Consider the following 72,089-nt stretch of genomic DNA (forward strand, 5'->3'; position numbering starts at 1 on the left):
GCTGCTAAATTCGACCTCCACAGCTAATATGTCCCTTGTGGGAGTAAACAGCTCCTTTACCTTGGGAAACAGATCGTGCTTTAGCCAAGTTATGATGCCCTACCAGATGATGATGGGAGCGCAACCTTCTGAAAGGTCCAATAACCTGCTCTATAGGTCGCAGAAGGGGCCCATGTCGCCTGCAATAAGATAATATGTTGTTGATCTATAAAACTACACTACTCAGGATTGGTTGTTTTTGATAACACACCTGCCACATTCCAAGATAAAAATTTAATTAGTGGATCATTTCCACCCCCAATATTTTGTAGCCTCTCTTTAGTCTTACTTAAGGAGGGTGTAGCTCTGCAATCCCTCCCTTCTATTTAAGCATTGCAGTATATTCCTGCCTCCACTCCCACAGTACCCAATGACAGGTTGCTTAAGGCACGGGGTCCATAGCCTTTTTACTGTGTATATCATCACTCCCTAATTCCACTACTGGGGCTTTGCGTCAATCCACAATTAAAACTGGGCTGCTCCTACTACCCCCTCTAAAAGTACATATAGTGGGAAGAATTTGATTGTTAGCGCTCCCTCTAAGAAACAAATTAGCCATTTGTTGGGGGATCGATTGGGTAAGAGTCACTTGGGATGAGATACCAGGTCTCGATCTTTGATCAAGCGCTAAAAGACCCTTTACTAAGCTCTGGCTGTTTAGTTTCAGCCCTATAAGATCTGTTTCTAAGCTATCGCTTGAATATCTCTGGACAGTTACTATATCATCCCTTACAACAGACCTACATTTCTTTACACCCCTTATCCCATGGATTACCTTATTTTTAAGTGAATCCCCTTGTTCCTTTGATACGTGATTTAACTTAGGAATGTTCATCATATATACGTCATACTGACCATGCTTAGTCTGACTTGATAGTGTACTTTGAGGGGGCTCTTTGTTACTAATAAATAAAGGCTTGCTTCTGAACATCTTGTGGTTTGCCCCTCTTATCAAATTAGTGTCACATTTATTTGAATCAACCACTTCAGGGGGTAAACATTCTTCCTGTTGGCAGTCTTGTGCTACCAATCCAGCCCTCTTTCCCCTGTGTGTTCCAGCTATAAACAATTCAGTTTGTTGAATTTGCGTGGGTAAAGAGTTAAACTCAGGTTTGAAGGAAGATTTCCTTATATCACCAATTATGGCAGTTATGCCGTCCAACTTCTCGTATATCATGTGACTAAAGGATTTCAGATACTCTCTTAGGCTAACCATTTCAGCTCTTATCTCAACAGGAGATTCCCCCTCCGTAGCTAAGCGTAATGATGGCTCCTCAGCTTCCTTTAATACATTCCTCTCTATACTGGAGGTAGCCAGGGAGACAAGAGGTAAAAAACGATTAGAACAGTTAATAGAAGGAGATACGCTACCCTGCTGGTTTAACACGCTCAATTTTGGGCTCTCTATTAAATTGGCCGAAGTTTCTAATAGAGTAGGCTCTGAATGAGACCCTTGTGGAAGCACTGGTAACAGCTCTCTGTTTACAGGGGGAAAAAAGGTTTTTATAGCTTTAGTTGAGACATCGGTCCTTCTCTTGGAAGATTTAGAAGGTTTAGTAGCTAGCAAGCTCTCTACTTCCTCAATTAGGTCGTCAATTTGAGTCAGTGTACAATTTTCAGCGGCATGTTGAGGTATTTTCTTCGCCCCTCCCTGCCCAGTAAAATTACCGCTGGCTTTCCTTTTCCCCATCCTAAGTAAGTTAATAAAATTCCTCAAAATTATGTATAGCACGAAGGGAGAGCCAAAGGAGTACGATGACAAATTTGTGAGGGCTAGGACCCGCCTCCTGCAGCCTCTAACAGGATCCAATGCTTCCTATATAACAGGAGCGCAAAATTAGGTTTAAAGGGGCTTAGGCCGGCCCCTACAACACGGACAAAACCGGCACTTATAGCATAAGCACAATGTTGAGTTTGTGGAGGTTTAGTCCCACCCCCAACAACTACAGACAGAATCCCACTCTTTAGTTTGTTTTGCATGCAAACAGCGGTGAGAATAAAAGCATCCTTTCCAGATTAGAGAATTAAGAAAAGAACCTCCTAGTGACCACACGCTTAAACGTCCCGGGATCAAATGTGTAATGGAGATGTCAGTGGGGGGGCCCTGCCCTGCCTCTTCCTAGCGATGACAGGCAAAGGACGGGGCCATCCGCGCACGTCCTGCGAGCCGGAGCGCGAGAGTTCAAGTTTAAAGGGGCCTCCTTGGCCTGCCCCTCCTCCTGTGACTGCTGTCAAAATGCGCTGCCCGCGAAGCGGGGAGCGCAAGAGTTCAAGTTTAAAGGAGCCTCCTTGGCCTGCCCCTCCTCCTGTGGCCGCTGTCAAAACGTGGAGAGATTAACCATGTTCAAAATGAACTAGCATTTTATTCCACCTGATCACACCATTCCTGAAACACCACAGGATGAGGAAGAGGAAGATTGGTCAGAATTAAGCATGTTAGCTGACTAACTTCTTGGTGAACCACCATAGTTTGAGGATAACTCTACTTCCCGGATTGAGTATGCCAGCACCACGAAAGAACTTTTTCATTATTTCTACTGCAACATTACATTTGTGTAGATTTATGCTGCCCCACCGTTGATGTTATAGTCACATGCAAGACTGGATTGGAGTTGGACCCATGTGCTGTGAAGAAGCCCCTACACACCCTTCAGGATGTTGGAGATGATGCCTGTCTCCCTCCCATGTCATTGCCTATCTTATTTTTACATCACCTAGCAGGGCTGCTCTAGATGATCATTGATTAAAAGACTGCCAATGTCTGATTCCAATGTGCGGATACCATCAAAAAGGAGCTATTTTATTTTGTTCAACCACCGTACATTGATTGGAAGAGGTAGTTAAGTAACTATTGCATGAATGAGTGGTGATATATTGATTGATTGTGATTGTGAATTTGTGAATGATGACTGATGTATGTGGTGGCTGACAACGTGGGAGGGATTTTTAAAAAACTGTAACCTTGTTTCCGATGATTTGCAATGTTTGAGGGCTGATGGGTGATAATTTTTTCCTGAAAGTAAATGGCTTTCCAAGAGTAGTGACATTTACATGCAGGGTCTACTCTTTTTTTTCTGGTGCCTCGTAACAAACCAGTCAGTTTAGTTATCCACAACACAAATCTGCACAAAAATACTCCAGTTCTGTTTCTCTATTTGTTCTTCAACAGCAGTGTACTTCACAGGTCTACCTCGCTCATTTTGTGACTGGGATGAAGTTACTATGAATCTGGAGGAGGAAGATGGAAGGACTCAGGGTGGGACTACCACAACAGCTAAAGATTAGAATGTTTTCGACTTCAGATAGAACCCATGATGATGGCGAAGACTCTAAGGCCTTGTTCTTGTTCAGCTCTGTGAACTGGAGAGAGGTGTGTTAATTTGGAAATGCTGCAGAGTATGTGGTTGTTGCACTGTTAGCTCAAACATGTAACAATTCTTATGTTGTTGCTCTGCCTCTGAGTCTTCTTGGTACACTCCTGACTCCTCGTGAAGCTTCGCTTGCTTTCTTTTTTCTTTTTTTTTCTTTTCACTCTAATACAGCTACTGTTTTTTTTCAATGCACAGGCCTTCTCCTAGTCCTCCCCTGCATGAACAAAACTTGGAAAACTAAAGACTCCAGCTTACCTACCGGACAGATTCAGACAGGCACCAGAGTGACAGACATTCTAAGAAGAATTGAGATTCATCACCCAAATTGGCAATACAGTATTATTAACCTTTTAACAATCATAGTTTTTAGAACTTGGTGGCTTACATTCAAACTTCCATATTTCAAAACTAGGAGACATAGGGGGTCATTACGACCTCGGCAGTCTTTTCGCAAGACCGCCGAGGTACCGCCGTGCTGAAGAACGCCAGTGGTGGCGGTCTTCCGCGCCACATATTATGACCGCTGGCAGGCCGCCGTCCTTTTTCGTACGGAAAGCCGCCAGCAGCCATACTGGCGGACGGCGGGAAAGTGGAGGTTGCTCAACCTCCACCGCCACGTCAACATAACAACGCCCACTGAATCACTTCCCATGATTCGGTGTGGCGGTGTTCTGGTGACGGTGTTCAGGTGGCCGAGCTGCCCCCATGGATCCAGTCCCCTCCCGGAGGATCAACGGACAAGATAAGTTGATCGTCTGTTAGGGAAGGGTGCCGGGGGGTGTTGTGTGTTGTGTGTGTGCATGTGAGAGTGTAGAGGGGGTGAGTGAGAGAGTATATGCGTGCAGGAGGTGCGGGGGGTGCAGTGTGTATGGGAAATGTGTGCGGGTCGGACGGTGTGCATGTCTGTTTGTATGTGTGCGGGTATGTGTTGTCGGGGTGTATGTGTGCGTGTAGGGGTGTGTATATGTGCATGTTGGGGGGGTGTGCGTGTAGGGGTGTGTATATGTGCATGTTGGGGTGTGTGCCTGTAGGGGTGTGTATATGTGCCATTTGTTCTATCTAGCCAGTGTCTCGTGCCATAGGCATGACTGTGTTCTTTGTTCTCCATTCTTCCTCGTTGCTCCTCGTTGTTGTTGTTTGAACATGTGGCTGGCTGGCACACGTGCGTGCATGCAGCCAGTGTCTCTTTAACAGAAACTTAGCTACAGATATTGTTAATTATTTATCATTTGTTTTTAGGTTTCTATTTTTATTTTTTCTATTTTGATGTTTACATTTTTATTAACATTTTTATGCTATTTCTCATTTTATTTTTCACGTCTTTTTTATTTTTATTTTTTATTTTGTTACTTTTGATTTTTTACTTTGATGTTTAATTTTAATTTTTCATGTTTTATTTTATTTTTCTATTTTATGTTTTTATTTTATTTTTATTATTTTAAATTTAATTTATTTATTTGTATTTTTAATTTTGATTGTTTCATTTCTGTTTATTTTAATTGTTCTTTTTTCTTTTTGTTGTTGTTTATTTTTGTTTAATTCAGCATTTTGTCTTGATCCATCCATCCACATCCATGCGATCCATTCCGTTCCTCCATCCACTCACCGAAGACGCACAGCTGCACTACCGCATTCAGTTTCTTAGGTACAATTTTATTTCCTCCGGACACCCTGACGGCAGAGCACGGCAGACAAATCAACAGCATAGTTCATTTTGCTAATGATTATTCCATTTCCCCTTTACCATCTTGCCGCCCAGGGTTATTTAAAGAATTATTTCATATACCCATGCACCTCTCCCTGACTACCCCAGCTATCTCCTTTAAAACAGATGGAGATAAAGCAAAGAGCTAGATCTGCCTGTTGTGCTGTGTTTGAAATGTAATTTTTTATGGTATTGGTGTATGGTTTGCCTTTACAATGTTTGATTAAATAGGTATATTATGTAAGTATCCAACTGCACTCAGATTGCATTTCTCTATACTATTTTCAACATGCAACAATGCCACGTTTCACTAACTACATGTTTTTCTTGCTTGGTTGCTTTTAGGTGCACAAGAGAAGAGACCCCGCATCCCCCGCAGTACTGCCAAAGAGAAGGCCTTACGGTTACTTGGGTCCAAAGGCACCAAACTCTTTTGCTTGTGCATCTTAGTGCCACTGTCCACCTAGAGCTCAAGATGCCCTCAAAGAAAATTGCTCCCAAGAAAGTGGCCAGTAAAAAGAAGCAGTTTGCCGCCAGTGGGGTGGCAACCGCAACCTTTTTCAGTAGATGTGTGCCCGCCACACAGGCCTCCGGGGAGGAACCTGAGAGCAGCACTCCTGCATCAACAGCACCACCCCAACCCAAGACCAAGTTTGTCAGACAGGCAGCCACTGCAATCATGGTGATGCCGATGAGCAGTGGTGTTGAATTTGATTTGTCCCTTTCGCAAAGTGGTACCCAATCGTTTCAGGAAACAGATAGAGCAGAAAAGGACGTCAAACTGTCTGTTGAGCAAGAGCCTCCTCTTTCAGAATCAAGGGCTCCCAGATGTTCAGCAAGAAAAAGGAAGGGTACTACACCATCTCCTCAAAGCACCACTTCTGAGGACGATGATAGGGGCATGGAGTGGACCCCAGCAGAGTCCGGTAGACTCCAGGAAAGGTGAGGGAAAATAAAGGTTCCAGAAAGTCTTAGAATCATGAAATGGGATGACGAGCCAGTCATGGAAGCTGGCACAGAGGAGTCCAACATTACTATCCAACCTGCTCCGAGGGATGTGGCACAGGCAGCACTGCCAGCTTCCATATTAGTAAGGCCCCTGCATTTCCAGAGACCTACACCAACCTGTACCTCAGTAGAAGTATGCACTGCAGAGAGGCAATCAACACACCCACTTACCTGCAGTTCTTCTACTGGCATTGGCAGTGGCCCAATAAGAATGTAATCCTACTAGTTTGGGACTTTTTATGATTAGCAAACAGGAGGAGAGAATTGCCATATGCTCCATTTGCCACACAATTGTTTGTCGAGGTAAGCCAGGTTTACCTTATGGTACTGGAGACCAGATGACATGAAAAAACATCTAGTAATCTGGTTGGAGGAGCACCTTAAAAAAAAGTATCAATGTGGTGAAGGTGAGGAGAGGAGATCCAGGAAACATTAGCTACAACTGGTCAGATCACAATGGAAGGTGAAGAAGAAGAGGGTGAGATCATCCTCAGGCAAAGAAGCCCTGCCCCACTAACCTCACAATGGCACAGGGAGACTCAGATGGAGACACCACATAATATGGTGACTGCACTATAACACAGACTACCACCATCTACATCTGATAGGTCACCTGTGTCAGCGGCCCCAGAAAAGAAGAAAATACAGGATACAATTATGGACGCGTTTAGGCAGGAGGAGTCGTACGACCACAACCACCCAATGGCATGTTTGTACAACGGGAAGCTGGAAAAAATGTTAGTGCTGGACCTCCTCCCTGCGTAAGGATGTATTGTATTCCCTTATCCCCATTGATCTGCATAAAGGAATACTCCACTTCCTCCTAGGTGCCATATATCTGGGACAAAAGAACATAAAGTGTGCAAGTAACTCTGGTTGCTCATGACAGAAATGGCAAAAACTCAGATTGTGGTCCTCCTTACTCCACCTAGCAGTGAATGTCTTAAGTGGCGAAATCCCTAACCTAAATTTGATAAAGAGGATTCTAGTGTGAGGGGGGGGTTATATTGTCCATATAGGCCTCAAAATAAGGACTACATTTGTGATCTATAAACTGTAATGTCCTGCTGCATTGTGTTTTTTTAGACCAAGTTTGCACTAAAATAGTCTCCCAGTAGCACTTCCTTATACGTGCTTTTGCTCCCTTGGTCAAATTACAAGGGTCTCTCGATATCTCCTCCATTTTGAGGAATTTACTCATGTCTCTAATATGTTTAAACCAAGGGATTGTTAATGCCCCACCGTCCATTAGAAGCTCAGCTGTTGCTGTTTGGTAGGTGGACAGCTGTTCGGAAGTCCAAAGGCGGACCCAGTACATAAGAGGTCTTAGGGCAATTTCATTGTGGACCTCGTTTAAAGCTAAATCAAATCTGAGGTATATGAGAGGAGTACTCATCGGCAGCAGCAGGAAATTCTGAAAAATCGGTTTTCTATCATCGTCAGACTTCTAGAATTACAGTACCCCCATAATTCAGCACCATAAGTTGAAGCGGCCACTGCCGCTGCTTTGTATACTATGATATCAGGTGAAATTTCCCCTTCCGAGATGTTAGCAATTTTCCTCCCTATTACTGCAGACCTCTGCCGGAGGACAGACAAACTCTTCCCGATCTGTGCCGACCACTGTTGGTTGTCTGCTAGTCTGATCCCCAAATAGTCAAACTGACTGACTCTCTCTACCAGTTGTCCTGCTATGGACATTTTCCCCCTAGACGACTTATGCGGATTAAAAACCATAAACTTTGTCTTTGTTGGATTTATCTCATGGCCCCTCATGGTACAAAAATTTGAAAAAGCGGCAAGTTCATTTTGTAAACCCATTGGGGTCCTTGAAATCAATAAGGTATCGTCCGCAAGCATTAAGATGAGGACAGGGACTCCTGCTAGCTTTGGGGCATCATGATTGCAGTACATCAGGTGATCTACCACACCGTTGATAAAGAGGTTAAACAGAGTGGGGGCCAGAACACACCCCTGTCTAACCCCCCTATCAACAGGTATGGCTTCTGTCAGGTCTCTGCCTTGAGACCAGCGGACCTGGGCAAAGTGCCCTCATGGAGGTACCTAATCAATCTCAGCAATTCTATGTCAAGTTGGTAGGTCTCCATGACATTCCACAATAAGTCCCGAGGGACCATGTCAAAAGCCGCTTTTAGGTCGATAAAGGCCACGTACAAGTGGCTCTTGGTAAGTGTCAGGTATTTCCAACAAAGGAGATTGAACCTGAACGCCTGGTCTATTGTGCTCACTCCCTTCCTGAATCCTGCCTGAAATCTGGAAAGGATGTGGGAGTCCTCTATCCATGTCTGCAGTCTAGTCAGGACCTGCTTACAAAATATATTTTGGCTAACATCAATTAAGCGTATTGGTCTATAGTTGGCACTTCTCTTGATCCCTTTTTAAAAACAGGGACTATAATTGTTCCTTGCCATGTGGGAGGAAGCCCACCACCCCTCAGTATCTCGTTACTAAGCACATTTAGGCATAGACACCAAGTTCTGGGCCGAGACAAATACAAATCACCTGGGATACCATCTAGCCCAGGGGCCTTCCCTTTACGTAATGTTTGGAGAGCCGAAGTTGTTTCTTTTAAAGAAAAAGAGTCCAGGTCAAATTTAGATGATGTGACTGACCCGGTAGCTGATGTATGAGAAGTAGGGAGGCTCTGGGATTTTGGTAGAGAAACAATAATATTGCTAATTTGAGCCGCTCTATATAGATTCCCAAAATGTGACACCCAGATCTCTGGCTGGATTGCTGGGTAGTTCTCCACGGTTTGAGAGTGACCTTTCCCTGCCACTAATTTCCAAAACAGTTTAAAATCTTTCTCATGGAGGGCATCTACCAAACTGTTCCAATATTTAGATTCCCACTCTTTTTTGGCATTTTTCGGTACTATTTTGGATGCAGTCCTAGTTGCTCTTAACTCTCGGCAATTCCCTGCCTTCAGTGCACCCAATAGTTGTATTTTTGCCTGCCGGTAGGAACTGGAGAACCATCTTGATGGTTTATCCCAAACCCCTACCTGCCTCCTTGCTACCTGGAAATATGGTCTTAACCGATCAACCAAAATACTATGCAAGTTAACCAGGTCAACCGGTACAGAATCAATGCACTTCAAGGGGAGGAGCACCGATATAACTGCTTTACAGATTGATATCTGGAAGTTTACATCTTCTTCCACCAGTTCCCATCTCACATTTTTATAATCGTTTGTCATGGTTAAGGCATTACCCTTCACCCACTTAGTCAGTGTGTTACAATTAAATGAGAAAGATGAGAAGGATGTACAAATAGCTTGATGGTCGCTATCATCTCGTGGGAAAACAACCATGTCAATGAGAGAATTCCAAAGTGTGTCATCTACTAGGACATAATCTAGTCAGCTAGAATATAAACCTTTTCTGTATGTAGGCATCGCGGGGGTATCTGACTTCATGTTCCCATTTACTATTCGTAGCCCCTTTACTTTTATTAAATCCTCTAATAAATCTAATGCTTCCCCTGTTTTCTTTGCTACAGCCTGGACCGGCCCTGATCTATCCCATGGATCCACAAACTGTATTCCTTTTTGCTGGGAGTCATCCTTGCAGCTCAGTTGCATATTATAGTCTCCTGCAACGATTAGGCCCTGCCCCCCAGGTAATTGGTTCAAAAGATCTGCAAGGAAATTTAGCAGAACAATCTGTGACCTTTGTGGGCCAGGTCTGAAGTATATATTTACAATTACTATACGAACAGGCCCCCTTCGGCTGCTAAATTCGACCTCCACAGCTAATATGTCCCTTGTGGGAGTAAACAGCTCCTTTACCTTGGGAAACAGATCATGCTTTAGCCAAGTTATGATGCCCTACCAGATGATGATGGGAGCGCAACCTTCTGAAAGGTCCAATAACCTGCTCTATAGGTCGCAGAAGGGGCCCATGTCGCCTGCAATAAGATAATATGTTGTTGATCTATAAAACTACACTACTCAGGATTGGTTGTTTTTGATAACACACCTGCCACATTCCAAGATAAAAATTTAATTAGTGGATCATTTCCACCCCCAATATTTTGTAGCCTCTCTTTAGTCTTACTTAAGGAGGGTGTAGCTCTGCAATCCCTCCCTTCTATTTTAGCATTGCAGTATATTCCTGCCTCCACTCCCACAGTACCCAATGACAGGTTGCTTAAGGCACGGGGTCCATAGCCTTTTTACTGTGTATATCATCACTCCCTAATTCCACTACTGGGGCTTTGCGTCAATCCACAATTAAAACTGGGCTGCTCCTACTACCCCCTCTAAAAGTACATATAGTGGGAAGAATTTGATTGTTAGCGCTCCCTCTAAGAAACAAATTAGCCATTTGTTGGGGGATCGATTGGGTAAGAGTCACTTGGGATGAGATACCAGGTCTCGATCTTTGATCAAGCGCTAAAAGACCCTTTACTAAGCTCTGGCTGTTTAGTTTCAGCCCTATAAGATCTGTTTCTAAGCTATCGCTTGAATATCTCTGGACAGTTACTATATCATCCCTTACAACAGACCTACATTTCTTTACACCCCTTATCCCATGGATTACCTTATTTTTAAGTGAATCCCCTTGTTCCTTTGATACGTGATTTAACTTAGGAATGTTCATCATATATACGTCATACTGACCATGCTTAGTCTGACTTGATAGTGTACTTTGAGGGGGCTCTTTGTTACTAATAAATAAAGGCTTGCTTCTGAACATCTTGTGGTTTGCCCCTCTTATCAAATTAGTGTCACATTTATTTGAATCAACCACTTCAGGGGGTAAACATTCTTCCTGTTGGCAGTCTTGTGCTACCAATCCAGCCCTCTTTCCCCTGTGTGTTCCAGCTATAAACAATTCAGTTTGTTGAATTTGCGTGGGTAAAGAGTTAAACTCAGGTTTGAAGGAAGATTTCCTTATATCACCAATTATGGCAGGTATGCCGTCCAACTTCTCGTATATCATGTGACTAAAGGATTTCAGATACTCTCTTAGGCTAACCATTTCAGCTCTTATCTCAACAGGAGATTCCCCCTCCGTAGCTAAGCGTAATGATGGCTCCTCAGCTTCCTTTAATACATTCCTCTCTATACTGGAGGTAGCCAGGGAGACAAGAGGTAAAAAACGATTAGAACAGTTAATAGAAGGAGATACGCTACCCTGCTGGTTTAACACGCTCAATTTTGGGCTCTCTATTAAATTGGCCGAAGTTTCTAATAGAGTAGGCTCTGAATGAGACCCTTGTGGAAGCACTGGTAACAGCTCTCTGTTTACAGGGGGAAAAAAGGTTTTTATAGCTTTAGTTGAGACATCGGTCCTTCTCTTGGAAGACTTAGAAGGTTTAGTAGCTAGCAAGCTCTCTACTTCCTCAATTAGGTCGTCAATTTGAGTCAGTGTACAATTTTCAGCGGCATGTTGAGGTATTTTCTTCGCCCCTCCCTGCCCAGTAAAATTACCGCTGGCTTTCCTTTTCCCCATCCTAAGTAAGTTAATAAAATTCCTCAAAATTATGTATAGCACGAAGGGAGAGCCAAAGGAGTACGATGACAAATTTGTGAGGGCTAGGACCCGCCTCCTGCAGCCTCTAACAGGATCCAATGCTTCCTATATAACAGGAGCGCAAAATTAGGTTTAAAGGGGCTTAGGCCGGCCCCTACAACACGGACAAAACCGGCACTTATAGCATAAGCACAATGTTGAGTTTGTGGAGGTTTAGTCCCACCCCCAACAACCACAGACAGAATCCCACTCTTTAGTTTGTTTTGCATGCAAACAGCGGTGAGAATAAAAGCATCCTTTCCAGATTAGAGAATTAAGAAAAGAACCTCCTAGTGACCACACGCTTAAACGTCCCGGGATCAAATGTGTAATGGAGATGTCAGTGGGGGGGCCCTGCCCTGCCTCTTCCTAGCGATGACAGGCAAAGGACGGGGCCATCCGCGCACGTCCTGCGAGCCGGAGCGCGAGAGTTCAAGTTTAAAGGGGCCTCCTTGGCCTGCCCCTCCTCCTGTGACTGCTGTCAAAATGCGCTGCCCGCGAAGCGGGGAGCGCAAGAGTTCAAGTTTAAAGGAGCCTCCTTGGCCTGCCCCTCCTCCTGTGGCCGATGTCAAAACGTGGAGAGATTGACCATGTTCAAAATGAACTAGCATTTTATTCCACCTGATCACACCATTCCTGAAACACCACAGGATGAGGAAGAGGAAGATTGGTCAGAATTAAGCATGTTAGCTGACTAACTTCTTGGTGAACCACCATAGTTTGAGGATAACTCTACTTCCCGGATTGAGTATGCCAGCACCACGAAAGAACTTTTTCATTATTTCTACTGCAACATTACATTTGTGTAGATTTATGCTGCCCCACCGTTGATGTTATAGTCACATGCAAGACTGGATTGGAGTTGGACCCATGTGCTGTGAAGAAGCCCCTACACACCCTTCAGGATGTTGGAGATGATGCCTGTCTCCCTCCCATGTCATTGCCTATCTTATTTTTACATCACCTAGCAGTGCTGCTCTAGATGATCATTGATTAAAAGACTGCCAATGTCTGATTCCAATGTGCGGATACCATCAAAAAGGAGCTATTTTATTTTGTTCAACCACCGTACATTGATTGGAAGAGGTAGTTAAGTAACTATTGCATGAATGAGTGGTGATATATTGATTGATTGTGATTGTGAATTTGTGAATGATGACTGATGTATGTGGTGGCTGACAACGTGGGAGGGATTTTTAAAAAACTGTAACCTTGTTTCCGATGATTTGCAATGTTTGAGGGCTGATGGGTGATAATTTTTTCCTGAAAGTAAATGGCTTTCCAAGAGTAGTGACATTTACATGCAGGGTCTACTCTTTTTTTTCTGGTGCCTCGTAACAAACCAGTCAGTTTAGTTATCCACAACACAAATCTGCACAAAAATACTCCAGTTCTGTTTCTCTATTTGTTCTTCAACAGCAGTGTACTTCACAGGTCTACCTCTCTCATTTTGTGACTGGGATGAAGTTACTATGAATCTGGAGGAGGAAGATGGAAGGACTCAGGGTGGGACTACCACAACAGCTAAAGATTAGAATGTTTTCGACTTCAGATAGAACCCATGATGATGGCGAAGACTCTAAGGCCTTGTTCTTGTTCAGCTCTGTGAACTGGAGAGAGGTGTGTTAATTTGGAAATGCTGCAGAGTATGTGGTTGTTGCACTGTTAGCTCAAACATGTAACAATTCTTATGTTGTTGCTCTGCCTCTGAGTCTTCTTGGTACACTCCTGACTCCTCGTGAAGCTTCGCTTGCTTTCTTTTTTCTTTTTTTTTCTTTTCACTCTAATACAGCTACTGTTTTTTTTCAATGCACAGGCCTTCTCCTAGTCCTCCCCTGCATGAACAAAACTTGGAAAACTAAAGACTCCAGCTTACCTACCGGACAGATTCAGACAGGCACCAGAGTGACAGACATTCTAAGAAGAATTGAGATTCATCACCCAAATTGGCAATACAGTATTATTAACCTTTTAACAATCATAGTTTTTAGAACTTGGTGGCTTACATTCAAACTTCCATATTTCAAAACTAGGAGACATAGGGGGTCATTACGACCTCGGCAGTCTTTTCGCAAGACCGCCGAGGGGTGTTGTGTGTTGTGTATGTGCATGTGAGAGTGTAGAGGGGGTGAGTGAGAGAGTATATGCGTGCAGGTGGTGCGGGGGGTGCAGTGTGTATGGGAAATGTGTGCGGGTCGGACGGTGTGCATGTCTGTTTGTACGTGTGCGGGTATGTGTTGTCGGGGTGTATGTGTGCGTGTAGGGGTGTGTATATGTGCATGTTGGGGGTGTGTGCGTGTAGGGGTGTGTATATGTGCATGTTGGGGGTGTGTGCATGTAGGGGTGTGTATATGTGCATGTTGGGGTGTGTGCGTGTAGGGGTGTGTATATGTGCATGTTTGGGGTCGGGGTGGGGAGGGGTGTTGTGCCACCTTTGGGGGGTGGCAGGGGTGTGGGGGTGGGGGGTGAGGATTTCGTGGGGGGTAATGGGGTGGGGGAGACCCCTATCAGTGCCAGGGAAGGAATTTCCTGACACTGATAGTGCCTACCGCCATGGATCTCATGGCGGTTCCCAGCCACCCGAGATCCCTGGTGGTATGCAGGGCCATGATACCGTCGGCGGTCTAGTGATGAACGCCGGGCTGGAGACCGCAACCTCCAGCCCAGCAGTCTTCACCGCCATGGCGGTCGGAATGGTGAATGGTGAAGTGGCGGATAACGGCGGCGGTAACCGCCGCAGTCCTAATTCAATTTTTTTTCCGCCATCCTGTTTGGGGTCTTACTGCCGCTTTATCACCGGCCGCCAGGGTCGTAATGACCCCCATAGTCTTCTATCTGGGGTCTCTCTGGGGCAGGAGGACTGTTTCTGATTAATTTACTGATCTGTGTCATACTAACTTATCCCTTTGTTTCCTACCACAACAGATTGATAATGATGTGCTGCTCAACGCCCTAACAAATATTGCTGTGGTTTCTTTTAAGTAGTGTTTGTTTTTATCACATTTTTCCCCACATCCCCTTTCCCATCCATTCGTTGAGCCCCTAACCCTCTTCCCCCGGGCTGTTTGATTTATTGAGGTGTTACATAATTCAATTTACACTATAAATGAATCACACACTTGCTGGGGTGGATGTGGTGTCAGCAACACGAACTCACTGCATGATCTTCTACCTTCTATTACTTGAGCAATATTGCACACCGGCCCCACAACATCTTTATTCATGCCTTGTGTGTGTTCCGTAAATGCCTAACCTGGTCCAAACACCCTTGAGTCTGAGCCCACTTCTGACTCCAGGATCTCATTTCCTAAGTTTAGTTTTATACTGTACTGTAATTGCTCCCCGCAATTTCTCAGAAGAAATTAATATTGCTACATTTTATTATCATATCAGGTCTTCTTTGCTGTGTGTCAATGCTGTCATTGTAGTAGTCTCTTCTCAGTCTTCTTACAATTATGATAATATGAGTATGACCCACTAACTCTCTGTTTTCTTTCAATCAAGTTGACAGTGATGGATAACCCTTTGATTAATCCTGTAGTTACAGTTTGCATAGGTGGGATTGGTACTTTCTGTCAAGTTCTGTCTTCCCTGTTAGTGTGCTAGCCTGCTACTACCACGGCATACCTACCACTCCCTTAAGATGCCATCTTGGCAAAAACCTTGCAGTAAGAAGACTCCCCCACTTCATCCGTTCAGGTTAGAGAAGAACTATGGCTTGAAGTGAGCTTGTTTAGTTAGTATTTAATTCCTACTGAAGAATATCTTGTCTGTGTATACTGGGCTTTTGTAGACATAATAGGCAAGGGCAATCATCACCTAGCTGTTACGAATAGTTGCAGAGGGCAATAGAGCAAAGGACTAAGTAACTGGCACACTTTTGTTAGCAGATTAAAAATAACAGGCTGTACTAAAAGTCTAAAACACCAAAATAACGATTTGAGATGGAAATGAAGTAAAAAGAATCCCCTTTATTATTTATAAATGGAAAACCCTCCCTCTCCACCCACAACATTCTCACCTGTCTCCCCGAACAAATAACCCAGTCCCCAAAATGATCAAGGAAAAGTCCAAAGTCCAGCCCAAATCCCTCCCCACCCTCTCCACCCACAACATTTCCTCCCACCAAAAACAAAAAAATAAAAAAGGGTTTAAAAAAAGGACACTGTCAACATGGGTCCGGAGCTCTTCGATGCTCTGCTCTATGCTGTCAAGCCAGCTCTCCATCCGGACAGCCACTGGAGGATTCATTGGAGCAATGCCCTGGTGGAGTGGGAGGGTGCAGCAGCAGGTATAGTCAGGGATCCTAACTGCTGGTGGTGGCGATGTACTGATTGGGAGTCTGGAAGCTGGCATGCTGCTATACTGGGTCCTGGGTCCGAGGCAGATGTTTCAGCCTCTTTCTCCTCCAGGATCACCAGGTGCTGATATTCGGCCTGAATTTTCCCCAGCCTCTGCTGCCGCAGATGGGCCATTTTCTACTGCCTGGCTTGTGGTGGTCATCGGGCAGGAGTAGCTAAATCAAGTAAAAGAAGAATAACAAAAGACAAAGTGTAAACAATGCTCTGAACAAACACTTCTTCAAATGATGGATAGTGGGTGCACATGCCTCACATAAGAAGCACTAAGCAGCATATTTATACTCTGTTTGCGCCAGATTTGCGTCATTTTTTTTTTACGCAAATCCAGCGCAAACTTAACTCCATATTTATACTTTGGTGCTAGACCCATCAAGCACCAAATTTATGGAGTTTGAGTCATTTTTTTACCGTGGAAACCTACCTTGCGTTAATGATATGCAAGGTAGGCGCAAAAAATACTCTAAGGCCTTTGTGCCTTATTTATACTCCGTGCAAAAATGACGCACTTAAAAAATTACTCTAAACCAGTTTAGAGTCATTTTTTAACGCCTGGGTCAGGGCAGACGTTAAGGGACCTGTGGGCTCATTTCTATGGTGGGAGGCCATGGAAGCAGTCCACAGGTGCCCTTCCCTGTCCCCAGGGACACTACCTGCCACCCTCGCCCCCCCTGCGGACACCCATGAATGGGTGGACCCATCTACAGTAACTAGAGGTAAGTATAGGTAAGTATTTTTTATTTTATTTTTTTAAGTGGAACAGGGGGGCCTATCCTGACAATTCTTTGACGCACAACCCCCATTCTTCCCTACGCCTACGCTGCCCGGTTAGAGTCATTTATTTTGACACTAACCAGGCCCCAGCGCCGGCTAACGTCATTCCATAAATAAGGCGCCCGGCTGGCACGTTAGAATGGCGTTAGCCAGTGGTAAACTTTTTGATACAAATCAACGCTCCCGCTGATTTGCGTCAAAAAGTATAAATATGGGCCCAACTGTCTGGTAGAAAAGAATTAAGGCAGAAAAAGACTAGATTAAAAAAATAATTATTTCATTTTTTTCTTTTAAAGGCTCTTCTAGTAACTAAACAGACACATTTAGAGGAAACATTATGATGAGTAAGGCATTATGCACTATGGAGTACAGGTTGTTGTGCCAAATAATTGGAGGCATGCTAGGCAGCGCTTCAAGTACGTTGCTACTGCCTGCTACTGTCTGCAGCTCGTGCAGCTGTAGCTGACAATTATCTATCTTTAATTCCAATGGCCCTGCTCTTTCTGACATGCCTTCACTTCTTTTCTACCCTGAGTCTAAAGAGGCAGATGTATAAATATAAGATCCGTCACACATGCCATGTATAAAATGTGGATATATTTTATTCTGTCTGCAGTAATTATATGGGGGAAAACAAAGCACTGCACTAGAAGGAAGGGAATGGGCTATATAGATTATAATTGTCACATTCATCACAGAGTATCCTCATCGTCAAACTTGAAATCAAATTGTGCACTTACTCGTCCTACTTTACTCACTGGTCTTGCCCACCATCAAAAATTATTTCCAACAAATCGATTCACTGGACAGGAAGGCAAGCAAAGAAACTTGACTCACTCTGCTGCAGAGTAAGGCAGATGGATTAGGCAGGTAGGTAGAGATTTTGCTATAGAAGAATAGAGAGGCTTCACTGATCTTTTTACAGAAGAAGAGCTCCCTTCTACATTCATCCTAGCAATTATTCAATCATCCTTTCATTCTTCCCTTACATGCACCCATAGCCACCATGATTTAAACTTTGCTTTCTCTCCTCTAGTCTTTCACCCAAATTCACAATCCTTTATCCATCCATTCAGTACCCACACTATCCACCCTTTCTTTCAATCATCCTTTCAGCCATCCATCCATTTACCCAATACCAATACTCACCCACACATCCTTTTTTATCCAGCCATGCATCATTTCCTTTCACTCTTTTCACCCACCTTTTCTTTTAACCTTCCGTTCTTTCATGTTTCCATCAAGCCATCATTTTTAGCATACAGTATAGGCCTTATTACGAGTCTGACGATATCAGGACCGCCATGTTTGCAGTGGCAGTTGTACGGCCAACAGGCTGGTGGAGAAGATTGCGAAATTATGAACATGGCGGTATTCCCAACAGAATACAGTCAAACCACCACCGGCACCACTTGGGCAGTCAGGCCACCACAGTCGACGGTAGCCACCCGTAGGCTGGTGGACACCATGTTTCCTTCGGACATATCACGAGGCTGCACACCATCAAGGTTTCCGCCTCCGTCGCAGCACCACGGAAACTCTAGCGTAAACCAAGTGTATAAAAGGAGATACTCCCCTTCAGGAAACCATACCTGACCATAGCCGCCATGGAACCAGAACTAGAGGTCTTCCCGCTGCCTCTGCTCACCCAATAACTCCGGAACCTGCGACAATGACAACAACAGCAACCGTGAGTACCCACACTTACATGTCACGGTTAAAAAAAGTGAAAGTACCTACACACACACACAACAAACACATTGGGAATGGGTGGCAAGGGTGAAACATACACGTAACCTCACATAGACACGTGCACACACACACCCACATACACAAACACACATACATAGAACACACACTACAGCCACCACACACACATGGCAGGAACACATACCAATACCAGATACACAGCTCCAGCACAGTCACACACAACAACACACAACACCACCAAACGACACACTACACCACAACCGCTACACCACAAAAGCACCATTAAGCAACCACAATACGCAACTCCACTTGGCAAATCAAACATACACCACAGTGTAACAACACTAGAAGATGAACATACATCCAAACAACAAGGCATACCTCATACACAGCAAACACATATCACAACGGAGCTGACATACCAATCTCCACACACACTAACTCACACAGTATACCCACACAAAGGCACACAACACTGCAAATAACACATGTCAACACAAACACTGCACAAAACCAACACAATTAAAAGTCCCCAACGTACACATACCCATCACACAGTACACAGGCCAGCACTGCGGGAAAATAGCAAAGCACACAACCTCACATGCTACCCAGGCACAACTGGTACCACAACCACCGCTCACACAAAATGTACTAACACACAAATAAAAGCAGACAAAGCCTAAGTAAATAAAGGGAGGACAAAGACGTAACATTCAAACCAGCAACCGGTAGGCCCGATATATATATATATATATATATATATATATATATATATATATATATATATATATATATATATATAAATAAATATTTATATATATATATATATATATATATAAATAAATATTTGTACATATTTATTTATGTATTTTCATACAATTATATATATATATAGAAAATATATATATAATTGTATGAAAATACATAAATAAATATGTACAAATATAAGACCATAGGCCAGTCTAAACAGATATGCACAACATGCACGTATTGCACTTTTAAGTGCCCCAACTTGACTCCTGACTGCCAAGTAACCCACATAGGTAGGGGGCAGGCAGGCACCTCAGGGATTAGGGGGAACTGAAGGAGAGGGGGTTGGCTGAGGCTTGGGAGGGGGACCTTTGGGCTAGGGTTTTGTGGGGGCTGAGGTCAAGGCGTAGGGAAGGGCTGGGATCTCTTCAGAGGGGTCGACTTCTTCGAGGTGGAGGGGCATGGGTACTTGCAGGGGGGGCAGGGAGGTCTTAGAGGTGAGAGGGCTGGACTTCGGGAGGGACACAGAGTGTTTAGGGGTCACAAAGGGTGAAAGAGGAGTAGGGAAAAGGTTAAATTCTGAGAGGAAAAATTTCTTATACACCCGGGAACGGTCATGGTGAATGAGTTTGGTTGTGGAGGGAGAGGGCGTGGTTGTTGGAGGTGGTTTGGAGGATGTCTTGGGTGCATGGGTGTGGGAGATATTCTTGTGTGTCCTGGGTGTGTGTTGGGTGGGTGAGTGTGGGTGTTTATGTGTCTTGGGAGGAGGGTAGGAGGAGCTGCTGGGACATGCCGTGGTGGATGGGTGACTTTTCTGTTGGGGTGGTGACTGCAAGCATGGTGGATGTGCTGCATGTAGGCATGTCTGAGGGTCTGCTATTGTGCTGATTGATGGTAGGATAGGTGTTGTGGCTGTATTGGTGAATGTTGGTGTGGTAACTGCAGGTGTGTCCGGTGTTGTGTATGTGATGCTGGGGTGTTGGGGGTGTCAGTGCAGGTGGTGACTGTTGGTGTGTCTGCAGGTGGGTGTTGTTTGTGTGCATGCCAGTGGTGTGCCCTGTGGTGCTTGTGTTTGTCTGCACTACCCTTGGATGTTGAGGTGGATGCATGCTTGTCTGTTTGTGTGAATTGGCTGGGTCGAGGAAGAGGGGCTTCAGATTGGGTAGAGGAAGGTGGAGGGGGAACGGAAGATAGAGGGTGACTGACTGCCATCAGTGTGGAAGCCAGAGCCTGAAAGGATCTCTGTAAGCCAGCCAGTGTACCATGAATGACCTTCAGGAATGCATTACTCTGCTGGACTTGAGTTGCCAGTCCCTGGATGACATTCACTATGGTTGACTGACCCACAGAGATGGACCTCAGGAGGTCAATAGCCTCCTCACTGAGGGCAGCAGGGCTGACTGGGGAAGGGGCAGAGGTGCCTGTGTGCAAAGGAGACGCCCACCCTCTTTGCACAGACAACTGGATGGGGAGCTACAGGGAGGGAAGTGGTAGCAATGGGGGTATCGGACAAAGATGGTTCAGGAGTGGTCCCAGAAGGGTCCGCCACCGCCAGGGAATGTCCACTGGAGGGAGATTCTGAAGATGATGAAGAGGAAGATCCAGTCTCCCCTGTGGCACTCCAATCGCCCTCCAGGCCACTGGGTCCATCGCTGTTAGTGGTATCAGCACTCTAGGTCCTGTGGCCGGCAGCATCCCCACTCGCCTGTTCCCCGTCTCCTTCGCTTGCCAATGCTGATGCACACAAACAGAGAGAGAGGGAGGGTAAGAGAGAGTGGGAGAGAGAGAGGGAGAGAGAGGGTCATCACATTGTTCACATACACACATTACAACATGCACAACTGTAGGTACACAGCTCCGGGCTAGTGAATGCCATATAAAATACCTAATTTCCTACATCATGTCACAACATGTTACATCTATCCACCCCTTCATGTCATATCTTTCACCGACATCATAATCCATATTAGGTAGCACTACTGGAGCTTACCAACAATTCATCTGTAAACCTATGTCAATGTGCACATCATGGCCTGGCTAAAGCTGAAACTCTGAACTAATCCTGTTCACATCTCTCTATACTCCCATCAGCTTTAGGAACAGCAGTTGACTGATAACACCATATCATGCATTTTCAGATGCATCACCTGACTAGTCCATGTTTGTTAGTAATGTTCCGTGCAAGTAAAGATTACTCTATTCACAAATGGTACAGCACCTGCCATTTTAACCACATGACTAACTTTACCCTCTGTATATATAAGACAATGGACACAATCCCTGATGAAGACACAACATGTGACAGTCCCATACAGGTGCTATCTGATTCTTAGATTCCATGACTGGAGAACAACTATGTAACAACATTTACCATATCTCAGAGGAATAGCTGCACTAACAAAACACAGATACTCATCATCACACCATGCATGCATGTACAGCAACAGTGGCCTTCCTAGCACACATGAGACATCCACTGACAATCACAGAGAGCAGTGTAACAGAAACTAAACAAAAGACAGCCAAGTAATTACGAGTTGAACACATGACAACACAACAGACATGCAGATACAGAGCCACAACATGACAACAGTAATAATCCAACATCACTCACACCAATCCTGACCTGTGATTACATGTACCTAAGTCCAGACAACACACATATTCCACTGAATATACATGTACACATGATGTACATATGGACCTACATGGCTCCCAGTGCAATTACAACATATCCCACAACAACAACACCTGTATGTCTAATAGTGTACACCCAAACCATGACATCTCGAAGGATGAAGTAACTCTAAATCAATGGCTGACCAACCAGACCACGTCAGATAGGGTAAGGAAAGCAATGATTGTCACACTCAACAAGATCTAGGCCAAGTAACCATTGTGACATGATGTAGGTGGCTAATATCATTGGTTGCACTAGTATTGGTAAGCGATTGACACATATTGCTTGGACATTGCACGTTGCCAAAGGATAGAACAGCCTAATCACTTACCTCCTCTAAAACAAGGGCATTGGGATAATAGTGATTTGTCTACATTTCAATGGCATGGAAGTGCTTGATAAGGCCAACTAGACAATGTTAGACACCCATACTTAGATGTCCTTCCGTTACAACCTTCACATTTCCCATTTATGCATTTGAAGGGAAAATGGTGACACCTTCACAAACCCATATGTACAGTCCAATACTGCCCATATCTGGTGTCTAATTGAGATGCCAGACTCACATGGATTAAATATCTGTACCAGGACAAAAGGTAACTAGGCCCTGTACCAAATATCTAAGGCACTCAGTAGCATATACAGCTGATCTACACAGATGGGAGTGGTCTGACACCTTAGAGCTACATATTAAAATATTATGATTTGTGGACCTGGAAATTCTAGATGGAAAGGATGCTACAGCACCTTACAAACATATATGGGAGGGTGGAGTCACACACGTGGCACTGTCAATTGTGCACCTCCACATGCAGTTATAGATGTACCTTGACACAGGTGAGCTCAACCTACACATGCTAAGGCCTAAGACCAGATCTCCATCTCTTAGTCGGGCAGAAAGAGTACTATTTAATTCCTGTAGTCAACATATATGTAGCACCTACAACATTGTCACAGCTGCTAAAGTGTGACAGCAAACACAAAACTACCAGAGCCAAGTACAAGGATACTGTCAGTACTTACCCCCTTGTGATTGCTGTGCTGCTTTCAAATGCCTCTCCACTTCATAGTAGACCACTGCCGATATGCGGACCATTAGGGGTGTCAGGGTCCAACAGGCGCCCCTCCATCATTGGGAGGACAACACCAGCTGAGCCTCTGTGGTCTTCTGGGCCCAGCATCTCAGGTTCTTGCACCGCTTTCTGCAATGGGTGCTCCACCAGCTGTGGACCCCCAGGGTTCGCACTTGCTTGCCGATGGCAGGCCAAATCCCTTTCTTCTGCATGGATGACACAGACAAAAGGAGAAAGTCATATACACAAGCACCATACCGATAGGAGTGATCAGTGCACATCAGTCATAACAAGTAGGCACACATACCCATACTCTCTGCACACATGCCTTCACAATAAGCCATCTGCATGCATCTACACACTCACAAGTCCACATGCCCGAGGCAACGTTACACACAACACCTATCACAGATGGCTAGGCCATTTGACTCACCTGCTCCTCTGGTGCCCCATATAGCTGTTCATACAGGGGTAGGACCTCCTCTACCAACCTTTCAAGTTCTTACGGGGTGAAGGCAGAGTCCCTATCACCTGCAGGACATAACATGATGGCTCCCAGAGGCAGTACACAGCAGCTCATGTTGTGTAGGTCTTGCTGGCAACATTGTCAGGAGTCAAGTGAGTAATACTGCAGAAAATGGCGGTCACGGCCACCACATACAGGACTGTCACCACCGGCAGTTATCGTCATTGTTCCAAGTCTGCCAAAGGCAGCAGTGTTACCGAATGGCAAATTGCAAAGTGGTTGCGACCGCCTACTACCATGACGACTTCTGCCGGCTGACTTAGGTGAGGTACCTGCCATTTTGGGCACCTTTCATCGATAAACCTGTTTACTATTCTGCATCATTCACTTACTCCCCCAAAATGCTGTTTATCCATATGTAGTGCCACCATGTTTGTGCAACATACTGTCTGAAATATTACAAAGTGAAGTGCTGAGGGAGTATATATGGTGAGCACTATGTTGTGCTACTCATAAGTTCAAAGCCCACAGGTAGACATTGTTCAATTACAATACATGTGTGAATGGTGTGGGGCAGCAAAGTCTTACACACATATATACCCTAACATCAGTATCATATGAACAATGCCATTTACAAGGATGCCAATGTGCAGCAATGAGGGTGAATTCGGAGCATATCTATGGGCTGCAATGCACATTTCTGAAGGGCTGAGCATCCTCTACAGATGTTAGGTGTGAGGTAATTTACAAAGTGTACATGATGTGTGCATACTGCCAACCTAATCGTTTTTTTACTTCTCTCAACATAGTTATCCCACTGTTGGACTTTTTTGCTTATGCAGGGACATCCCCAATCTTTTTGCCTCCTGCCTCCTATTTTTTCTGACCTGTTGCTGTTGGTTTTTTAACTCTGAGCACTTTACCACTGCTGACCAGTGATAAAGTGCATATGCTCTCTGTGTAAATTGTATTGGTAATTGGCTTATCCATGATTGGCATATTTGATTTATTAGTAAGTCCCTAGTACAGTGCACTAGAGGTGCCCAGGGCCTGTAAATCAAATGCTACTAGTGGGCCTGCAGCACTGGTTGTACCCCCCACATAAGTAGCTCTGTAATCATGTCTCAGACCTGCCACTGCAGTGTCTGTGTGTGAAGTTTTAACTATAAATTTGACTTTGCAAGTGTACCCACTTGCCAGGCCTAAACCTTCCCTTTTCTTACATGTCAGGCACCCCTAAGGTAGGCCCTAGTTAGCCCCAAGGGCAGGGTGCAGTGTATGGTTAAGGTAGGACATATAGGCGGTCATTACAACATTGGCGGTAAAAGCCACTTACCGCTGTGCAGAAGACCGCCGACACACCGCCCCGCCTGCGGAATTCCGCCACAGCACGGAATCCGCCAATATTCAGACACCCACACAAGTCCACCACACAAAAGGTCAGTGATAAACAGGCGAAAACAAAACCAACACCGTCAAGCCAACAGAAATACACCCACACTATCACGACACACGAATCCACGCAGCGGTCTTACAACCGCGGTATTCCATTGGCGGTACACACCACTGCGCTCAAAATACACACACATCTCCAAAACACCACCACATTGGACAATTTGAAATACACACACCCGATACACATACACACACCCCTCCCACACACCCAATACAATATAAAACAAACACCCACAAACCCCTACGACCATAATTACCGAGAGAAGGCCAGAGAGAGACACCACAAACAACTACAAAGCATCCACAGGCACACAATACCATCACCCACAGAACTTCCACGCACCTCACACAACACACCACTAAATATCACCCCACTTATCACTACACACACCACCCCACACATCACCCACACCACCCCATGGCACGGCAAAGACACCCCAGGTTCTCGGAGGAGGAGCTCAGGGTCATGGTGGAGGAAATCGTCTGGGTAGAGCCACAGCTATTCGGATCACTTTTGCAGCACTCCTCCATTGCAAGGAAGATGGAGCTATGGTGAAGAATAGTGGAGAGGGTTAACGCAGTGGGACAGCACCCAAGAAATCGGGATGACATCAGGAAGATGTGGAACGACCTACTGGGGAAGGTGCGTTTCGTCGTCTCAAGACACCACCTTGCGGTTCAGCGGACTGGCGGCAGACCCCCACCTCCTCCCCCACAACTAACAACATGGGAGGAGCAAGTCTTGACGATTCTGCATCCTGAGGGCCTCGGAGGAGTAGCTGGAGGAATGGACTCTGGTAAGTCAAATCTTAACTATTACATCCCCCACCCTACCTGCATGCCATCACAAAACCCCACCCTCACCCCCATCACTCCAACTCCTCACAAATGTCCCAACATCACAAACCACTCATCCCAACACCAAGCCCTGCATGCAACAACAAAGCATGGACACACATCACTAAAGCATGGTCACTGCACATACCCATACACCCCCCAAAACATCATCATACAAGGTCCCACACAGGAATGCAAGCACTGGGGTACACGGTCACCCACCCATTGCACACCATGGCACACACAGATGTAATAAACATCCTTTTATAGCCCTGCAGGACCCCTACCCAACGTGACCGGACAGCAGGGTCCACACCACCAACAGAAGACGCCCACAGTGATGACAGCACCTCTGTCCAACTGGATCTAGATGATCAGCACAGCCCATCGGGAACCTCGGGACAGTCGGTTCCCATCACACAGTCACAGGCCACTACAGAGATTCCCCCCTCTGGAAACACCAGAACAGCACCCACCCAGCGGGCCCATACCTCCGTCCCCAGGACACGTCAATCAGCAGTGTGTCCACTACTACAGGGAACCCAGGCTAACCCACCACCCCAACAACAACAGGGACCTGGGGGCAGTGGCAGTGGGCACAGAAACACAGGGGAACTGGGAGGGCTGCTGTGCGACAGGGGGAGGACAGGCCAAGGTAACCCACTCTCCACGAGGCCCTCTCCAACATCATGGGAGCCTACCACCACTCCCAGGAGACTATGGCAACGGTACTGGCCAAGTTTCAGGAGATCCAGCGCCTGCAGGAAGAACAATATTTGGGCTTCAGGGAGGAACTCAGAGCCATCAATTCCATCCTGGGTACCATCGTAGGGGTGCTGAAGGAAGTACTCAACACCAGGAGGGACACTGTAGCACTACAAGGGGCCCCTGACACTAGCCTGGGCGATGAACTGCCCACCACCTCCGCCGGCTCTAGTGGACAGGAGGCACCGCCACAGGACCACCACACCAGCTCCCCACCCCCTGCAGAGGGAGAACCACCTCACAAACGGTCCCTGAGATCCAGAAACAAGACAGAGAACGATGCTAAGACCCCCACCAAGAAATGAGACCACCCTGAATGTCATCCTTCTCTACCACTTTGTCACCCTGTCCATCCTTAAACTGCCCCACTTCCACTTCCTATGCCCATTTGGGCAATGCACCTGTGAGACTAATAGACAGGACATTCCTCCGCCATCACCCCTCACCATTTTGCTTCCCCCCCCAATATTGAGCAATAAAATAAACACCCTTAAAGCACAAAACAATCTGGAGTCAGTCTGTGATTTCGGAATAGTGTATTAGCAATTACAGTGTCAAAAAGCTCTTTGTAGTATCAACATACCAATGTCACACAGCTGTAGTCCATGATGACTCAAAGCAGAAGTCACACTGTGGGGGACATATCTGTGAAATCGTAAGGGAAAGTGACAACTCAGTGACCATACACTGGGTGAAAACGACAGACAGTAGAAAGGTAGTAGTGTTGAAGTACATGTAGTAGGCAGGTATGTTTTCTTACCTGTGTCTCACTGGAAATATTGCTGGATCACTGAGTCCCTGTTGTCCATGTCTTCTTCTTCTGCGTCCTCGTCTTCACTGTCCACAGGCTCCACAGTTGCAACAACACCACCATCTGGACCATCCTCCTGCAGAAAAGGCACCTGTCGTCGCAAAGCTAAGATGTGAAGCATACAGCAGGCCACGATGATCTGGCCCACCTTCTTTGGTGAGTGGAATAGGGATCCACCTGTCATATGGAGGCACCTGAACCTGGCCTTCAGGAGGTCGAAGGTCCGCTCGATTATCCGCTGTGTACGCCCATGTGCCTCATTGTAGCGTTCCTCTGCCCTTGTCCTGGGATTCCTCACTGGGGTCAGTAGCCATGACAGGTTGGGGTAACCAGAGTCACCTGCAAATGGCGAGGGACAACTGTTAGACACACACTAACCTGTTGGGATATCCTCAGACCCAGACAACCATTCCCACTGTCTTGCTTCCAGGTGCTCACCTAATAGCCACACACGGTGCCTCTGGAGTTGACTCATCACATAAGGGATGCTGCTATTCAGCAGGATGTAAGCGTCATGCACTGAGCCAGGGAACTTGGCATTCACATGGGAGATGTACTGGTCTGCCAAACACACCATCTGTACATTCATGGAATGATAACTCTTCCGGTTTCTGTACACCTGTTCACTCCTGCGTCGGGGGACCAAGGCCACATGTGTCCCATCAATGGCACTTATGATGGTGGGAATATGTCCCAGGGCATAGAAATCACCTTTCACTGTAGACAAATCCTCCACCTGAGGGAAAACGATGTAGCTCCGCATGTGTTTCTGCAGGGCAGACAACACTCTGGACAACACGTATGAAAACATAGGCTGGGACATCCCTGATGCTATGGCCACTGTTGTTTGAAATGACCCACTTGCAAGGAAATGGAGCACTGACAGCACCTGCACTTGAGGGGGTATTCCTATGGGATGGCGGATAGCTGACATCAGGTCTGGCTCCAGCTGGGTACACAGTTCCTGGATTGTGGCACGGTCAAGCCTGTAGGTGATGATCACATGTCTTTGCTCCATTGCCAAAAGGTCCACCAACGGTCGGTACACCAGAGGATGCCGCCATCTCCTCACATGTCCCAGTGGACGGTGCCTATGAAGGACAACAGCGAGCACAGAGTCAACCAACTCAGAGGTACGTACCCACAGCTTACACAGAACACAAATCATAATCCAAAAAGTGGCCTGTATGTGTGTTGAGTCTAGGCCTAGGTATGTGTGACGCAGTTAAAAATTAAGGGGGTCATTGTGACCCTGGCGGTAAATACCGCCAGGGCGGGGGTTGGCGGTGTACCGCCGACTTTCCGCTGCCCATGGGAATCCGCCATGGCGGTGCAGTTTGCTGCGCCGCCATGGGGATTCTGACACCCCATACCGCCATCCTGTTCCTGGCGGGTCGCCCGCCAGGAACAGGATGGCGGTATGGGGTGTCGTGGGGCCCCTGGGGGCCCCTGCAGTGCCCATGCCAATGGCATGGGCACTGCAGGGGCCCCCGTAAGAGGGCCCCACAAAGAATTTCAGTGTCTGCTTTGCAGACACTGAAATTCGCGACGGGTGCAACTGCACTCGTCGCACCTTCCCACTCCGCCGGCTCCATTCGGAGCCGGCTTCCTCGTGGGAAGGATGTTTCCCACTGGGCTGGCGGGCGGACTTTTGGCAGTCACCCGCCAGCCCAGTGGAAAACCCAGAATGACCGCCGCGGTCTTTTGACCGCGGAACGGTCTTCTGGCGGTTCCCGCTTGGCGGGCGGCTCCCGCCGCCCGCCAAGCTTAGAATCAGGCCCTAAGCCATGTGGGCCCATGAAATGGCGGCTGCCTGACCTGTAAATTGGGACAATGGGGGGTGAGGTAACTGCGCTGGCGTTGTACACCGTCGCGGTAGGCGGTCAAAGACCGCAGCGCAATGCTGCATTGGTTAACATTGGACCCTATGGGTCCCAGGAGCCAATGACGATGTACGCCGGCAGTGACGGTACGCACTGCCGCAGCCGTGACCACCATTTTCCATCTGTTCCATCACTCGATACCTGATCTTCGACAGGAGAGGACCTACACTGCAAGTGCTGCTGTGACCTCGGTCTGGAAGAGACAATGGCTCGTGCATCTGGGGAAAGGGCCCCTGCTTTCACATCGGAGGAGTTGGAGAAACTCGTGGACGGGGTCCTCCCCAGTACACGCTACTCTACGGTCCTCCAGACAAACAGCTAAGTACACTGGGAGCATGCTGTATGGGCTATGCCTGTGTGGAGTGGGGTGGATGTAAGGGGGGGGGAGATTACGGCATGCATGAAACGACGGAGATTGCATGTGCCACATGGCAAGGGTAGGGATGGGGGCCAATGACTGTGCAGTTGCTAATAAGTTTCTCTTCCCCCTGTACAATTCATGTAGGTCAGCGCCCACCAGAAAAAATATATTTGGTGTGCCATCACCAAGGACGTCCGGACCCTGGGGGTCTACCACAGACGGAGCACCCACTGCCGTAAAAGATGGGAGGACATTAGCCGCTGGAGCAAGAAGACGGCAGAGGCTCAGCTGGGGATGGCCTCCCAACGTGGGAGGGGTGCCCGTCGCACCATGACCCCCCTGATGTTCAGGATCCTGGCGGTGGCGTACCCAGAGTTGGATGTGCGCTTGAGGGCATCACAGCAGCCACAAGGGGGTGAGTACACTCTCATCCTGCTGTTTTTCCGCGCAGTGGAGGTGTCTGGGTGGGGGAGGTGGGCTGTGGGTTTCCCTAGGCCAGGGCGAGTTCCGTAGGCAAGGTCCCTCCATAAGGCAGGCCATGTGGCACCCCACCCCACCTCTGTAGAGTGCCAAGTACACCTAGTCATGCCCCTGTGTGATCCATGTGTACACATGTCATCCATAGCCTATTAGGCCATTTCCCAGGAATTGAACAGTGGAGCACAAGAGCGCAGCGTAGTGCAGGGGGCTTGTGTGTCTGTCGTGTCCGCCAACGGTAGCGGTGATGCATGCACTCAACATGTCTTTCTTCTGTCGCCCCCCCCTTTTGTGGTCTCACTGTTCTTGTGTGCATTAGCATCATCAGGTGGAGGAACAGTGGCACCAGAGCACGAGGGAGCTACATCCCACATTGCCATGGAATGCCACACAACGGACTCAGACTCCACCAGTGGGATGGAGGTCGAGGGGAACTCCACGGCGGTGACAGGAGCTGAGACCAGCGACACGGACTCGTCCTTTGATGGGAGCTCCCTTGTGGTGGCGGTGTCAACACCAGGACAGTGCGCGCACTACGGGCATCTAGATGCAAAAAAACAACACTCGCAAGATAATGTAATTTATGCATTGTGATGATATGTTATTGTTTAACCTTTTGCATTGCAGAATTCCATCCAAAAGATTAATTTTTAAGGTGCTTATAAATACTGTACATTTGCAATGTATTGCTGCAGACATTCAGAGTGTGTTAGGCTGTGGTCCCTTTCCAGGGCATTATAGCGACTTTCCCTGCAACATGCCTGGGCGTGGTTCTAGGCTGGGCCAAGACTCTATGAAAGAGAGTCAGCCCAACTTCCAGTGCTCACTATTCAGAGGTCCCGGTGCAGAGCAGCAGCTTCTTCCTGAGCTCCTGTCCCGGCGGCCTATTTGGATTTTCCAGTCTTCTGCACTCATCTCTCATTGGTGATCACTGTTTCCAGGCGGTAAGACGGTGTTTGGACATTTTCCAACAACGTAATTGAGAATTTTCATATTCTTGATTTTAATTCTTAAATGAATAACAGATTACTTGTGCGCTGCCATTTTTTGACATTTGTATGGTGGTTTGCAAATAGGGAGGACGCGCAATTTATTCCATAAAGATTTGACTTCGTTATTACATTGTTGTTCATTGCGCGCTGATATTTCTTGACATTTACATGATGTTTTACGAGATGGCAAGACGTGCAACTCGTTTCATGAGCATTTAATTTTGTTGTTCATTGTGCGCTACCTTTTCTTGACATTTACATGGTGGCTCACTTCTCGTGTGTAATTCATGCTGTTCATTGTGCGCTACCATTTTCTTGCATTTACATGGTGGCATTCGAATCGGCAACACGTGCGATTCTTTCCTTGAGTGTTTTTTCATGTTATTCATTCTGCGCTACCATTTCTTGGCATTTGCATGGTGGCATTTGAATCGACAAGACGCGCAATTTTTTTCCTCGTGTATAAATAATGTAAATCACTGTGCGCTACCATTCTAAGACATTTTCTTGGTAGCATTTCAAGTTCACACGTCGCGTGATTTATTCCTTGAATCTACGTTGTGTGATTTCATGGTGCACAATCTTTTACGGTGTTTAATACTCATATAAAAATCTGCAATGTGCGCAATTCACTTTCCAATGTTTTTTCTGAGATGAACACAACAATACCAGAGTTCTAGATGTAATGCTGTGTGTTCCTGATATGTATTCTTAAAAGGAGATTCATATGGTTGTTTAGAAATTGCTCAGAGTGTTTCCTGATTCTCATGCTAAAGAAAGTACTTGAATCTGAAAGTCCTATTTAACTTTTCCTGTTTCCTCCTCAGGTATTCGGTCATCTAAAGCCTAGTCAGTTTTAGGACTATTCTAGGGTTGTTGATGTTTTTTCGGAAAAGACAAAGCTTAGAGTTTCCTTAGGGTCTCCTTCCCAGCTGTTCCCATCCTAATCCCCTTTTCCCCACTTGGACTCTCTTAGACTCTGTGATAAATCTAATCAGAGTATTGGAGCTGTCTTGTGTTGGAAGTGTTGGGAACGTGCACAGACCCCGAGGATCTGGTGACTCTGACAGAATAGTGAGCCCACAAATTATTATCCTCCTGGTTTGTGTATGTTCTCATCATGGCCACACTGGACGAGCTAGTCAAGGCTATCACCCAGCTCCAGTCAGAAGTGGTATCATCAAAGGATTTGACATATAGGCCCTCATTCTGACCTTGGCGGTCTTTTCACAAGACCGCTGAGTTACCGCCGCGGTGAAGACCGCCGACCGCGGCGGTGTGCCGCTGTGCGCATTCTGACCGCTGGGAGCGTTCCGCCGGAAAACCGCCAGCAGCCACACTGGCGGTCGGCGGGAAAGTGGAGACTGGTCAACCTCCACCGCCACGCCAGCAGAACACCGCCCACAGAATTACGACCCACATTTCTGTGTGGCGGTCTTCTGTTGGCGGTCTTCTGTTGGCGGTCACGTCCCTATGGCTCCCGTCGCCTCCCGGAGGACCAACGCACAAGGTAAGTTGATCGTCCGTGAGGGGAGGGGGTGGGGGGGTGTTGTGTGATGTGGGCGTGCATGAGGGTGTGCGTGTGAGTGTGTAGAGTGGGTGTGTGAGTGCGTGTATGCGGGCGGGGGGTGCTGCTGTGTCTATGGGTAATGTGTGCTGTTCGGCAGGTGCGCATGTTGGCATGTATGTGTGCGGGTATGTGTCCCCGTTGTGTATGTGTGTGTAGGGGGCGTGTATATGTGCATGTTGGGGGTGTGTGCATGTCGGGGTACATGTATGTGCATGTCGGGGTGGGGGTGGGGAGGGGGTTCGTACCACCTCTGGGGGGTGGCAGGGGGGTGGAGGGTGTGGGGGGAGGACTCGGGTGGGTAGTGGGGGGTGGGGGAGACCCCTATCAGTGCCAGGGAAGGAATTCCCTGGCCCCGATAGTGCTTACCGCCATGGTTCGCACGGCGGTTCCCGCCCGCAAGAAACCGCGGCGGTAGGCAGGGTCATAATACCCTTGGCGGTCTTGGGACGACCGCCGGGCCGGAGTGCGCAAACTCCAGCCCCGCGGTCATGACCGCCGCGGCGGTCGGAGTGGAGAAGTAGCGGGCGGTCGCGGCGGGGACCGCCGCGGTCAGAATGCCATTTTTAATACCGCCGGTCTGTTCGCGGTCCGACCGCCGTCTCTCCGCCGACCGCCAGGGTCAGAATGAGGGCCATAGTCTAGCTGAGAGGGTGAGTCAGTTACAGAATAAAGTTGAGAAGAAAGAACAAAGTCCCACAGGTGTGTCTTGGCCAGGTACTTCTTCTCAGACTTCTGGAGGTAATCCGACTAACATTTCCCTCAATGTTCCTTCAGCCATTCCTTTAGCTCCCCCAGAATGCTTCGCAGGTGATCCCTTGAAATCGCAATCTTGTGGAACTTCACTTCACTTGCAGACCACATACTTTCCCTGATGCCCAGTCTAAAGTAGCTTTCTTGTTGTCATATCTGTCTGGAGATGCAGCTACATGGGCTATTCCTCTTGTGCGTAAAAATAGTCCCCTGTTGTACAACTGGAAAAATTTTGTTTGTGAATTTGAGAGAGTTTTCGATCGTAGAACTGTAAACAGTCAGCAGATCGTGAATTATTAGACTTACGCCGAGGGAATCAGGACTTAGGGGGTCATTCCAACCCTGGCGGTCGGTGTTAAAGCGGCGGCCAAACCGAAAACAGGCTGGCGGGAAAAAAAATGGAATTCCGACCCTGGCTGAACCCGCCAACAGCGACCGCCACATCAACACACGCCCGCCACGGCGGTACAAACAAACAGCGCGGCGGTCACTGCCAACAGACAGGCGGGAGACAATGTACCGCCCACTGTATCACAACCTACCAATCCGCCACCTTTTCCAGGGCGGTAGCCCCGCCGATAAAAACACGGTGGAAACAGCCATTTAGAAGGGAAAACGCTCACCTCCATACAGCCCACGAGGAATCAGGACAGCATGGAACCCGAACTCCACATACTCCCAGCGATAGTGTTCATGCTCCTCTACCAGGAGCACGAACGCCGGCGCAGAAGACAACGGTGAGTACTGCACCTACGACACAGGGGAGGGGGGAGGGGAAATTATTACGGGTACACACATACGCGACACACCCACCCTCACCCTCACCCACTACAACACACACATCAATGCATAGCAACACATCAGAGTGACACCCCCTAAACCCCCCGGAAGAATGCAAATACAAAAGCAAATGATTCTAAACATTGGAATATATTGTATTAGTGCCAAAAAAATATATATACACATCAAAAACTCTTATATACATAAATGTACAAGTCCGAGCGTACTTGAGATGAAGGGCCCAGTGCAGCGGTGCTTGAGACGGCGGTGCCCAGTGCAGCGGTGCTTGAGACGGCGGTGCCCAGTGCAGCGGTGCTTGAGACGGCGGTGCCCAGTGCAGCGGTACTTGAGATGAAGGGCCCAGTGCAGCGGTGCTTGAGACGGCGGTGCCCAGTGCAGCGGTACTTGAGATGAAGGGCCCAGTGCAGCGGTGCTTGAGACGGCGGTGCCCAGTGCAGCGGTGCTTGAGACGGCGGTGCCCAGTGCAGCGGTGCTTGAGATGAAGGGCCCAGTGCAGCGGTGCTTGAGACGGCGGTGCCCAGTGCAGCGGTGCTTGAGACGGCGGTGCCCAGTGCAGCGGTACTTGAGATGAAGGGCCCAGTGCAGCGGTGCTTGAGACGGCGGTGCCCAGTGCAGCGGTGCTTGAGATGGCGGTGCCCAGTGCAGCGGTACTTGAGATGAAGGGCCCAGTGCAGCGGTGCTTGAGACGGCGGTGCCCAGTGCAGCAGTACTTGAGATGAAGGGCCCAGTGCAGCAGTGCTTGAGACGGCAGTGCCCAGTGCAGCGGTACTTGAGATGAAGGGCCCAGTGCAGCGGATGCGGCCATGGCGGGGAGGTCATTTGCCACCTGTCCTGTGGCTGGCGGGGCCCTCCTGCCCATCTGTCCTGTGGCTGGCGGGGCCCTCCTGGGCAGCTGTGCCGGGCCTGTTGGTGGCCTCCTGCCCACCTGGGATGGGGCTGGCGGGCCCTCCTGGCCAGCTGGGCTGATGGCGGTGTTGCCGGGCGTGCTGCCCTTCCCAGCCTTCCCTGATCGCCTCTGGCCCTTCCCCACCTTGGGCGGTGTGCCAGCTGTCTCCACACTTCCTGCCGGAGCCATGGTAGGGGTTTTAGTCCCTGGTGTTTTCACCCTCTTGCGCCGGCCACTGCCTATCTTGGGATGTTTCTTCGGGGGTGGGCTGCCCGTGCCTTGGCTTCGTACCGAACTGGCTGCCCTGGAGGGTGGGGCACTCCACAGTCCATGGCAGACTGTGATGACAGGGGCCGGTTTTGTCGTGGCTGAGGTGCTGACTGTAGTCCTATGACATGGACGGGGTGGGGGAGTTGGGGGAAAGAGGTTGAGTTTGGACAGGAAAAGCTTTTTAGGAGCAGTGGGACGGGTAGGTGTAGTGGGTATGGGAGTGGAGGAAGAGGTTGTGGTTGTAGGAGTTGTAAGTTTGGTGTCTTTGGGTGCAGGTGCTTGGGCTGGAGGCTGTCGTGAGGTGGATGGCTGTTGGGTGGGTGGCTGCCTGCGTTTGTGTATCTTGGAAGAGGGGGTCACAGACACACTGGGAGAGGACACAGGGGACGTGTAAATGGCAGTGGGGGTGGTGACTGCATGTGTGCGGGGGGTTCTGGTGTGTGTGCTGGTGATGGACGTAGTGGCTGAAGATGTTGTGCATGCAGGTGTGAGTGGAGACATGACAGGGAGGGAGGAGGGAGACGAGGAGGAGGGGGACACAGTGGAGGCAGTGGGTGTTGGTATGTCTGTATGTGGATGTTGCTTGTGTGAATGCCTGTGTGATGTGTGGTGCTTCTGTCTGGCTGAGCTTCCCTTGGGTGTTGAGGTGTGTGCAGGCTGGTCTGATGGTGTGTCTGGGATAGGCAGAGGTACAGGTGATAGGGTATGGGTGGAGGAAGTTGGAAGGGGGAGGCTAGAGACAGGGACAATGGCTGCCATCAGTGCTGAGGCCAGAGTCTGGAACGATCGCTGAAGGGCAGCCTGACCAGAATGAATGCCCTCCAGGTATGCATTACTCTGGTGCACCTCCCTTTCTACACCCTGGATGGCATTCAAAATGGTAGACTGCCCAACAGTGAGCGTCCTCAGGAGGTCAATGACCTCCTCACTGATGGCAGCAGGGGTGACTGGGGCAGGGCCTGAGGTGCCTGGGGCGAAGGAGATGCCCACCTTCCTGGGTGAGCGGGCACGTGGCAAACGCTGAGGGGCTGCTGGGAGGGCGGTGCTGGTGTGGTGGGTGGCGGCTGTACATGTTATTGCGGGGGGCACAGATGTTGCCGCCACCACAAGGGAGCTCACTTCAGAGGACGAGTCGGTGTCACTGATGTCTGCCCGAGTCCCCGCTGTGGAGCTCCCCTCGCCCTCTGTCCCACTGGTGAAATCAGAGTCCGTTGCATGGCCCTCCATGGCCATGTGGGATGCAGCTCCCTCATGCTCCGATACCACTTCTGCTCCGCCTGATGATGCTAATGCACACATGAACAGGAAGACCACAAAAAAGGGGGGGGAGAAAATAAAGACATGTTGAGTGCATGCATTGGCGACACCGTTGGCGGACAGGACAGACACAGAAGCCCCCTGCACTACGCTGCGCACTTGGGGTCGACTACTCAATCCGTGGGACATGGCCTACAAGGCTATGGACGACATCTGCACACATAGATGACACAGGGCCATGAATAGCTGTACTAGGCACCCTACAGAGGTGGGGGGCGGGAGCACAGGGCCATGCCTTACGGAGGGGCCTAGCCTACAGAAATTGCCCTGGCCTAGGGATACCCACAGCCCTCCTCCCCCACCCAGACCCCTCCACCTCACGCAAAGTCAGCAGAATGAGAGTGTACTCACCCCCTTGTGTCTGCTGTGATGTCCTCACGCGCCCATCCAAATCGGGTTAGGCCACCGCCAGGATCCGGGACATCAGGGGGGTTCAAAGTCCGACTGGCACCCCTCCCACGTTGGGAGGCCATCCCCAGCTGAGCCTCCGCCGTCTTCCTGCTCCAGCGGCGGATGTCCTCCCATCTCTTCCAGCAGTGGGTGCCCCGTCTGTGGTGGACTCCCAGGGTCCGGACATCCTTGGCGATGGCACGCCAAATATCGATCTTCTGGTGGGCGCTGACCTATGTGAAATGTACAGGGGGAGAAAAATAGTCATCACCTTCTGCATATTCAATGTGAGTGGCCCCCCCATCCCTACCCGTGCCATGTGGCACATGCTCTCACCGTCATTTGATGCATGCCTCAATCGCTCCCCTCCCCACCATCTTTCATCCACCCCACTCAACACAGGCATTGCCCATAAAGCATGCTCCCAGTGTACTTACCTGTTGATCTGGAGGACCGTAGAGTAGCGCGTACTGGGGGAGGACCCCAATCCACAAGTTTCTCCAACTCCTGAGCTGTGAAGGCAGGGGCCCTTTCCCCAGTAGCATGAGCCATTGTCTCTTCCAGACCGCGGTCACAGCAGCACTTGCAGTGTAGGTCCTCTCCTGTCGAAGATCAGGTATCGAGTGATTAAGCAGATAGAAAATGGCGGTCACGCCCGTGGCGGTGCGTACCGCGGCGGTGCGTACCGCGACCGCCGGCGCACATCGTCATTGGCTCATGAGACCCATAGGGTTCAATGTTAACCAATGCTGCTTTGCGCCGCGGTCTTCGAACGCCTACCGCCACGGTGTGCCACGCCAGCACATTTACCTCACATCCCATTGTCGCACTTCACAGGTCAGGCAGCCGCCATTTCAGGGGCCCACATGGCTTACTTTTTACTGCGTCACACATACCTAGGCCTTGCATCAACACTCATACAAACCATTCAATGGAGTGAAAATTGTGTTATGTGCAAGCTGTGGTTACGTACCTGTGGGTTGATTGACTCTGTGCTCGCTGTTGTCCTTCATAGGCACCGTCCACTGGGACATGCGAGGAGATGGCGGAATCTTCCGGTGTACAGACCGCTGGTGGACCTGTCGACAATGGAGGAAAGACATGTCATACTGACATACAGGCTTGACCGAGCCACTATTCATGAACTGTGTGCCCAGCTGTAGCCAGACCTGATGTCACCAATCTGCCAACCCACAGGGATCCCCCCTCTAGTGCAGGTGCTGTCAGTGCTCCATTTCCTTGCAAGTGGGTCATTTCAAACAACAGTGGCCATATCATCAGGGATGTCCCAGCCTATGTTTTCCAAGGTGTTGTCCAGAGTGTTGTCTGCCCTGCTGAAACACATGCGCAGCTACATCGTTTTCCCTGAGGTGGGGGATTTGCCTACAGTGAAGGGTGATTTATATGCCCTTGGACATATCCCCAACATCATAGGTGCCATTGATGGGACCCATGTGGCTTTAGTTCCCCCCCACAGGAGTGAACAGGTGTACAGAAACAGGAAGAGTTATCATTCGATGAATGTGCAGATGGTATGTTTGGCAGACCAGTACATCTCCCATGTTAATGCCAAGTTCCCTGGCTCAGTGCATGACGCGTACATCATGCGGAATAGCAGCATCCCTTACGTGATGGGTCAACTCCAGAGGCAACGTGTGTGGCTAATTGGTGACTCTGGTTACCCCAACCTGTCATGGCTACTGACCCCAGTGAGGAATCCCAGTACAAGGGCAGAGGAACGCTACAATGAGGCCCATGGGAGAACTAGGAGGGTGATCGAGCGGACCTTCGGCCTCCTGAAGGCCAGGTTCCGCTGCCTCCATATGACAGGTGGATCCCTATTCTACTCACCAAAGAAGGTGTGCCAGATCATCGTGGCCTGCTGTATGCTTCACAACCTGGCTTTGCGACGACAGGTGCCTTTTCTGCAGGAGCATGGTCCAGATGGTGGTGTTGTAGCAGCTGTGGAGCCTGTGGAGAGTGAAGACGAGGAAGCCGAAGAAGACGACATAGACAACAGGAACACAGTTATACAGCAGTATTTCCAATGACACACAGGTAAGAATACACACCGACATATTACATATACTTAAACACTACTACCTCTCTACTGTCTGTCCTTTTCCCCCAGTGTATGGTAACTGAGTTGTGACTTTCCCTTCCGATTTCAGAGATGTGGGCCCCACTGCGTGACATCTGCTTTGTTTCCACATGGACTACAGCTGTGTGATATTGGTATGTTGGCATCACAATGTAAATAAGCATTTTGGCACGGTAATGTCTAATACATTTGTTCAAAATCACAGCCAGACTCCTGATTGTTTTGTGCAATAACTGTGTTTATTACAGTGCTCTATATTGGTGGGTGGTTGCAAATCGGTGAGGGGTGATGGTGGAGGATTGTCCATGGCAGAGTCCAGACTATTTGTATCACAGGTGCATTGTCCAAATGCCTGTGGAAAGTGGAGCAGGGGCAGTTTAAGGATGGACAGGGTGACAATGTGGGACAGTGGGATGACAATCAGGGAGGTATCCTTTCCTGGCGGGGGTCTTGGTATCTTACTCTGTCTTCTTCCTGGATCTCAGGGCCTGCTTACGGGGTGGTTCTCCTTCTGCAGGGGGTGGGGTGCTGGTGGCCTGTTGGTCCTGTGGCGGGGCCTCCTGTCCACTAGCGCCGGCAGAGGTGGTAGGCAGTTCTTGGTCCATGCTAGTGTCAGGGGCCCTTTGTGGTGCCACAGTGTCCCACAATGTGGTGACTACCAGATTCAGAGCCCCTACAATGGTGCCCAGGGTGGAACTGATGGTTCGTAGTTCCTCCCTGAACCCCAAATACTGTTCCTCCTGCAGGAGCTGGATCTCCTGAAACCTGGCCAGTACCGTCGCCATCATCTCCTGGGAATGATGGTAGGCTCCGATGATGGAGGAGAGGGCCTCGTGAAGAGCGGGTTCCCTGGGCCTGTCCCCCCCCTGTCGCACAGCAGCCCTCCCAGTTCCCCTGTTTCCCTGGGCCTCTGTCCCCTGGACCGTGTGCCCACTATCACTGCCCCCAGGTTCCTGTTGTTGTTGGGGTGGTGGGTTAACCTGGGTGCCCTGTAGTGGTGGACACACCGCTGATTGACGTGTCCTGGGGACAGAGGTATGGGCCCGCTGGGTGGGTGCTGTGCTGGTGTTCCCAGAGAGGGGAAGGTCTGCTGTGGCCTGTGGCTGTCTGAGGGGAACCGACTGTCCTGAGGTCCCCGATGGGCCGGGCTGGTCATCTAGATCCAGGTCGACAGAGGTGCTGTCATCACTGTGGGACTCTTCTGGGGGTGGAGTGGACATTTGTGGACTCTCCTGCGCGGTGACGTGGCGTTCGGGTCCTGCAGGGGTATAAAGGGATGGTTATTGCATTTGTGTGTGCCATAGCGTGCAATGGGTGGGTGCCCGTGTACCCCAGTGCTTGCATTCCTGTGTGGGGGCTTTTGTGACGGTGGTTTGGGGGGGGATGGGGATGTGCAGTGGGCATGCTTTGGTGATGGGTGTCCATGCTTTGTGGTCGCATGCAGGGCTTGGGGTTGGGATGGGTGGGTTGTGATGGTGAGACATTTGCAAGGAGTAGGTGTGATGGGGGTGAGGGTGTGGGTGGGGGTATGAGTTGGCATGCTGGTGGGATGGGGGGATGAAGTAGTGAAGATGAGATTTACCAGAGTCCATTCCTCCAGATACTCCTGCGAGGCCCTCAGGATGCAGGATCGCCAAGACCTGCTCCTCCCATGTTGTAAATTCTGGGGGACGAGGTGGTGGACCGCCGCCAGTCCGCTGAACCGCGATGTTGTGCCTGGATACCATTGAACGCACCTTCTCCCATAGGTCGTTCCACCGCTTCCTGATTTCGTCCCTTTTTCTTGGGTGCTGTCCCACAGCGTTGACCCTGTCGACTATTCTGCTCCATAGCTCCATCTTCCTGGCAATGGAGGTGTGCTGCACCTGTGTTCCGAAGAGCTGTGGCTCTACCCGTACGATTTCCTCCACAATGACCCTGAGTTCATCCTCAGAAAACCTGGGGTGTCTTTGCGGTGCCATGGGGTGGTGTGGGTGATGTGTGGGGTGGATTGTGTGGTGCTAAGTGTGGTGATGTGTATTGGTGTGTTGTGTGAAGTGCGTGGTAATATTGCTGGGTGAATGTAATATGCACGTCTGGGTGCTCGGATATCTATTTCTCTGTGCGTGGTACCGATTCTCTAGGAGTGGAGGTTTGTGGGTGATGTGGGTGTGTGTTTTATATTTAATTGGGTGTTTGGGAGTGGTGTGTGTATGTGTATCAGGTGTGTGTATTTGGAATTATCCAATGTGGCTGTGTTTTGTAATAGTATGTGTATTTTGAGCGCGGCGGTGTGTACCGCCAATGGAATACCGCGGTTGAAAGACCGCCGCGTGGATTCGTGTGTCGTGATAGTGTGGGCGTATTTCTGTTGGTGTGACGGTGGAGGTTTGGTCATCGCCAGTTTCTCGCTGGCCTTTGGTGTAGCGGACTTTTGTGGATGTCTGTATTTTGGCGGTTTGCCTGTTGTGGGTCAGAATGACCGTGGCGGTTTACCGGGATGTTGGCGGTCTTCTGACAGCAATAAGCGGCTTTTACCACCAAGGTTGGAATGACCACCTTAGTGTCATATTTAGCCAATTTTAATCGGCTGGTCGCGGAGACATCCTGGCCTGAAGAAAAAACAAGCGGCCTTGTTTTACAGGGGACTCAAAGAGGAGCTAAAAGACATCTTAGCGCAAATCGACCCACAACCTGCAAACTGTCAAGATTTAATAAACCTTGTCTTGAGGCTTGATCATCGTTTAAATGAACGAAAAGGAACGCGTAAAAAGACTGAAAAAAATTCTTGGCATGCTCATGATAACAAAGACTCAAGAACTCCGAGAGAAAGAACGCCGTAACTGATGGAAATTGGAACCATCAGGAGACCTTTGACCAAAGATGAAAAGGACCTACGCAGAAAAAATGGGCAATGTCTCTATTGTGGGCGGAAAGGTCATTTCGCCAAAGATTGTCCAATCAAAACAAAGAGCAAGCGAGGCCCAGTTCAGAAAGTTGCAACCAATGCATCAGTCGAGTCGGAAAATCTAAAGCACCCAAGTTGCAGAGAAGGGTTGCTCTTGGGTGTCACCGTGGATCCTTCACAATCCAAACATCTAAAATTGGGAATAAGAGTTCAGGTCAAGAAAAAGACCTATTTCAAGAAGGCTCTAGTCGACTCTGGGGCTACCGGAAACTTTGTTGACGCCCAATTGGTTCGTGCATGGGGGATCCCATGTATTGAAAAGAAGACCCCAGAAACCATCCAGGCAGTTGATGGAAAAGTCTTGACTGGAGGTCCGATAACTCTTCAGACTGCTTCCTTGACAATAATTTGTGAAGGTAAAAATCAAAGAAAGAAACATAAAGAGGAACTCATCCATGCTCCCCAGTATGGGATCATCTTTGGCTTGCCATGGTTAACTCATCACAATCCAGAGATTAATTGGGCAAAACGAAAGATCGTGTTCTCATCAGTGCTATGTAAAGAACATTGTCTTCAAAGGACTAAAGAATCGGAAGTTGAACGAAGCCGAACAGAACTATGTCATTGCTGTAAAGAGCTTCTGGCGATTCGTGACGCCTTTAAAGAATGGAGACATCATTTGTTGGGAGCTAAATATACTGTCACAGTATATACTGATCATCGCAATCTTCAATTCATGAGTTCTGCCAGACTTTTGACTGCTTGGCAATTATGCTGGATGCTGTTTTTTGCTGAGTTTGATTTTGTGGTAACCTTCCGGCCTGGTAAAGATAATCGCAAAGCTGACGCCTTGTCCTGCCAAGAGTCTACCACATTGCCTGCAGTTCAAACCTCCAGAGCTATCATTGCTCCTGACAAGGTCCCATGTATCATAAAAACAGAAGATTTCTTTGAAGACATCCGCAATTCATTCACTGTTGAAAAATGGCAGGCGTGGGCCCAAGCAGATCCAAAAAGATCAATCAAGCAAGGATTACCCTTTCACGATGCTCGTTTGTTCGTGCCCACTACCAAACTTCGCAAGATAGTGTTTCATTGGTTGCATGTTATACCTACAGCAGGTCACCCTGGTACTCCTAAAACTCTTGAATTAATCCAACGCTATTTTTGGTGGCCTACCTTAACAAAGGATGTAAAAACAATGGTAAACAACTGCGAAGTCTGTGCTCGCACTAAAACAAGTCATTCAAAACCGAAAGGGTTGTTACACCCACTCCCAACCCCAAGTCGTCAGTGGGAACACATCTCTTTAGACTTTATTACAGGTCTGCCAGTGGTTCAACAGCATTCAGTAATTCTGGTGGTAGTAGATAATCTCACGAAATATGGACATTTCATTGCCTGTAAGAACTTACCCACCTCTAGTGAACTGGCAACTATCTTACTGAATAGAGTGGTTCGTTATCATGGACTGCCAAAAGTAATCCTCTCCGATCGGGGATTGCAATTTGCCTCCAACTTCCGGAAGACGTGGTGTAAAACACTCCAAGTGACATCTACCCTATCTACTAGCCACCATCCTCAAACAGATGGTCAAACGGAGAGACTAAATCAGACTTTGAAGCAATACCTACGTGCTTACGCTGAAAAAGCACTTAATTCATGGACATCAATGCTCTGGTTAGCTGAATTAGCCTACAACAACTCCTTCCACATTTTTACTGGCGTTACACCCTTCTTTGGTTTGTTTGGCTATCATCCTAACACCTTGCCCATCACAATTCCTCAAGAAAGTTCTCTCACTCCAGCTGTGTCAGAAATCATTCAACATTTGCATCAAACTCAGAAATCAATTCAACAACATTTAGAAAAAGCCAAACAAAAATACAAAAAGCATTATGACAAGAAACATTGTGAGGGACCGCAGTATCAACCTGGTGACAAAGTGTGGCTTTCCACAAAACATATAGGGGGTCATTCCGACCCTGGCGGTCCATGACCGCCAGGGCCGGGGACCACGGAAGCACCGCCAACAGGCTGGCGGTGCTTCCAGGGCCATTCTGACCGCGGCGGTAAAGCCGCGGTCAGAAAAGGGGAACCGGCGGTTTCCCGCCGGTTTTCCCCTGGCCCAGGGAATCCTCCATGGCGGCGCTGCTTGCAGCGCCGCCATGGGGATTCCGACCCCCTTCCCGCCACCCTGTTTCTGGCGGTTTTCACCGCCAGAAACAGGATGTCGGAAACTGGTGTCGTGGGGCCCCCTAACAGGGCCCCATTAAGATTTTCACTGTCTGCTTTACAGACAGTGAAAATCGCGACGGGTGCCACTGCACCCGTCGCACCCTTGCAACTCCGCCGGCTCCATTCGGAGCCGGCTTCCTTGTTGCAGGGTCTTTCCCGCTGGGCCGGCGGGCGCCCTTTTGGCGGTCGCCCGCCAGCCCAGCGGGAAAGTCGGAATGACCCTCGCGGTCTTCCGACGGGGTTACTTTGGCGGGCGGCCTCCGCCGCCCGCCAAAGTCGGAATGACCCCCATAGACTTCAAGAAGAAGCACATGTCAACCCCAAATTTATAGATCCTTACACTGTTCTTCAGCAAATCAATCCTGTGACCTATAAACTACAATTGCCAAAATCATTACGGATTCATCCAGTGTTCCATACTTCCTTCTTAAAAAAGGCAGTCCAAAAGGTCCGCCCTGATCCAGCTCCTGTTCTAGTACAGGGGGAAGAAGAATATGAAGTCAAGAAAGTGTTGGACTCTAAACTGAGAGGGCGTAACCTATGGTACTTAATCTCATGGAAAGGTTATGGCCCTGAAAGTAATTCATGGGTTTCCGCATCTGATGTTCATGCTCCAGTACTTGTGAGACGCTTTCATCGTCTGAATCCAGATAAACCAGGCCCTAGAGAGCGCCTGGGAGAGGGGAGTACTGTCAACACCAGGACAGTGCGTGCTCTACGGGCATCTAGAATGCAACAAACCAACACTCGCAAGATAATGTAATTTATGCATTGTGATGATATGTTATTGTTTAACCTTTTGCATTGCAGAATTCCATCCAAAAGATTCATTTTTAAGGTGCTTATAAATACTGTACATTTGCAATCTATTGCTGCAGACATTCAGAGTGTGTTAGGGTGTGGTCCCTTTCCAGGGCATTCTAGAGACTTTCCCTGCAACATGCCTGGGCCAAGACTCTATAAAAGAGAGTCAGCCCAACTTCCAGTGCTCACTATTCAGAGGTCCCGGTGCAGAGCAGCAGCTTCTTCCTGAGCTCCTGTCCCGGCGGCCTATTTGGATTTTCCAGTCTTCTGCACTCATCTCTCATTGGTGATCACTGTTTCCAGGTGGTAAGACGGTGTTTGGACATTTTCCAACACCGTAATTGAGAATTTTCATATTCTTGATTTTAATTCTTAAATGAATAACAGATTACTTGTGCGCTGCCATTTTTTGACATTTGTATGGTGGTTTGCAAATAGGGAGGACGCGCAATTTATTCCATAAAGATTTGACTTCGTTATTACATTGTTGTTCATTGCGCGCTGATATTTCTTGACATTTACATGATGTTTTACGAGTTGGCAAGACGTGCAACTCGTTTCATGAGCATTTAATTTTGTTGTTCATTGCACGCTACCTTTTCTTGACATTTACATGGTGGCTCACTTCTCGTGTGTAATTCATGCTGTTCATTGTGCGCTACCATTTTCTGGCATTTACATGGTGGCATTCGAATCGGCAACACGCGCGATTCTTTCCTTGCGTGTTTTTTCATGTTATTCGTTCTGCACTACCATTTCTTGGCATTTACATGGTGGCATTTGAATCGACAAGACGCGCTATTTTTTTCCTGAGTGCTTTTCATGTTGTTCATTGTGCGCAACCATTTCTTGGCATTTGTATGGTGGCATTTGAATCGGCAAGACACACAATTCTTTCCTCGTGTATAAATAATGTAAATTACTGTGCGCTATCATTCTAAGACATTTTCTTGGTAGCATTTCAAGTTCACACGTCGCGTGATTTATTCCTTGAATCTAAATTGTGTGATTTCATGATGCACAATCCTTTACGGTGTTTAATACTCATATAAAAATCTGCAATGTGCGCAATTAACTTTCCAATGTTTTTTCTGAGATGAACACAACAATACTAGAGTTCTAGATGTAATGCTGTGTGTTCCTGATATGTATTCTTAAAAGGAGATTCATATGGTTGTTTAGAAATTGCTCAGAGTGTTTCCTGATTCTCATGCTAAAGAAAGTACTTGAATCTGAAAGTCCTATTTAACTTTTCCTGTTTCCTCCTCAGGTATTCGGTCATCTAAAGCCTAGTCAGTTTTAGGACTATTCTAGGGTTGTTCATGTTTTTTCAGAAAAGACAAAGCTTAGAGTTGTAGCATGGTACTGATTTCATGAGATGTAATTTTGATGTTGTGTTTTATCCTTTTGCTTTCTACAGGTCTCCTTCCCAGCTGTTCCAGTCCTAATCCCCTTTTCCCCACTTGGACTCTCTTAGACTCTGTGATAAATCTAATCAGAGTATTGGAGCTGTCTTGTGGTGGAAGTGTTGGGAACGTGCACAGACCCCGAGGATCTGGTGACTCTGACAGGCGGCAACATCTGTGCCCCCCCATCTTCAGGTACAGCCGCCACCCCCCCTACCAGCACCGCCCTCCCAGCAGCATCTCAGCCTTTGCCCCGTGCCTGCTCACCCGGGAGGGTGGGCATCACCTTTGCTCTAGGCACCTCAGCCCCTGCCCCAGTCCCCCCTTCTGCCCTCAGTGAGGAGGCCATTGACCGCCTCAGGTCCCTCACTGTTGGGCAGTCTACCATTTTGAATGCCATCCAGGGTGTCGAAAGGCAGTTGCAACAAACCAATGCATTCCTGGAGGGCATTCATTCTGGTCAGGCGGCCCTTCAGCGAGCTTTTCAGACTCTGGCCTCAGCACTGATTGCAGCCATTGTCCCTGTGTCTAGCCTCCCCCCTCCAACTTCCTCCACCCAGACCCAATCCCCTGTACCCCCGCCTATCACAAGCACACCTACAGACCAGCCTGCACACACGTCAACACACAAGGGAAGCTCAGGCAAACATGAGCACAACACATCCCTCAGGCACTCACGCAAGCATCAGGCAGATGCAGACACACCAACATCCACTGCCTCCACTGTGTTTCCCTCCTCCTCCTCTCCCTCCTCCCTCCCAGTCTCGTCTCCAGTCACACCTGCATGCACTACATCTACAGCCACTACTGCCATCACCAGCACACACACCACCACACCCCGCTCACGTGCAGTCACCACCCCCACTACCATTCACACATCCCCTGTGTCCTCTCCCAGTGTGTCTGTGACACCACCTCCCAAGATACACAAACGCAGGCACACATCCACCCAACAGCCATCCACCTCACGACAGCCTCCAGCGCATGCACCTTCACCCAAAGTCAGGAAACAAACACCTCCTAAAACCACAACCTCTTCCTCCACTCCCAAACCCCCTCCAGCTACCCGTCCCACTGTCTCCCAAAAACTTTTCCTGTCCAACCTTGACCTCTTTCCCACACCTCCCCCACCCCGTCCGTCTCCTAGGTCCCGAACTAGCTCCTCCGCCACAACATCTCTGGGACCAGTGGTGCCTGTAGTCACCGGAATTTGGAGTGCACCAGCCACCAGGGCTGCCAGTGTGGCACGGAGCCACAGCACGGAGAATCCCCCACCTGTGAAGCATCAAAAGGTGGCCAGTGCCCGGCGGGAGAGGGGGAAGACTCCAGCCACCAAAGCCGCTCCCAGGGGTCCCGGTGGGAGTGTGGAGTTAGCTGCAACACCTTCCAAGGTGGGGAAGGGCCACAAGAAACCAGGAAAGTCTGGGAAGAGCAGCACGGCGGAGGAGACCGCCATCATCCCCGCTGCCCAGGAGGCCACAGACGTCATCCCCGCTGGCCAGGAGGCCACAGCCATCATCCCTGCTGGTCAGGAGGCCACCGCCATCATCCCCGCTGTGCCAGAGAGGACCGCCAGCACAAGCCCCGCTGGTCTAGAGAGGACCGCCAGCACAAGCCCCGCTTGAACAGAGAGGACCGCCAGCACAAGCCCCGCTGGGATAGAGAGGACCGCCGGCACAATCCCCGCTGGGCTAGAGAGGACCACCAGCACAAGCCCCTCTGGGACAGAGAGGACTGCCAGCACAAGCCCCGCTGGGCTAGAGAGGACCGCCAGCACAAGCCCTGCTGGGCTAGAGAGGACTGCTAGCACAAGCCCCACTGGGACAGAGAGGACTGCCAGAACAAGCCCTGCTGGGCTAGAGAGGACCGCCAGCACAAGCCCCGCTGGGCTAGAGAGGACCGCCAGCACAAGCCCCACTGGGACAGAGAGGACCGCCAGCGCAAGCCCCGCAGGGACTGAGAGGACCGCCAGCACAAGCCCCGCTCAGACAGAGGGGACCGCCAGCAGCTGAGTCACTGCAAAGGAATCCGCTGCTCCAAGCACCGCTGAACAGGGCACCGCCGCTCCAAGCACCGCTGAACAGGGAACCCCCGCTCCAAGCACCGCTGAACAGGGCACCGCCGCTCCAAGCACCACTAAACAGGGCACCGCCGCCTCAAGCACCGCTGGCCCATGAGCGCCAAGGGCACTGACTCTACTGAGTCCGTCACGAGCAGGATAAAGCACTCTGGGCACAATGTCCCCTCCAGAACCAGTGGAGACTGTCATCCACTACCTCTGTCCATAGCAGGATGAAGCACTCTGGGCACAATGCCCCCTCCAGAACCAGTGGAGAGATACTTCCACTACCTCTGTCCTTAGCAGGATGAAGCACTCTGGGCACAATGCCCCCTCCAGAACCAGTGGAGAGATACATCCACTACCTCTGTCCTTAGCAGGTTGAAGCACTCTGGGTGCAATACCCCCTCCAGAACCAGTGGAGACTGTCATCCACTACCTCTGTCCTTAGCAGGATGAAGCACTCTGGGTGCAATGCCCCCTCCAGAACCAGTGGAGAGATACATCCACTACCTCTGTCCTTAGCAGGATGAAGCACTCTGGGTACAATGCCCCCTCCAGAACCAGTGGAGACTGTCATCCACTACCTCTGTCCTTAGCAGGATGAAGCACTCTGGGCACAATGCCCCCTCCAGAACCAATGGAGACTGTTATCCACTTGAGAGACTGTGGCTTTGAGCTCCCCAGGATAAAGCAGTGGGCAAACCACTCACTTGTGAAACTTGAGAGACTGTGGCTTTGCACTCCCCAGGATGGAACAGTGGGCAATCCACCCACTGTAGAGACTTGAGAGACTGTGGCTTTGCACTCCCCAGGATGGAACAGTGGGCATGTGGCCCTCTGGTGGATTTGGCGTTGTGCACTCAACCGGCTGAGGTGCCCCCCTTTCCCTCCCCCTGAGGTGCCTGTTTTCTTGCTCTCTGATGCCCCTGCAGTGTTCTCTCCGTCATGGTCGGGGATCTTGTGTGGGCCTCGCCCATACTGTGTGGGCCCAGTGTTCCACGGACTTAATTGGGGCACTACCTGGACTACTATGCTTGGTGTATATTTTGTTTATGGTGTATATATATATTTTTGCCTACTTGATTTTAATATATTACAATGGTTACACTCATTTTCTTTTGTCTTTGCATTCCTTCGGGGGGTTGGGGGTGTAACTATCATGTTTAAATATGTACTAGTGTGTGTGTTGTAGTGGGTGAGAGTGGGGGTGGGGGTGTTGCGTGTATGTGTCCCTGTTTTTTCCCTCCCCCCTCCCCTGTGTCGTAGGTGCAGTACTCACCGTGGTCTTTGCCGCCGGCGTTCGTGCTCCTGGTAGAGGAGCAGGAAGACTATCGCAGGGAGAATTTGGAGTTCCGGCTCCATGGTATCCTGGTTCTTCATGGGGTGTGTAGAGGTCAGCGTTTTCCCTTCAAAATCCTGTTTCTGCCATGTTTTTATCCACGGTGAATCCGCCCCGGAAAAGGTGGCGGATTGGTAGGTTGTGATACTGTGGGCGTTACTTTGTCCTCTGCCTGTCTGTTGGCGGTGACCGCCGCTGTGTTTGTTTGTACCGCTGTGGCGGTCGGAGTGTTAAAGTGGCTGTCTTTGTTGGCGGTTTCCGCCACCGTCGTAATAGCAAATTTTTTACCGCCGGCCTGTTGGCGGTCTTACCGCCGCTTTAACACCGACCGCCAGGGTTGTAATGACCACCATAGTAATGTGTTTATTATGTCCTGACAGTGAAATATTGCTAAATTCGTTTTTCACTGTTGCAAGGCCTGTCCCTCTCATAGGTTAACATGGGGACTACCTTTAAATCTGATTAAAGTGTAGATTCCCTTTGGGAGTGGATGGACATGTGGAGTTTGGGATCTCTGAGGTCACAATTTAAAAATACATCTTTTAGTAAAGTGGATTTTAAGATTGTGTGTTTGAAAATGCCTCTTTTAGAAACTGGGCATTTTCTTGCTTATACCATTTCTGTGACTCTGCCTGTTTGTGGATTCCCTGTCTGGGTCAGTTTGACAGTTGGGCTGGTTGCACCGCACACTAGACAGTGACACAAAGGGAGCTGGGGTGTAGCCTGCATATCCTGATGAGCCATCTGTGCTAGGAGGGAGTGGAGGAGTGGTCACTCACACCTGAAAGGGCTGTGCCTGCCCTCACACAATGCAGTCTCCAACCCCCTGGTGAGTGTCTGGGGCCTGGCCTGGGCAAGGCAGGATTTCACATTCCAAAGATACTTTACTTTTGAAGTAGGCCTACTTCAAAGGCGAAATTGGGTATAAAAAGGGCACCCAAAGCCACAGACTTTAGAAACACTTCTGGAACCAAGAGGAACCTCTGCCTGGAGAAGAGATGAATAGCTGAGGAAGAAGAGCTGCCCTGCCTGTGACTGTGCTTTGTGGAGCTATCCTGCAGTTGCTGCTTCTGCCAGAGTAAGAGGGCAAAGACTGGACTTTGTGTGCCTTCCATCTTGAGATGTAATCTCCAAGGGCTTGATCTAGAGCTTGCCTCCTGTTGTTTGAAGTCTCAGGGACAGCAAAGACTTTCTCTGCCAGCACCTGGAGTCTCTGGAGAGACTCCTACCCTGTGGTGCCCACCCAGTCCCAGGGACCCTGGAAGGAGAAGCGGGCAGCCTAAAGACAAGAAACTCCACGCACAGAGTGCCATGCGGGGAAAAGATTGAACCAAATCTGATCAGCGGCTGAAAAAACGACACGCCGCCGGCTCCACAGCTGAGAAACGACGCTCGCAGGAAACGCGACCGAAGAATCGACGTACGGAGCAGGAGAAACGACGCGCAGCATCGCTGAAGGAGGCTGGGAGATCACAACCTGCGCTGTGGGATTTTCGGATCATCGTGCGGCTGGATTTTTGACTCACGTACCGCCGTGCAGAGTTATTTGTGATGCACACCCGCCCGTGCTGGGTTATTTTTGATGCGCACCTGGTACATTTTCACACTAGCAGCGCTAGTGTGTGTTTAAAAGTACTTAATGACTCTTTTTGTATTTTTATTGACAACTTGACTTGTGTATGGTAGATTTTTGTCGTTTTGGTCTTGTTTTGTTTAGATAAATATTTCCTATTTTTCTAAACTGGTGTTGTGTCATTTTGTAGTGTTTTCATTAAGTTACTGTGTGTGTTGGTACAAATACTTTACACCTAGCACTCTGAAGTTAAGCCTACTGCTCTGCCAAGCTACCAAGGGGGTAAGCAGTGGTTAGCTGAGGGTGATTCTCTTTTACCCTGACTAGAGTGAGGGTCCTTGCTTGAGCAGGGGGTAACCTGACTGTCAACCAAAGACCCCATTTCTAACACCCACCATGAGGAAAGTGAGACTGCCACCAGTGTACCATCCACTAATAGACCCTGACACCATGGAGGAAAGGCATGCCATCCAGACATATCATCTGAATCATAAGACCATCAAGGATCTTTGTACTCAGGTGGAGCCAGATCTGATGCCTGCAATTCACAAGCTCTATGGCATACCTCCCATTGTTCAAGTCTTGTCAATGCTACACTTCCTGGCCACAGGCTCCTTTCAGAATACTGTTGCCTTAGCAGCAGGGATGCCTTTGCTAATGGCATCTTACATGTTCAGTTTTGTTTTGAAGGATGTACTGTGTGCGTTGTTGAAACACCAGGACAACTACATCAGGTTTCCCCAACAAGCTGATTTGCCCAATGTGAAGGCAGACTTTTATGAGGTGGGACACATTCTGCATGTGGTAGGAGACATTTATGGCACCCATGTAACCCTGGTTCCTCCTAGTGCCAGTGAACAGGTGTATAGGAACAGGAAGAAATACCACTCAATCAATGTACAGGTGATATGTCTGGCAGACCAGTATATCACACAAGTCACAGCCAAGTATCCCGGATCTATGCATGATTCCTACATCATGCGGAACAGCAATGTCCCACATCTAATGGCATTACTATAAAGGGTGGTTGGTAAATTTCCATTGTGGTTTGTGTCTCAGTCTCCTGTCATCACAATCTACCCAGTCCTAGATACAAATTTTGAGATGTTCAACCATTGTGTTCACAGGTGACTCAGGCTATCCTAATCGCCCTTGGCTGCTGACACCAGTGAGGTACCCAACCAATGCAGTAAAAATCCATTATAGTGAGGCCCATTGTAGGACAAGGCATGTAATAAAGCAAACATTTGGTCTCCTGAAGGCAAGATTTAGGTGCTTGGACCTATCTGGAGGAGACCTCCTCTATTTGCCACATAAGGTATGCCAAATAATCGTTGCCTGCTGTATGCTCCACAGTCTAGCCTTGAGACATCATATACCATTGATAGCAGATGGAGGGAGGCAGCTGGAAATTCTGAAATGCCAAGTGATTAAGAGCCAGAGGATGAAAGAGCAGGTTACGCTAGGGCAGGTCACATCAATCAGTACTTCAACTGACATACAGGTATGGAAGTGGATCTTTTGAATTATTGAATGTGCACAACTTGAAGTCGATGGCTTACAGTACACCTCTTTACTAGCTTCATCAGTGGGAGTGTCATGAGCTCCAATGTCTATGTGTGAATTGTGTCTACAGACTGATAGGTTGTACTGTGTACAGTATATTCAGCTATTTGTATGTAGTGTTACTTCTGATACTTATATACACTTCTGTTATGGACTTCTCAGATTAGAGGTATGTTTCCTGCAATCTCATAACCTCTTTTCCCTCCACTTCCTGATTTAGCAATGTCATGTTTGCCTCACCAACCTAGGCTTGATGTATTTATTGTCAGTATTGTTACTGGCAGTTGGTGTCAGACATGAGAGGTGTACCTGACGGATACCTGGTTACATAGATTAAGTTACTGTGAGATGGTACCTTGTTAGTACATCCTACATACAGGCGAGGTTGTAACTACTTAGTCCTATTTTATTACCTGTGGAGTTGGGGGGATGTAAAATGGTGTATTATGTGTCTGGTGATGTATACAGCCCATATCTGAGGATTAGATTATGGCCTCTGGCTTCACAATGAATGGAGTTATTTGTGATGGCCATGGGACTTAGCTGTGTTTGTATTCTGGCTTTGCTGTCCAAGGTGGAGGTAACTGTACACTGACATAGGTGAGTAACATTCCGACTGGTATGGGGCCTTATTAATGTATTGTTGAAGCACAGGGTTCCTCTCTGATGTTCTTTGTGTGTTCCATGGGAAATGTGAATATGTAGCTATGGCATGGGTATGTGAAGAGCCTGTACCTGGTGATATATGGGTTCAGTGTAGGTGCCCCTTCTTTGTTGGTAGTATACCATGAGTCTAACTTATATAAACTGTATATGTGCATCGTATGACACCATGACTGACATTCTGATGGTACTCTCTGTCATGTTCTATTTGCTGATTGGAATACTGCCCATACTGTTGTGTAGACCTGGATTTCTACCTCATTGACATTTTTCCTGTGATATTTCTGTTGTTATGTGTCTCTTGCTGTGGGAGTCTCAGTCTGATGACCTTTACACTGGATGTTAGAATCCAAGGGGCATGACCATGCCACAGTTGGCAAGCATGACTATTGTTGATGTATCATAAAAGGCACATATACAGTTGCTCCGTTTAAATGTGATTTATTGTGCATTCCAAAATATTGAAAGTCTAAATTTAAGTGCATAAATTAAAAATAAGGTGACAAGTGAATTCATGTTAGATGGATTCATCAGAGTAGCTGCTACACTAGTTGGTTACACTGGTGTAATGTCCTTGTATCATGGAAAAATGGAGTTATGTTTCAGGACAGTCAACAGTGTGTATCTGTGGCACGCAAGTGTGAGAAATCATGAGAGGTTCACTTCCTGGCAGTGGGTTTGGTCTTAACATCTGCTCTAGCTGGATCTCTGGGTGGGTGTCCACATTTGTGTTGGGTTCTTCAGCTACAGAGTGAGGGGTGTCTGAGGCATGTGGTTCCCCTGGCAGGGCCTCCATTCCACTAGCTGCCGCAGATGTGGATGGGGCAGGTGTTACATTGCTAGTGGAAGGGGCCTGATGTTGTGAGGAGAAGGTAATCGGGATGGTATTGATGTCCCTCAGCACCCCTGCAATGGTAGCCATGAAGGCATTTTGTGCCTGCCACTGCTGCATGACTTCCTGGTGGTGTTTCCTCTGCAGCCTTTGATATTCCCTCAACATGGTGATTATTCGGTCTATCCTGTCCTGTGAACTTTCGCATGTTCCCAAGACTTAGGAGATTGTTTCCTGGTCAGTGGAGTCCCTTTGAGGCCCCATCCTCCGACCTACAGCATCCCTCCCTTGCACCCTACCCCCATGTGCCTGTACCTCTAGCACGGTTTGCCCACTGCCAGTGGTTGCAGGTCTATCATTGTTAGGGGTGTCAAGGTGAGACTCAGGTCCCTGTACTGTGGGGCCCACTATTAATTGAACAGTGTTTGGGACACAGGTTTGGGGGTGAATGGTTGCCTGTGATGTGGATGCACCTGGGGTAGTAGGGGTTGATGACTGACCAGGAGTCCCAGATGGGCCAGGTTGTTCGTCAGTGTCCAGACATCCAGGCATATTGTCCTCACTGGGCCCTTCATACTGAGGGGGAATGGCAGTCTCAGGTATCCTCTCCATGGTGGCAATGGCAGTGTTACCTGTGGTGGGGTGAGACACAAAGGTAAGGTTAGAATGCATGTTTGGTGTACTCTTTCTGAGGTGTACACAACAGCTTTACATGATTCCCTGCAAAGAAAATGACAGATGCAGCACAGCATACCTCAGTTGTATATATGACTCGGTGCCTTGTTTTCCTTACTCCATGTTGTGTGCTTTCATAACAATTTGATATAGGTTTTTGTGCTGTTGGGATCTGATATTGTCTGATGATTGACATGACTGTTCATCTCTGTTACCTAGTGAATGGTCAGGCTTTCTAGGTGTCTCACATTAGAGGTGCACATATCACCATGGTGTTCTACTGGATACGCAGTATGTGAGTATGCAGGGAAAATTGTCCTGTAACTAGATGTTGTGTATTTAAATGTAGTCTGCCATCTTACTTTCCAACCCTGGTATGTCTTTTTCTGGTTTTGGATATTTGATCTGTGGCCGTTGGGAATAGTCACTATGCTGGAACAGTGTTTTGCTTAAGTTGGTTATGTGTGTATGAGATTGCATTGCTGTCATTACCATGTATCTAGTCCTCAGTGGAACAATCTAGTAGGTGTAGCTAGTACTATAGTCATACATGCATTAAATGTGATGTCCACAATCCAGGTTTTCACTGTGATGGGTTAGCACATTCTGGGAGTCATAGTGATCTGATCAGCCTGTGGTTAAGCTGCCATTTCCCAGGGCTGTGAGGGCAGTTGGGCTGAGTGGGGTGGTGGTATGCAAGAGAGGGACATTAGGTGATCAGGTGGGAGGTGTAGTGGCACATATAGTTAAATGAAGTGGATTTAGGTAGTGAGGCAGCATGCAGGGCTAGTCAATTCTGTGACATGACTGTGGTGGGAACTTACCAGACTCCAGTTCACCAGGTATTCCAGCCAGGCCCTCCGGATGCAGTATGTCCAAGACCTTCTTCTCCCATTACTTGAATTATGGGGAGGAGGTGGGGGCCCATTGCCTGTCTTCTGCATGGCTAGCTGGTGCCTGGATACTGTGAAATGCACCTTACCCCGTAGGTTGTTCCACCTCTTCCTGATATCCTCCCTTGTGTGTAGATGACTGCCAACAGAGTTGACCCTATCCTTTTCCACAACTCCATTTTCCAGGCAACCGATGTTTGTTCGACCTGTGCTCCAAACAGTTGTGGTTGGTGCGGTGAACCTGGGTGGTTGCCCTGACCAAACAGCGCACCCTCGCCCAGTGCCGCTGATGATCACTTCCATGCCTGTAACCTGGGGCCAGCATGGAGGGGAGGTGGCGCTGCACATAAAAAAAACAGAACTGCCACCTCCTCCTCACTGAAGATTGGCCAAGGCTGCCTCCCTTGACTGCGGCGCTGCCCACAAGGCAGACGGTGGCTGTTGCCCCAATGCTCTGCCATGGTGCTGGGTGGGTAGAGTAGGAGAAAAGAAACAGGAGGAAAAGGAAGGAATAATGGAAAAGTAAACAAAAATACAAAAATTCACAAAAAACACAAAAAAATGTAAACCACTGCAAAAGAATGAGACACACTAATACAATAAATGAAAAAATATGGGTAGATCAAGTATGCGGTGGATGATTACAAATACTGAGAACAGATTGAAGTTGAAGGCCCACCACCATAAACAAGTGAAAAACAAGATGGCCACGCCTATGCGAACCACTTGGTGCCGTTTGCGTGCAATTTTGAACATGAGTCCGTACTTCACATTGCTTTTGACATCAAATGCAACGCGAATGGGTACAATGGAGAACTCCATCTGCTAGCGTACCTCTCCATGCCTACATTTAATTTTCTCATATTCACTTCAGGTGTGTGGCTGAAGATTACGGAATAGTGAGCCACTCAAACTTCCTTACTGATATTTGACTTCTGGTGGTTTATCCTAGCTCCCATGCGTTTACCAATTTTGAGCCAGATAGCCCTTGTGTCACTGCTCATCTCTGCCTTTTCTATTTCTTTCCAGTGGGGGAGCGCAGGGAGCACAATTGAACAGTCAAGTGATGAAAGGTCTAATGCATTAGAAAAACCTAGGTTTCGTGTGGCTCGGATGCTCATTTGTAGTATTGGGTCCGAAACTATGGACTTCCCTCCCCAAATCTCTTAGGGACTGCCCCTCTCTGCTTGTTTTTTGCAAAGGCTTGAAGACATGGCTATTTTGAATTGACAACTTACCTATAAGTTGTACTTAGCATCGGGGAACCCTTTGTGGGTAGCTATGCGCTTTACAAGACTATAAATAATAATGTACTCTTATAGAGCCCTGGTTATGCCTCTGTTTGCCACAAACTACCACTTGCTTATTGATATTCAGGTCTTACAGGCTTTGCAGTCTATCCAGCTAGGATCAGGAGCAACATTGCCATGTCTGTCAGGACCACCCCAATGCAACTTAGGAAAGAGTTAAAGAACACTACATCTAAATCCTTTGACAGTCCACAAATAGCTACCTTTCCCACTACTCAGTTGACTTTAAGCTAGATCCAGATCACTCAGATCCCTACCAGATCCAACAAGGAAGAACTACAGAAGAAGAAGGACTGCCCTGCTGGACCCCTGACCTGCACCTGGACACTGTACTCTGGAGTACTGCACACTTGGGCTTCACCACAAGAAGAGCTTTGCCTGGCTTCAACTGGTTCAAGAAGGGATTCCCTATTTGCTACAAGTGAAAACTTGGTAACCAGAGTCCCCTGCACCAACTCCTGAAGAAACTGACCAGCTGACCACTGTCCAGTGGCCAAAAAGGAGTTTGTGCCAGGTGCATTCTGGTAGTTGTAGTCTGCACCCCTCAAGAAGCATCTCAGAGCTTCTTGAAGCTTGGGGTGAGCTCTGGACCTCAAAAGAACCTTAAAGGGACATCTGGAAGAAGACCCAGAAGTTTGGCGAAGTTTGGAGAACTTTTGGAAAAAAGCTCCATGAAGGGACTGACCCATGGTGGCAACTGTAGCCGGCTTGCCTCAACCGCGACCCGGCCTGACTTGCAGGATCATCCTGGTGAAGAAAATCGCCGAAAAAGTGACTAAGGGGGTAATTTTGACCTCAGCGGTCTTTTGTAAAGACCGCCAAGGGACCGCCGTGCGTAAGACCGCCAGTGGTGGCGGTTTGCCGCTCGGCCTATTATTATCCTTTTACGGACAGAGAGCCGCCAACAGCCATACTGGCAGGAGGCGGGGAATTGGAGGTTGCTCCACCTCCACCGCCACGCCAACAGAACACCGCCCAGCGAATCACGTCCTGTGATTTGCCGTGGCGGTGTTCTGTTGGCGGTGTGGTGTCAGCAGAGCTGCCCCCATGGCTCCCGTCCCCTCCCAGAGGATCGTCAGACCAGGTAAGTCGATCGTCCGTGAGGGGAGGGGGGTTCGGGGGTGTTGTGTGTTGTGTGGGTGCATGGGGGTGTGCAGGTGTGTATGTAGAGGGGGTGTGTGAGTGCGTGTATGCTTGCGGGGGTGTTGTGTGTATGGGAATGAGTGCGTGTATGTCTGTGGGTATGTCTGTATGGATGTGTGCATGTATGTTTGAATGTGGGGGTGTGTATCTGACTGTGTGTGTGGATGTAGACATGTATGTCGGCGTGTGTGTGTGTAAGTGAGGAGGTGGTGCCTGCGTGCGTGTCATGTGGGTATGGGTGATGTGATGTTGAAGGTCGGGGTGGGGAGGGGAGCCCTGCCGCCTTTGGGGGGTGGCAGGGGTGGTAGGGGAGCGAGTCAGGGTGGAGGCGGGGGGTGGGGGAGACCCCTATCAGTGCCAGGAAAGGAATTCCCTGGCACTGATAGTGCTTACCTCCATGGATTTCATGGCGGTTCAAACCGCTGGAAATCCACGGCGGTAAGCCGGGTCAAAATACCTCCGGCGGTATAGTGACGGCCGCCGGGCTGGAGACCTGGGTCTCCAGCCCAGCGGTCGTCTCCGCCCTGGCGGGCGGAATGGAGAACCGGCGGATGACCATGGCGGTAACCGCCAAGGTCATAATTCCACAAAGTAAGACCGCCAGCCTGTTGGCGGTCTTACCGCTGGTTCTCCGCCTTCCGCCAGGATCATAATGACCCCCTAAGTCCGAACGTAGGAAGTTGACTGGGACCTCCCTGGCAGTGTATCTGAAGAGGGCTCCAGGGACGTCAGATCAAGATTCAGGTTTGGCCCATCAGAGGATTTTCATCTAAAAAAAATGACTAAGTCTGATGGTAAAAATCTCCACCGAGGGCTCCTGCGACGCGTATCCGAGGAAGAGTTCCAGGACGTCGGATTGGACTGGCGACTTGGTCCTGCTGAAGAAAATCTCCAGAAAAATGACTAAGTCCGAAGGCAAACTTTTGACCGAGGCCTACCACCAGCTGTAGCCGAGCAGGGCTCCATCGTGGTCGGCCTCAAACTTTGACTTTGCCCCGGTCGAGGTGCGACCAGATGACCAGATTTGCGCTAATCGTTTCTAAGTGCTAAAAAGCATTAATGTTTAAAAATTCATATCTCCGGTTCCCCTTATCCGATTCTAATCATTTTAGTGTCATTTTAAAGATAAATATATAATCTATTTTTGTAAAGTGGTGTTAGATTTGTATTGTGTTTTGTGTTTTACTTATTTACTGTTTTGTGATTTTTAAATGTTTTACACATATGTCTCCTTAGTTAAGCCTTGTCACTCGTTGCCAAGCTACCAAGGGTTGAGCTGGGTTTAATTTATTGAGACCTAGCTGGACCTAAGTGGAGGTTAGTGACCTATTAATAAGTGTAGGTACTTACAGGCCCTTACCAATAATCCATTTTCCAACACTTTTTATTTCCCAAACTATTTCTCTAATGTATCTATGATCAAAAAGGGTATGTATCCAACAGGTGATTAGTAGCTGTCATAAATGACATTATAGCACACTAGAGTAGATGAAATTTGACATGGAAAGCATTTTGTCCCTGGGTCTCGTTCACCGAAAGTACCTGTTTTTATTCCACAAATTTCATGTATGTAGTCCTTTGTCTGTCTTTCTCAAAAGTTTAATGGGAATTGTACTTTCATTTTATCCACTTCACATCTCATGAATAAAGTTGTAATTTATTAATCCTTGTCTCATTTGCATTGAGACCCTGGATCAATTTTAAAAAAACACTCAGTGTAAAAACAACTTATGAACCCATTCAAATAGGCAAATCAAAAATTGCTCACTGTGGAAATTGTCATTGTGCTTGAGTACTTTTTCATGATTGTGGAAACTGATTTGAAAGTTCTTATTATTCATGGTATCTAAGTGACCAAGCTTTTGATTATGAAGTTCATGTTTTCTCAACAGTCCTATTTTCCTAGTAGATATGACTAACACCATCTCCTATTAATGTTTGTCTAGTTGACTTGTTTAACATTCAAGCCTTAAAGTGGACTAATCCAAGACGCATGTTTACTTCTCTCCACACATTTTTCATCCAAGTTCAAATCTACAGATAATTTAGGGGAAAATGTTAACTTCATTTGTCAACTCAATACGTCTAGAATTTCTAAAATTATTTTTGCCTAGCACTTCCAGGTGCAGGTGTCATATGTGTTATTTTCAAATATATAATTTACAAAATGTCCACCATTTTCACATTATTTATGTCCACATTAAATAGATGCCAGTGTTTCTGAAATACCTGAGAAACGTCCTTACTTTCTGTATGTTATTTTTAATTTAATCTGGGCCTATTTAAATCTTAACTTTTAAGTTTTTTGTGATCAGATGTTTTTCCCACTTTTTACTTTCAGGTCTGTCATGCATTTTTTGCCACATTTGCAGGTAAGCACTGCATTAAGAGCTTTTTTCTTACTCTCACAAATTTCTTTTGCATCTCCTTCTCTTGTGAGCAATATTTGTAACTCTCTTGTCATGATGAATGTTACCATATAGTAGTATACTGTTTCTTGCAATTGTTGTTTGTGTTTCACCAGGTTTAACATAAATCAATGTATCAAATAATTCACCTTTTTCATTGCTAATTGCATATCAAATGAATGTTGAATTCATTCTGATTTAAACTGTTAAAAATATCTCAACATTCTTTTTGTGCAGTACCTTTTTTTTTTTACTAATGAGTCATCATTAAAACAATCCCACAGTATTTTATTTCTAAAATGCATTTCATGGTTCCCTATCCATGAAAACTTCCTTTCCCACAAGCCCACCGTCTAAGATAGAATGGCTAGGAATGGTCAAGTTTCACATGCTTGATGAAAGTGTAGCTGTGACAAAGATAATGTTGTTCTTTAATGTTATATCCATAACTTCCCGTATCATGTTAATGTGTTTTGTTGTTGCATTGTTGGAGGTATTTGTCTGCATGTGGATCAAACTCATGTCTATGAATATATATAATGAAGTAAAATCCATTGTTACCAAATAGTAATGTTTACACTTAGGAATGCTTTGAAAGTCGCACAATAAATCTGCTGTATCTCTTGAATGAGAATTTAGTTGTTTAGCTTGTGCCTTTTAAGATATATTAAACATATTTGGAAATCGTCTCAAATAGTATATCAATATTTGAGATGATAGGTATGACAACGCGTCCCTTTATGATAATTTATTAAACATCAGGACTCGTTTCAGGTCAATGAATCTTTTGACTCAGTTGAGAGACACCTTAGGACGAGATAGCTAATCAATATGTCAATCAATACATCTATGATGTCATCAATATTTATCACAACAATACATTTTACTTTAGTCAAAGTCATTAATCAATTCAAAACACTACCATGACCTTTCAGTCATGAATAACCACACCAGTTTAGTAGAATTTTATGAGTTTTATTCCCTATTGCTTACAAATCTAAAAGCAAGTGCGTCACTCTCAAAACCAAGAAGCATAATAGCATAGTCACGATATGGCAACTTCGGTAAGATTTCATAAAAGCGAGAATCACAAACATCAGAACATAACACGGCGTGAACATAGATCAATTTAGCAGAGTGTCAATAACGCGTCAGTTCAACAAAACATAGATTCGGTTGTTTGTCTATTTGCGTCAGTTTAGTGAACACCTGTCCTAACCACTGATTAGCATTAGCATGTTGGGCTTCATGCAAAACGATTTAGAACACCAATTTGGAAAAAATCTAACTATGGTCTCTGTCAAAAGTAAGCGGTTGGTACCTAGAAAGGAAAAGCAAACAGACAAATCACATATGCATTGTCATAATTACCCTCCAAGGTTTAGGTCAGCACACAGGTTCAGTCTTCGTCTTCAGGACATCAGTCAAATCGCCATCTGTCAAAACTCAGCTTTGGGGCAAAAAGGAGCACTTCCCTCATAAGGAGGTAAAGTGTAAAAGGGCAATCTAAGGAAAAGGATGGTTTAAGTAAAACCAAGTAAGTCACCAAACAGAGTGACAAAATTTCTGGATAAAATCAATAGCATCCCCTACCTAATTCTAAATGGCTCCACGTGTCATGGGTTTTTATCCCTTTTTCGTGGTACATTCCCCCAAAATTCTATTGGACATTTGTTATACACCACTATCTTTAATCTATTAGAAAACACATTAGGTCACCTATCTTTCACCCCATAATATTTTACAAGTCTCTTATTTGCCCTCTTATTCAATGTCTTCAGAGGTGGCACGTCCAGTATGATTTCATCTTTCTGTAATTCTTTACACATCTTTTGGTCAGTAGCTCCATTGTCTTCACCGGTTTGAGTGACCTTGTACATTACATTAATCTACACTGTTTCATTTTGTTTTAACATCACCCTACAAGCAATGAAAAATTTAATGGGAACGGATCTAGCATGGTTACATTTGTCTTCTAGTTTGAAGAAAAACAAAGGTTGTGTCCTTTTGTGAGTCAGCACACTGCAAGATAGGAAAAATACATTTAATATGAGAGTCAAGCAGCTAAGCTTCGGCTCATGCTAACTTAAGGCCTATAAGGATTTCAGCACAAATTCAATAACACAATTATTGCTAATTAGTATAAACATATTTAATATAATAATACATACACATTTTAGTCATCGTTGTTAGTCTACGTATACATTGGTGGCCACTCCCCATGGTCACATTTCAGGTTCACGTTTAAGCAAAATTACTATTACAGTTTCTATGTGACATTATCACACATTAATTCATAAACATTTATGTTAATATAGATTATATAAGCTATGCTCTCTCAGTTCCTCCTCTGATGACGTTCGTCATCACACAAACCTTTCCCTGTAACCTTTCACTCAATTTTTCACCTTACGCATAATGTGCATTTCAACATCTTGTCCCTTGTGTGAACTTTCCCAAATTTCATTAAACATTTTCTCCCTTTCACTTTCTTCGTTCCTTTTATTTCTCTTTGTCCAATTTCTTTAAATTTTATCATTAATTTTGCATGCTTCCCATAAACCTAATAAACAGGCCAGAACAATTAATAGACCCCCTAATATTTTTGCAAGAACCCCATTCCAAATATTGCTAACCCAGCTCCCTACTCTGGCAATTCCTTTTCCTAATTTCTCCCACACTCCAGGTTCCTTCAAATCCTTCAAATCTGCACTATCTTTAGTTAGGTTAGTAAGCATTCCTCTAATCTTTTTGCTATTATCAGGTATGTATGAGCAACAATGACGCTCGTTGAGCATCTTGCAGACTCCGCCGCTCTTTGCTAAAAGAATGTCTAAAGCAAGCCGATTTTGAAGAGTCATAGCTCTTTCCACAGCAAGTTCAGTATCCATCAGGAGTATAGCCCCTGTAAAATTTGTCAGCATGTTATTCACAATAGTAGACAACTTTCGAATCTTTATGGAGTTTAAGATAACCCCCACTGAAGGAATTATGGCTCCAAATATGTCACCAACGACAGCAGCCGCTGTCTCTCGTTTTTGTCTAGCATGTTGTAATTCAGACATTTTAGGTATTTGCTTTAAGTCATCAATCTGGTAAATCTTTGGTAAAACTATTCCCAAATAACATGTCCTATACCATCCCTTAGGGAGACGGTAATAAGCATTAAGTCCACAGATATAATAGATACCAGTGATCGCTGGATCCTGTCCATTTAACATGAATGTCTACTTACTCCCAAACAAAAACACATGCCTGCATTCACTCGTTCCCACAAATAAAGTGTCATGTTCAGATTTCGGCCTATATATACAAAGCCTTCCTACACGTAATGCATCTATAGATAATTTGCCTTGCGTCTTTATTGCAGTGTAAGCATAATCATTTGCATATGTACGTTTCTCTAGCCCCTTTTCTAATCGCTCTTTTAATGCTTTGCGTCTATCATCAGTGTGATCTAAAAAGCTTTTCTCTACTTGTGTCAATAAGCAAGTCAGATTATTGCGGTGTGCTTAAGCTGTCCCAAATGTAAGTGTTGGTTCAAAGAAACCTCTAACTAATTTTATACTATGCTCCTTAGCTAACTTGTTCAGAAACTCAATCACTGGCACAAAAGAAAGCACCACATCTAAATTTGAATAAAAATATTGCACGTGCTCTTGATTATAGAATCTTGTTAGTAGCAAACTACAACTTATCCCGTAGGTTAATGGAAGACTATCAAATCATTAACATTTATAGAGCGCGCTACTCACCCGTGCGGGTCTCAAGGCACTAGGGGGAAGGGAGGGTTACTGCTGCTCGAAAAGCCAGGTCTTGAGGAGTCTCCGGAATGCGGAGTGGTCCTGGGTGGTCCTGAGGCTGGTGGGGAGGGTGTTCCAGGTCTTGGCTGCCAGGTAGGAGAAGGACCTCCCACCTGCCGTGGAGCGGCGCATGCGAGGGACGGCGGCGAGCGCGAGGCCAGAGGAACGGAGGAGACGGGTGGGGGCGTAGAAGCTGAGGCGACGGTTGAGGTATTCCGGTCCCTTGTTGTGGAGGGCTTTGTGTGCGTGGGTGAGAAGTCGGAAGGTGATCCTTTTGCTGACTGGGAGCCAATGCAGGTGTCTCAGGTGTGCGGAGATGTGGCTGTTGCGGGGTACGTCGAGGATGAGGCGGTCCGAGGCGTTTTGAATACGTTGCAGGCGTTTTTGGAGTTTAGCGGTGGTCCCAGCATAGAGGGTGTTGCCGTAGTCCAGGCGGCTCGTGACGAGGGCGTGGGTCACGGTTTTTCTGGTGTCGGCGGGGATCCAGCAGAAGATCTTGCGGAGCATGCGGAGGGTGAGGAAGCAGGCAGAGGACACGGCGTTGACTTGTTTGGTCATGGTGAGAAGAGGGTCCAAGATGAAGCCGAGGTTGCGGGCGTGGTCTGAGGGGGTCGGTGCGGTGCCAAGGGCCGTGGGCCACCAGGAATCGTCCCATGCGGTCGGAGTGTTGCCGAGGATGAGGACTTCCGTTTTGTCCGAGTTCAGCTTTAGGCGGCTGAGCCTCATCCAATCTGCGACGTCCTTCATGCCGTCTTGTAGGTTGGTCTTAGCGCTGGCGGGGTCCTTGGTGAGGGAGAGTATAAGTTGGGTGTCGTCGGCGTAGGAGGTGATGATGATGTTGTGCTTGCGTACGATGTCGGCGAGGGGGCTCATGTAGACATTGAAGAGTGTCGGGCTGAGCGAGGAGCCTTGAGGTACGCCGCAGATGATCTCGGTGGGGTCTGAGCGAAAAGGTGGGAGGTAAACTCTCTTTGAGAGCGGTTTGAGAGGAAGGAGGCGATCCAGTCCAGGGCCTGGCCTTGGATCCCGATGGAGCGGAGACGGGTTATTAGGGTGCGGTGACAGACGGTGTCGAAGGCAGCCGAGAGGTCGAGGAGGATGAGGGCGACTGTTTCACCGTTGTCCATCAGGGTTCTGATGTCGTCTGTGACTGAGATAAAGGTGGTTTCAGTGCTGTGGTTGGTTCGGAATCCGGTTTGTGAAGGGTCATGAAGGTTGTTGTCTTCCAGGAAGTTGGTAAGCTGTTTGTTGACGGTCTTCTCTATTACCTTGGCAGGGAAGGGGAGGAGCGAGATGGGGCGGAAGTTTTTCAGGTCGCTTGGGTCAGCCGTAGGTTTCTTTAGTAGGGCGTTGACTTCGGCGTGTTTCCAGCTTTCGGGGAAGGTAGCAGAAGAAAATGAAGAGTTGATGATGGCCTGGAGGTGCGGGGCGATGATGTCGTCGGCTTTATTGAAGATGAAGTGAGGGCAGGGGTCCGATGGGGCGCCGGAGTGGATAGAGTTCATGGTGGTTTTGGTTTCTTCAGTGTTGATGTGGGTCCAGGCGTTGAGGGTGATGGCCGGGGGTGTGGGTTCGGTGATGCTTGGTTGGGTCTGGTGTTCGAAGCTGTCGTGGAGGTCGGTGATCTTGCGATGGAAGAAGGTGGCGAGGGAGTTGCACAGGTCTTGTGTGGGCGTGACGGCGTTGGCGTTGGGGGTGGAGAACTCTTTAACGATGCTGAAAAGTTCTCTGCTGTTGTGGCTGTTTTTGTCCAGTCTGTCGGTGAAGAAATTCCTTTTGGCTGCGCGGATCAGGTGGTGGTGTTCGCGGGTCGCGTTCTTGAGGGCGGTCATGTTGTCAGCGGTGTGGTCCTTGCGCCAGGTTCTCTCGGGGGCGCGACATGTTTTCTTCAATTACTTAAGGGTGTCAGAGAACCAGAGAGTTTTTTTGGTGTTGGCCTGTTGATGCGTGCGTCTGAGGGGTGCAAGGTTGTCTGCGCAGTTGGTGATCCAGTTCGTGAGGCTGAGGGCTGCGTCCTTGGGGTCGTCGGTGGTGAGGGTGGATTGGTTGATGGTGAGCGCGGAGAAGAGCTGTTCTTCTGGGATTTTGTTCCACTGTCGACGAGGGATGGGTTGAGTGCGGAGGTGGCGGGTCTCGCGTCGGAATGTGAAATGGACACAGCTGTGGTCGGTCCAGTGTAGAGCGGAGGTGTGGCTGAAGGAGATGTGTTTGCTGGCGGAGAAGATGGGATCAAGCGTGTGTCCGGCGATGTGGGTGGCGGTGTTCACCAGTTGCTTGAGGCCGAGGTTGGCGAGCTTGTCGAGCAGAGCGGTGGTGTTGGGGTCGTTGTTCTGTTCTAGATGGAAGTTGAGGTCGCCTAGGAGGATGTAGTCCGGCGAGGCGAGGGCGTGCGGGGAGACGAAGTCAGCGATGGAGTCGCTGAAAGGGGCGCGCGGTCCGGGGGGACGGTAGACGTGGGATCCTCTGAGGGTGGTCCTGGGGTCGGTGCGAATCTGGAAATGCAGGTGTTCAGCGGCGAGGGGGGTGTCTTCGGTGGAGGTGGTGACGCTGATGGAGTCTTTGAAGAAGATGGCGATTCCTCCTCCTACTTGGTTGGTGCGGTCTTTCCTGGAAATCTTGTAGCCTTCGGGGAGGGCAGTGGCGATGTCAGGGGCCGAGGAGGCGTTCATCCAGGTCTCCGTGATGAAGGCGACGTCCGGTGCTGTGGAGTCCAGGAGGTCCCAGAGTTCAACGGCGTGTTTGTGGATGGATCGAGCGTTGACCAGGATGCACTTGAGGTGGTTGATGGCGCGTGGGCTGGTGGTCGTGGTAGTTGCGTGGTGGAAGATGCGTTTGCAGGAGTGGCAGGTGAAGGGTCCATGGGTGCGTTTGGGGTGCGCTTGAAAGCAGGTGTTGGAGCTCCCTGGGTTGAGGGCGTGGAGGGTGGTGGGGTCATAGCGGAGCAGCGGGGTTTGGGAGAGATGGGGACCTGGGGTCGTGGCGCTGGGTGCGGGCCAGGCGCGGACGGGCGCAGACGGGCTTGCCTCTGGCGTGCCTCTGGCGCGCCAGTTGCGCGGTCGCACAGCGGCCGCCATAAGACGGAGGAGGGGGGGAGGGGTCAGCTGGGGGCGAATGGGAGCTGGGGGGCGGGGGCGTGCAGGAGGTGGCGGCGGGAAAGCGGAAGTGAGGGGGGACAGGTAGAGGGAGAAGAGCTGGGGGAGGGGGGTGTAAGGGTGGTGGGGGTGAGTTTTAGGAAGTTTAGGAGTTTAGGTAGAGAGATAGGAGTAAGGTTGGGAAGATAGGGGAGGGTGGGTTGTACAGGTGGGTGAGGGTGAGAGGTAGAGAGAAAGGATAGGAAGATAGGGGTGGTAACGGAGGGGGTGGCGAGTGGGGGGGAAAGATAGAGGAATAGGTAGATAGGAGGAGGTGGTGAGTGAGGGAGATAGATAGTGAGATAGAGAGATAGGTAGATTGGTAGATAGGAGGGGTGAGGGAGGCAAATAGTGAACGGGGTAGATAGGGGTGATACAGAGGGGGAGGCGAGTGAGGGAGAGAGGTGAGACAGGAGCAGGAGGGCAGGCGTGGGGAGAGCAGAAGACGGAGGACGAAGAAGCAGAAGAACAGAAGACAGAAGATGAAGAGCAGAAGAAAGAAGCAGAAGAACAGAAGACAGAAGATGAAGAGCAGAAGACAGAAGACGAAGAAGAGAAGACAGAAGACAGAAGACGAAGAACAGAAGACAGAAGACCACAGAAGAAGGTACAGGAGACGAAGAGCAGAAGACAGAAGACTACAGAAGAAGATAAAGAAGAAGAGGAGCGCAGAAGACAGAGAAATACAGATGAAGGTGAAGAAGAGGAGCACAGAAGAGTACAGATGAAGGTGAAGAAGAGGAGCGCAGAAGACGGAAGAATACAGATGAAGAAGTAGAAGAGGGGCGGCGAGCGGCAGAGGAAGGAGCCAAGAAGAGGGACAGAGAAGAAGAGGCACACGCGGGTCGCGGTGCAGAGGAGAGGCTGAGAAGCACACAGATGAAGAGAGAAGACGGGAAGCAGGAGCGAAAGAAGAGTACAGAAGAAGATTACAGAAGAGGAGCGAGGAGGAAGAACAGAGAAGGAGAAAAGAAGCAGGAGAGAGGGTGAGTAGCTCGGGGCAGGGCGAGGGGCTGGGGGGTACTTACTGCGAGGTGGCTGGGTGGTCTCAGGAACCTGGAAGAGCTGGAGGAGCTGCAACGGCAGGGGGAGCGACCTACCCTTGGGTCAAGGGTCGCTACCACTGTCGCGCAGCGTCCGCCATAAGACGGAGGGGGTGGAGGGGTCAGCTGGGGGCGAATGGGAGCTGGGGTGGCGGGGGCGTGCAGGAGATGGTGGCGGGAAAGCGGAATGGAAGGGGGGACAGGTAGAGGGAGAAGAGCTGGGGGAGGGGGGTTTAAGGGTGGTGGGGTGAGTTTTAGGAAGTTTAGGAGTTTAGGGAGAGAGATAGGAGTAAGGTTGGGAAGATAGGGGAGGGTGGGTTGTAGAGGTGGGTGAGGGTGAGAGGTAGAGAGAAAGGATAGGAAGATAGGGGTGGTAACGGAGGGGGTGGTGAGTGGGGGGGAAAGATAGAGGAATAGGTAGATAGGAGGAGGTGGTGAGTGAGGGAGATAGATAGTGAGATAGAGAGATAGGTAGATTGGAAGATAGGAGGGGTGAGGGAGGCAGATAGCGAATGGGGTAGATAGGGGTGATACAGAGGGGGAGGCGAGTGAGGGAGAGAGATGAGACGGGAGCAATAGGGCAGGCGTGGGGAGAGCAGAAGACGGAGGACGAAGAAGCAGAAGAACAGAAGACAGAAGATGAAGAGCAGAAGAAAGAAGCAGAAGAACAGAAGACAGAAGATGAAGAGCAGAAGACAGAAGACGAAGAAGAGAAGACAGAAGACAGAAGACGAAGAACAGAAGACAGAAGACCACAGAAGAAGGTACAGGAGACGAAGAGCAGAAGACAGAAGACTACAGAAGAAGATAAAGAAGAAGAGGAGCGCAGAAGACAGAGAAATACAGATGAAGGTGAAGAAGAGGAGCACAGAAGAGTACAGATGAAGGTGAAGAAGAGGAGCGCAGAAGACGGAAGAATACAGATGAAGAAGGAGAAGAGGGGCGGCGAGCGGCAGAGGAAGGAGCCAAGAAGAGGGACAGAGAAGAAGAGGCACACGCGGGTCGCGGTGCAGAGGAGAGGCTGAGAAGCACACAGATGAAGAGAGGAGACGGGGAGCAGGAGCGAAAGAAGAGTACAGAAGAAGATTACAGAAGAGGAGCGAGGAGGAAGAACAGAGAAGGAGAAAAGAAGCAGGAGAGAGGGTGAGTAGCGCGGGGCAGGGCGAGGGGCTGGAGGGTACTTACTGCGAGGTGGCTGGGCGGTCTCAGGAACCTGGAAGAGCTGGAGGAGCTGCAACGGCAGGGGGAGCGACCTACCCTTGGGTCAAGGGTCGCTACCACTGTCGCGCAGCGGCCGCCATAAGAGGGAGGAGGGGGGGTGAGGGGTCAGCTGGGGGCGAATGGGAGCTGGGGGGGTGGGGCGTGCAGGAGGTGGCGGCGGGAAAGCGGAAGGGAGGGGGGACAGGTAGAGGGAGAAGAGCTGGGGAGGGGGGTTTAAGGGTGGTGGGGGGTGAGTTTTAGGAAGTTTAGGAGTTTAGGGAGAGAGATAGGAGTAAGGTTGGGAAGATAGGGGAGGGGGGTTGTAGAGGTGGGTGAGGGTGAGAGGTAGAGAGAAAGGATAGGAAGATAGGGGTGGTAACGGAGGGGGTGGCGAGTGGGGGGGAAAGATAGAGGAATAGGTAGATAGGAGGAGGTGGTGAGTGAGGGAGATAGATAGTGAGATAGAGAGATAGGTAGATTGGTAGATAGGAGGGGTGAGGGAGGCAGATAGCGAACAGGGTAGATAGGGGTGATACAGAGGGGAGGCGAGTGAGGGAGAGAGATGAGACAGAAGCAGGAGGGCAGGCGCGGGGAGAGCAGAAGACAGAGGACGAAGAAGCAGAAGAACAGAAGACAGAAGATGAAGAGCAGAAGAAAGAAGCAGAAGAACAGAAGACAGAAGATGAAGAGCAGAAGACAGAAGACGAAGAAGAGAAGACAGAAGACAGAAGATGAAGAACAGAAGACCACAGAAGAAGGTACAGGAGACGAAGAGCAGAAGACAGAAGACTACAGAAGAAGATAAAGAAGAAGAGGAGCGCAGAAGACAGAGAAATACAGATGAAGGTGAAGAAGAGGAGCACAGAAGAGTACAGATGAAGGTGAAGAAGAGGAGCGCAGAAGACGGAAGAATACAGATGAAGAAGGAGAAGAGGAGCGGTGAGCGGCAGAGGAAGGAGTCAAGAAGAGGGACAGAGAAGAAGAGGCACACGCGGGTCGCAGTGCAGAGGAGAGGCTGAGAAGCACACAGATGAAGAGAGAAGACGGGGAGCAGGAGCGAAAGAAGAGTACAGAAGAAGATTACAGAAGAGGAGCGAGGAGGAAGAACAGAGAAGGAGAAAAGAAGCAGGAGAGAGGGTGAGTAGCGCGGGGCAGGGCGAGGGGCTGGGAGGTGGGGGGTACTTACTGCGAGGTGGCTGGGCGGTCTCAGTAACCTGGAGGAGCTGGAGGAGCTGCAACGGCAGGGGGAGCGACCTACCCATGGGTCAAGGGTTGCTACCACTGTCGCGCAGCGGCCGCCATAAGAGGGAGGGGGGGAGGGGTCAGCTGGGGGCGAATGGGAGCTGGGGTGGCGGGGGCGTGCAGGAGGTGGCGGCGGGGAAGCGGAAGGGAGGGGGGGAACAGGTAGAGGGAGAAGAGCTGGGGGAGGGGGGTTTAAGGGTGGTGGGGGGTGAGTTTTAGGAAGTTTAGGAGTTTAGGGAGAGAGATAGGAGTAAGGTTGGGAAGATAGGGGAGGGGGTGTTGTAGAGGTGGGTGAGGGTGAGAGGTAGAGAGAAAGGATAGGAAGATAGGGGTGGTAACGGAGGGGGTGGCGAGTGGGGGGAAAGACAGAGGAATAGGTAGATAGGAGGAGGTGGTGAGTGAGGGAGATAGATAGTGAGATAGAGAGATAGGTAGATTGGTAGATAGGAGGGGTGAGGGAGGCAGATAGCGAACGGGGTAGATAGGGGTGATACAGAGGGGGAGGCGAGTGAGGGAGAGAGATGAGACAGGAGCAGGAGGGCAGGCGCGGGGAGAGCAGAAGACGGAAGACGAAGAAGCAGAAGAACAGAAGACAGAAGATGAAGAGCAGAAGAAAGAAGCAGAAGAACAGAAGACAGAAGATGAAGAGCAGAAGACAGAAGACGAAGAAGAGAAGAGAGAAGACAGAAGACGAAGAACAGAAGATAGAAGACCACAGAAGAAGGTAC

Source organism: Pleurodeles waltl, chromosome 9, assembly GCF_031143425.1.
Source record: "Pleurodeles waltl isolate 20211129_DDA chromosome 9, aPleWal1.hap1.20221129, whole genome shotgun sequence".
Classification (NCBI taxonomy): Eukaryota; Metazoa; Chordata; class Amphibia; order Caudata; family Salamandridae; genus Pleurodeles; species Pleurodeles waltl.